The sequence below is a fragment of the Garra rufa genome, chromosome 10 (assembly GCF_049309525.1).
Source record: "Garra rufa chromosome 10, GarRuf1.0, whole genome shotgun sequence".
NCBI lineage: Eukaryota > Metazoa > Chordata > Actinopteri > Cypriniformes > Cyprinidae > Garra > Garra rufa.
Window position 1 is genome coordinate 28,487,947 of NC_133370.1, and position 72,089 is coordinate 28,560,035.

Genomic DNA, 72,089 nt, shown 5'->3' on the forward strand with positions numbered 1-72,089 from the left:
TCTTGAGCAGGGGGACCTTGCGGGCACTGCAGAATTTCAGTCTATGACTATGGTCCCAGCTGCCTTGAGATCACTGACAAGATCTTCCTGTGTAGTTCTGGGCTGATTCCTTCACTGTTCTCATGATCATTCAAACTCCACGAGGTAAGAGCTTGCATGGAGCCCCAGACCGAGGAAGATTGACAGTTATTTTGTGTTTTTTGCATTTGCGAATAATCGCACCAACTGTTGTCACCTTCTCACCAAGCTGCTTGGTGATGTCCTAGCAGCCTGACATCGTTTGGTCTTGGCCATGGCGGAGAGTTTGGAATCTGATTGATTGATAGCTTCTGTGCAAACTGAGATTAGGTGCACTCCCTTTAAGAGAGTGCTCCTAATCTCAGCTCCTTTCCTGTATTAAAGACACCTGGGAGCCAGACATCTTGCTGATTGATAGGGGATTAAATACTTACTTCACTCATTAAAATGCAAAACAATAACTTTTTTTAAATGGATTTTTCTGGATTCTGTTGTTATTCTGTCTCTCACTATTAAAATAAACCTACCATTAAAATGATTAAAAACTAATCATTTCTTTGTCAGTGGGCAAACATACAAAATAAGCAGGGAATCAAATAATTATTTTCCCCACTGTATGCAGCACATTGTATTTTTAATTAATAAATTACTGCAAATATTTTGTGTTTTTGTTTTTAAAGAGATTTTTTGTTCTGGTCGATTTGTTTATAATCTTGATAGTTTGATAAATTCTTGGTATCCAAATTACAGCAAAACCAATTGAGAACCACTAAATAATTCCTACTAAGAAATCTGGATGTCATCACATTTTTTAACAAATGAATCCCACTCAGTACAACAGCAACACGGAGTGTGTCTGTTGCAGTGAACCGCAGAGACCTTGCATTTTTGGCAGCTATACTAAGGATGGCATCCAAAGCACAGGCAGTAACGCAGCTGTGCTTTTGCCGGTTGAATAATGCTATTTTAATGCAAACCCATGGACTCCTGTCTTTCTGTAACTGCTACACGTTCCTTCTCATTTTTCCCGTTGCTATAGAAGAGGATGTTTTCCATCCAAATGAGCAAAACCTGCCAACGCGTTTCAGTTTGTGATGAGGTTCAATAAAAGAAGTAGCCAGACAGTACAGTCTGGCATTCCAGGCTGACTGCAGACTGCAGTCTAGGAGAAGTGCCAGTAGCTTTTCACCGTTTTATTGGAGCTGTTTAGTGCAAGCCTGGCTGTGTGAAATCCTTCACTGTTCTTTCCTCCCATGGCAGAACTCTCTGACACGCAGGGCCCCAATTCCCAGTGACGCTCAGGGCCGTAGTGGAGCTCGTTTCCACACTTCATACAACAAGAGGTACGTCATCAAGATCATCACCAGCGAGGACGTGGCCGAGATGCACAACATTTTGAAAAAGTACCACCAGGTAGAGGGAACATCTGTTTCTTTGTTAAAAAAGGTCCTGCGTTGAATTTTGCAAGCTGTGAAGTAAATCTTTTTTTGTATTTGCCCACTGTAGTATATAGTCGAGTGCCATGGAAACACGCTGCTCCCTCAGTTTCTGGGCATGTATCGCCTCACAGTGGATGGAGATGAGACTTACATGATCGTCACTCGCAATGTCTTCAGTCACCGGCTGCCTGTTTACAAAAAATATGACCTGAAGGTGAGTGATTCTAGTTTGAAGAGCCTATTTTGTCTTTAGTATAATGAAAATTAATGAATTGGGGTATTTGGGAAACTGCTATTTCAAGACTTTTGAGGCATACAATAGCTTTGTTTAAAGGATTAGTTCACTTCCAGAATAAAAGTTTCCTGATAATTTACTCACTCCCATGTCATCCAAGATGTTTATGTCTTTCTTTCTTCAGTCGCAAAGAAATTAAGGTTTTTGAGGAAAACATTCCAGGATTTTTCTCCATATAGTGGACTATGGTGGCCAACGAGTTGATGGTCCAAATTGGAGTTTCAATGTAGCTTCAAAGGGCTCTACACGATCCCAGCTGAGGAATAAGGGTCTTATCTAGAGAAATGATCGATCATTTTAAAAAATATATTATATTTATATACCTTTTAAACACAAATGCTCTTCTTGCACTAGCTCTGTGACACCTTGCATAATCACATTGGAAAAGTCATATGCAGTTAGTTCTATGTCTGTGTAACTCCACCTTCATCTCATTTTCTACTCCAACTTCAAAATCATCCAAAATCTTAGTTTTACCTTTTTTTTGTAAAGGGCGTTTGACTTTCTTTGCGCGTTCACTTTATAAACACTGGGTCGGTACTTATGCCTATGGAATGTAATGTGTGAGGTCAAGCTAGCGCAAGATGAGCATTTGTGGTTAAAAAGTATATAAATTTGTATTTTTCTTAGAAAATGACATTGTTTCATTAGATAAGACCCTTATTCCTCAGCTGGGATCAGCTTTGAAGCTGCATTGAAAATGCAATTTGGACTTTCAACACATTGCCCTCCATTGAAGTCCACTATATGGAGAAAAATCCTGGAATGTTTGGAATGTTCCAGGAAAATTTCCTCGAAAATTTCTTTTAAACTGAAGAAAGAAAGACATGAACATCTTGGATGACATTCTGGAAGTGTACAGTCAAGTCACTATTCACAGAAATCGTGACAGCCACTCTAGTTTCTCTTGCTGCGTTCATTTTAGTTTATGAGGAAAATAGTGATGACTAAATGATTCTTTGGAATAGCAAAATCATATTTTTCATCATGAGAATGACGAAGTGGCACAATTTAATGTTTTATTTTAAATAATGTCTTTCTGTACTTTTTAGGGATCCACAGTGGCAAGAGAGGCTAGCGACAAAGAAAAGGTAAACTCTCCTTCATTTTTTTGTTTACAATTATGTATAGAAGGAATGGAACTTTTGAAAAGGGGGTGCTAAAAATGTTTTAAAAAAACACTTCTGTGCTAAAAATGTTCATTATTTCCAGTGTATAACTACAAAAGTGTTCAGAAAATGAACTCACATTTGCATGTTGAATGTATTGCATGTCTGAGTTCGGAAATCATGTGTATAAAAAAGCATTATAATCACAATTATAACATCATCTTCCTTTCCATGTGTGTTGTGTATTAATAAACTCCCAAAATAAAATTCTCCTGTGTGAAAGATCCCATTTTCTACTCCATTCCTTGGAGAAAATACTCTCTGTGCTCCTTTTCTGCTCAGTGTTTGCTTGATTAAATTCGCTTCAGAGTGTGGGAAACTGCACTTTGTAGTAGTCCAAGGGTCTTATTATTTAATTTATTTAAGTAATAGTCTTAAGAATGAAAGTACTTCTATTATTGGATTAATTTAAACTTAAGAATCATAGTGTCTCTCTGTATATTGTGATACCCTATTGTTTTACACTGTAATTTAAGTGCACTGATCTCTGAAGGTGAAGAGATGGTAACAGAAACCATTGTAAATAATAGATAAGAGACTGAGTACTTGTCTTCAAGAAACATTCAACTGTTGGATTACAGGTTTTACATTGATTTACTGTACTATATAAAACATTCTGTTCATTATTAAAAGGCAAATGAATTGGAGTTTATACTTGTGTATAGTATTCTCTCACATAAGGCAAACCTGATCATGTGTTTTGTTCATATCTGTGTACATATGGAGGGCATGTGAATGATTTGCATGTATATATATATATTTTGTTTTTCTATATGCATGTTAGTCTTTCTGGCATGTATTACTTTCTCCTCCATTGAAATTTTATATCTACATTCTAATGCTGTATATGATACTCTCAAATATGGCAACTATGAACTGATGTATATTTGTAATTATGTGTCATATACAGACTAGATTTGTTGTCATTCACTGTATTTGATGAAATATTTCCTTTGCTTCTCAACTGTGTTTTCCATAAAGAGATAGTTTTCCAAAAAATGAGAAATCTGTCAAGTTCAAGTTGTTCCAAAACTGTATGAATTTCTTTCTTCTGCTGAACACAAAATATTTAAAATAGTGATGTAACAATGCACACGACCTGTTTGAAAATCAATACAAATATGTGACGATTCAAATCGATAAAGGGTTTGCATTTACGTCACGATTTGGTCAGTTGTTCCGCTAGTTTATGCTGTCTAAACCAAGGAAAAAAACGTGTGGATGCTGCTAAATCATATAGAGAAGGACTTCGACAAATGTTGTCAAGATTCTTGCCCTGGAAATCCTGGTTCAGTTTGGCCAACCACAAACGCATTTTTTGCACTCTTCTCTTGATTTGTTATAACTTTTGTCAGTCTATAGTACTCCAAAAGTTTTTCCCAGTCCGACCAATTAGTACAGCCCAAAACATGACAATAACTGACCATTTTCAGCAGTAATAATCAGCAAAATATGCAAGTTTTATTTGGTTCAGTGGCATTATGTTCAGTGCCGCCAATATAGGAAATTAATGACGTCGTGAAAACACTATTGAAATGTTAAACGAATTGCAAAAGAATTAGGGGTAGGAGTTTATATAATTGTATTTCTGATGGGATTTCACTGTCTCCATAAAGTTTAGAAAGTGTTTTCATTTCATCTTACCTTGTATGCACCTTACTCTTCACACAAGCCTATGGGCGAGCCTACTTCCGTTTCATTAGCCGCTATAGGGAATTAACGCGAAGACAATGTGCAGTAAATAGTAAAACTGTTTGCACTACAAATTAGTGTGTTCGTAATTAAGATAATACATTAAAATAACATGGTGAAACACACCAATTTGCAATATCAAGCCGTAAAACAAGCTGTTTGAGTGCAGATTTCGCGCCCAAACTTACCGGTAAAATGCGGTTCTTGAGTTCAGCGCTGCTTTGTTTACAGCGGTAACCAAAGAAACATTATATTGTCCGGTTTTATAAGCGCCACCTGCTGTCAGAAAGTGAATTTAAGTTGCATCGTGAGTTGATTGAATGGTTACTTTCCTAATTTTGAAGATTGTGGGTAACCAAACAGTTTGTGGTCCCCATTGACTTCTATAGTTTTTGTTTGTTTGTTTTTTCCATACCATGGAAGTAAGTGGGGACCAGCAACTGTCTGATTACCAACATACTTTAAAGTTCTTTTGTGTTCAACAGAAGAAAGGAATTTGGAACAACCTGAGTGTGAGTAAATGATGACAGAGTTTTTATTTTTGGTTGAACGCTCTCTTTCAACATTCTTCCATGATTTGTGTCTTCACTTGTTTACTGTACCACAGCCATGTTATCAATCAACTTTATATCGCTCTGTACTTTGGTGTGTTTCATTTGATGCATGTATGTGGGATATCTTTTTAATTCTTCTATTTTTTCCTGAAAGCTTTACACCTTTGCTTTTTGTAATGAAGTTAAATGTGACTAAGAAATCAAGTCCTCAAAGTTATCTAGAAAGCTCTCGTCTCTCACCTCCACACACTGATTTGTGGATACTTGCGTTAGTGAAGCTGCTTGCATCTGACGCTCCTTCTCCCTGCAGCCACGTCCACCTGAGGAGGCTCCGTCCAAATCACGCATGAGCCAAAAGCTACAAACCATCCGGATCGCCACACGCTTTTACTGCGCCATAAGACACGTAAGGACACGACAGCAAAGAACTGTCCTATATTGCTCTGTGTTCTTCTTCAACATGCTTTACCCCCGCATTTTGCCTCAGGAAATCACCGTTCCCTCTGGATCCCACAAGGGACTGTAAACTCATGCCCAGGGCTGGTGCTTTAAGTTGTCTACCTCTTCCAGAAATAAAGCGGTGACTCCTTCTTCGACAATCTGTGCTGGAATTGTGAAAGGAACTGGAATACTAGTGCATCAGCATTTAAATGTTCTGCTGAGCCATAGAGGGGTTTATATCTGTATGTTCTATTAGTTTGGATGGAAGTCTCATTTCGTGGCTCAGAAATCAATTCAAATTTTCATCAAATTGTAAATAAGTCATAAAAGGTCAAGACGTATTACATATATTTTGATGATTCTTGGAGGGAGCAATCTAGACAACAAAGTTACTTAGCTAAGTGATGTGTTTTTTTTTATGTTTGATAAATGTTTCAAACATTTAATGCATTGCAATCTAACACATGCAAATCAGATCAATGAATTAAAGGGATAGTTCAGCCAAAAATTAAGCACTCATAATTTACTCACCCTTTTGTCATACTAAACTTGTATGAACACAAATGAAGATATTTTGAAGAACATTTTTTATTATGATAAAAGTAAATGGGGTCCAAATCTTTCCTCAAAATATCATCTTTTTTGTTCCACAGAAAAAAGAAAGTCAAACAGATTTGAAAAAACTTCAGAGTAAATGTTTTTCATTTTGGGGTGGACTATCCTTTTAATCTTGATACTAGCTGTAGATTTTGGTTTGGAATTGCTAATGTTTGTGGAAGTAGGCATTTAGAAATCAACCCTTGGTTTAATCATTGTAATTATTTGAATGCTGTAATTGTCTGTTGGCTCTAGTGGTGAAGTTTAAATCACACGCTGTTGTTCTGAGTGTCCACAGGAGGCAGTCTGCTTTATATTACACTCCACTGATTCTTAGATGTTAAGTTGTTGTGTGAGCAGATCATAATAGCACCCCATTTTTGTTCACCCCCAAAGACTGTTTTTTTAGATGCTATATTAAATCTGCGTTACATTTTTTTTTTTTGGTTCAAATGATCATAAATCTATTATTGAGCAGGTACATAACCAGTCATTTGCTCATGATGAGTCAAATGGACACCAAAATTAAAAATTTGTAAGGTCAAGGTTTTTTTGCTATTTTTTATATTTTTTAAAAAGACCATGCTGTCAAAAATGTATGGAATTTAAGTTGATTAGTCAAACTGTTCTCGAATAACATGTGAACAAATTTGACGAAGAGCACGCAAAAATGGATGTGAGGCTATATCTCCACAACGGTTTAGCATATTGAGACTAAACTCGGTATGTGTTAGAACAACCTGAGCTGATGCTACCTGCACAGTTTCGACTCAAATGGCTATTTTTGCTTATAACTTCTGAATGGTTTGGCCAAAAATCACAACTGGTCTCTTAACATACGGTGGAGCATGCAGAGTCAAACCATTTCCCATGTCAGCCACTTTGAATTTTGTCGTAAGATGCTATACTTTACACATTAGCGTATCATTATGAAACTCGACGCCATGCTTTGACAGTACTCAAAAAGTTTGGGGGCAGCAAAGAAAGTAAAGAAATACATTTGAATAAATGTTAATTTTGCCATAGTCAACCCAAGTTCCTGTCCGCCATTTCAGTTCATGCTAAAAACTTATTTTGACTCCTCCTAGATCCTTATCTTCAGACCGTGGTGGCAAAAAGTTCTGGCTTTGTGTCAATATATGGAACGGTTATCATTTAATGCCTCAATGTTGTCACCCCACACTGACCACGCCACATCAATTTGGTAACAGCGCCACCTAATGGTCAAAACTGATAAACCGTTCATTAACCATCAATAAAGTTTTTTTTTTTAAATGCTTATAACGTTTCATTACATTAACCTATTGTAATATGGTCTCAAAACATTCCTTGGGTCATGCCAGGAACATAGATACCAATTTTGACATAGTCGGCCAAACATACTGTCCGCCATTTTGATTTATGTTGAAAAACTAATTTTCGTACTCCTCCTAGACGGTCGGTCCGATTTTCACCAAATTTGACTCAGATCATCTAAAGACCATGCTGGAAAAAAAAATTATGGATTTTGTGTTGATAGACAAAACCATCTTTGTATAGTGCCGCTACAAATTTGAGGCTTGATGCCAAAATGGCTGCATTTCTGCAAAGCTTTGACATATTGACACCAAACTTTTTGTGTGCCATTGTCACCTCACAAAGAACACATCCAAATAGATTTGATAACAGCGCCACCTATTGGCCAAAAGTGTTAAGCCAATAAATCATATCATTAGTGGTTGTATTTATTTTTCAGCCATTTTGCTGCTTGCAGATATATTTAACTTGTCATTTTAGAACGAATTCTAAAGAACGTTAAATTGCTTTTTGTGGTTAAAAGAACAATTTTTCAACGACATTTGAATGGTATGACAATTAGAGATTAAATTGAAATCTACAGATAATGCTCATACACAATAAATACATTACAAATTCATTGAAGTTGTTGATATTAACAATTTGAGAACAAAGTATAACAATAATAATAATTGCATAGTTTGATGTAGTCTGAGCTAACTTTGCAATCGTTAGATTTAATCACCATTGTTAGCGCGATTTATTGTAAAACTTTTTTTTTCAGTTGGTCAGAACAAAACTGGCAGACATGCTACTTCCTTATTCAGATGACATTTTCTGGTGAATTGTCTTATTTCTGACATACTTCCAAGACATAGTATCTGTAATTCCGAAGTACAGTGAATATCCACACTGAAAGCCCACATATACACCTCAAAACATGAGGTTCATCCACGCTGAGGAGCCTTACCCACGTGTAAAAAAAAGAAAAGATAATTCCACAAATAACTGCAATTGTTTCAACACAGAGATGGCGACAAAGAGGCAAAACTTGCATAATACAGCTTTAATTAATTAATTATTTTTGTCGAAGTTTAAATTTTTGAGTCTATTAATAAATCTAAAATATACACAAAAACATTAGAATTTATGCTATGTCATTTAAACTTTTTGTTCTGAAAGTACAATTATTGTTGCTCTTGTTGAACTTTAACACTTTCTCCCAATGTGAATAACAGACCAAGGAGCTTCCAACTTACAAAGACAACGACTTCATCAACGATGGCCAGAAGATCTTCATCGATGATGAAAACAAGAAAATGTTCCTGGAGAAACTGAAGAATGACGTAGAGGTCTGTATACTTATCCATCATGTGCTTTACCACATTCATCCTATTCATTTGCTTTGTTTAATGTAATTGGCTCATTAAACTCTTATCTAAACACTCATTCGGCCTAATCACCCCTGTGTGTCGTTAAACAGTGTCTAATTAAAAAGACAATGAATGTTTAATGCTTAATCCTTTGAAAAATGTGTTTCCAGTTCCTGGCCCAGCTAAAGCTGATGGACTACAGTCTGCTGGTAGGGATCCATGATGTGGAGCGAGGAGAGCAGGAACAGCCTGAGGAGGAGAGTGAAGACAATGACGCTGGGGAGGAGGAGGGGGCGGAGAGCGATGGAGGGGCCACCGGATCCCCACCAGACAGTCCCAGTAACACACTAGACAGCAATAGACCTCTGGGCCCGGGAGAGTTTGACCCCGTCATTGACGTATATGCCATCAAGAGCAATGAAAGTAAGTGGTTTTTCAGCTTAGACCTAAATTAACTAGAGTTGCTAGGGTGTTGCTAGATGGTTGTAGGTGTTAGTTGTTTTTTTTTACTGGTCCACTAAATCTCTTTATGATTTTCTTGTCTCTAGATATAGCTTGAGAGACATTTACAATGTATGTTTTGCCTGTTTGATCATCCACCAGATGAAAATTGTTAGTCAGATAACTTAGAAAAATAATAGAGCGATTTGAGGTGTCATTTCCATAGCATAAATAATACTAAAAGAAATGCATTTAATTTTTGTGTTTGGAGTGTTGAAAAACCATCGTACATTGGGGAGGAAAAAATCTGTTACAATGAACGGTAAAGAAGGACATCATTCCTCTGTAAATATTGTACATTTTTATATTTACTAGAAATATTTATTGATTAAATTTATATGTAAATTATATTTATTAAATATATTCATTACATTTTTAAAATTTTTGGAAAAAAAGAAATGTGCAACAAGCTGGAAGTTATACATTTGCAATGAAGCTCCATAAATTCACAAATTATTTATTCATTAAATGTTACATTTTCTTTTTTTTTGTCCTTACCAAAAACAATTATAAAAATCTATAAATGCTTTTTTATATTTGTTGGGAAAAAATATATATATACATATACATATTTTTTTTTCCAACAAATATAAAAAAGCATTTTATTTTTTTGTCCTTACATAAAAGTGAAAAATATAAAACAATCTTATTAAGTTATACAGCTGTAATGCAACTTCAAAACTGAATAAATGCTTTCTTATGTTTACTAAAAAATATTTATTCATTAAATGTTACATTTTCTTTTTTCCTTACAAAAAAATATAAAACATCTGTAAATTTTACAACTGTAATGCAACTCCAAAACTGTATAAATGCTTTTTTTTAGATTTACTAGAAATATTTATTTATTAACTGTTACATTTTATTCGCTTTTTTTGCCTTTACAAAAAGAAATATGCAACAACTGAAAATGATATAGTTGTAATGCAGCTCCATATATTCTGAAATATTGTTTTATATTTACTACAAATATTTTTGCATTAAATGTTACATTTACATTTTTTGTCCTTACAAAAAGCAAAAAAAAAAAAATCCTGAAATTGAACAGCTGTAATGCAACTCCAAAATTTTATAAATGTTTTTTTACTAGAAATATTTATTCATTAAATGTTATATTTTCATCCTTTTTTATTGTCTTTTTTGTCTTTACAAACTGGAAATTATACAGTTGTAATGTAGCTTCAGAAATTCGTAAATGCTTTTTTGATATTTACTATAAATACTAAATCATTAAATGTTAGATTTTATTTTTAGTCCTTAAAAACAAATAAAATAATCTTGAAATTATGCAGCTTTAATGCAACTCCAAATTGCAATAAATGCTTTATTTTTTTCTAGAAACATTTATTCAATAAATGTTACATTTCGATTCATATTTTTCTTTTCTTTTTTTTTCTTTGTCTTTACAAAAAGAAATATGCAACAAGCTGGAAATTATACAGTTGTAATGCAGCTCCATAAATGCATAAGTGCTATTGTATATTTACTATAACTATTTATTTATTAAATGTTACATTTTTGTTTTTAGTCCTTACAAAAAGAAAACAATGTAAGACAGTCTTGAAATTATACGGCTGAATTCCAACTCCAAAATTGTGTAAATGCTTTTTCTATTTACTAAAAATATTTATTGATTAAAAGTTACATTCACATCCTTTTTTTAATCAAAACTACAATATGTAACAAGCTAAAAAATTACACCACTGTAAAGCAACTCATAACTTCATAAACACTTCTGCTGGAATATGACTGATTTATAATGAGTTTTTAACACATTACTAATGCTTTCAAGACTGTCCCAAGTAATTTTTGCACATTTTTAAAACTCTATCCATGTTATCCAGCTAGATTGCTGACAAATTAGCAGCATTTGCAACAACAATGTTGAAAGCATTACAGTAAAACAGTTTGCAGTTTGCAAGGCATATAAATGGATGCACAAGTTTAATAGATTCATTTAAAGGTACATTTTCAGTAACAACACAGCAAGGGGCCGAAAGGCAAGTTACAGTTCTGTCTCACTTTATTCCAGTTGTATCTAGCTTAAAAACACCACATGCTGCCTTTCAGGTGCTCCCAAAAAAGAAATCTACTTCATGGCAGTGATTGACATTCTCACTCCATATGATGCCAAGAAGAAAGCAGCCCACGCAGCTAAGACAGTCAAACATGGGGTAGGAGTTCAATATGTCGTAAACACAGTACTAGTATTAAAATAGTCCTCCATTCACTCACAATCTACACATATTTGCTCTTTCTTTTCTCCAGGCAGGGGCAGAGATCTCAACAGTCAACCCCGAGCAATATTCAAAGCGGTTTTATGATTTCATCACCACTATTCTGTCCTAACTGCTGCCCGAGGCTGGAATGAGGCGGAGTAACAGGTGGTCACATATGGGCTCATATCCTGGGAGAGGTTTTGCTGTGGGTAACGGATCCCACTTGTCACAGGATCCTGTCTGAGATCTGTCAAGATCTTTTTTTTTGTTTACAATTTCTTTCTCCTCCTCCTGTTGGATTCTTCAGTAGGTTTATGGCTCCATGTGGTTGATAAGGCATACATGTGATATAGTCATGCATATATAGCGTTCTGTACTTTTGTGTTAGATATTGTTGATTGAGAAACTGAGTGATGTTGTTTGTGCCCAGCTACGTGGTATGATTATCATACTGGAATTCTCAAAGCTGCTTATATATTTATTGTCTTTATGTTCTTTGCAGAGAAAAATGCGTTGTCCCTGATAGAATAGTTTACTCAAAAAAATTGAATTTGCTGAAAATGTACTCACCCTTAGACCATCCAAGATGTAGATTAGTTTGTTTCCTCATGGGAACAGATTTGGATAAATTTAGCATCACTTCCTTACAAATAAATCCTCTTCAGTGAATGGGTGCCGTCAGAATGAGTCCAAACAACTGGTAAAAACAATAATCCACACTGACTACAGTCCATCAAATAATGTTTTGTGAAGCGAAAAGATGCATCAAGGCATTCTTAACTTTAGGTAACTGGAGTCTTGAGGATTGTAAAGGTTTTATCAGCTGTTTGGAATCGCATTCCGACGGCACCCATTCACTGCCAATCCAAATTACTACCAGTCAAAAGTTTTTGAACTGTAAGATTTTAAAGCTCACCAAGCCTGCATTTATTTGATCCAAAGTACAGTAAAATTTTAAAATATTTTTACTATTTAAAATAACTGTTTTCTATTTGACTATATTTTAACATTTAATTTATTCCTGTGATTTCAAAGCTGAAATTTTAGCATCATTACTCCAGTCTTCAGTGTCACATGATCCTTTAGAAATAATTTGAATACGCTGATTTGCTGTTCAAGAAACATTTTTATTATTGTTATTCTTATTATCAATATTTAAAACAGTTGAGTACATTTTTTTAAGGATTCTTTGATGATTAGAAATATCCAAAGATCAGCATTTATCTGAAATAAAAAGCTTTTTATAGAATCACACACTATACCATTCTAAAGCTTGGAGTTTTGGGGAAAGAAATGATAGAAATGAATACTTTTATTTAGCAAGGATGCTTTAAATTGATCAGAAGTGATTATGAAGACATTTATAACGTTACAAAAGATTTCTGTTTCAGATAAATGCTGTTCTTTCTGAACCTACTATTCATAAAAGAAACCTGAAATAATCTACTCGACTCTTTTGACAGAATAATAATGTTTTTGAGCAGCAAATCAGAATATTAAAATGATTTCTGAAGAATCATGTGACTGAAGTAATAATGCTAAAAATTCAGCTTCAAATAAATTACTTTTCAAAATATATTTATATAGAAATCAGTTATTTAAATAGTAAAAAATATTTTACCTTTAAATCAAACAAATGCAGGCTTGGTGAGCAGAAGAGACTTCTTTAAAAATAAAAATCTTACTGTTCAAAAACTTTTGACTGGTAGTGTACATCTTGGATTGTCTAAGACCAAGTACATTTTAATCAAATTTAACTTTTTAATTTTTGAGTGACCTCTTCTTTTAATAAAAAAAAGTCCCATTTTAAATCATTCAAATATATTTCAATTTATAAAAATGTAGCCCTAAAGAAAAATGCGACCAGAGTCAGAATTAAAAATCAATTTGAATTAGTTTTAAAAAAGTGTTTATTTGCACTATCGCTCTTTAGCTGCAGGCAGTACCTTTAAATCAAATTGTTTCTATTTGTTTACAAAGCGTGGAAAAGAATGCAACTTCAGGATCAATTACTGCATTTCTAGCTCAAATCCAATCAGCAAATTGGATGTAGATGATCTGCCTGTTGTGCACTGTAAAGTCTTGCACAGGAGCTCAATATTTGCAATTGGCTCCGATGAGAAGTTTAGTATAACGCAACTGTTTTTGCACATGTTCTAATGCACCAAAACGTTTATGCAAATGATTCCAGTTTTACCACTGACTCATGCAATAGTAGTGATTCGTAGAACGTGTTAAGCACCTAATGGGTTAGATGTACGTTGCCACTTTTGTACCCCCAGTGAAGGAACAAAACATTGCCTGTTTTATGTTGTTTAGCTCTCGATTCGAGAACATGGTATGAAAACGAAGCATATTTTGTACCTCCCTTTTTTTACAGTAATAATTCGCAAGTTTACAGTGGGCCGTTCTCCTGAGAATGCAGTTGTGCTGGCGCTATATAGATGCTTGAATCTGCGTATAGTGTTTCAGCTGCACTGTAAAGAGCGAGAGAATGCTGCCTCGTAGTTATCTCTCTTTCTCTCATCATTGTCAAACTTTGTGTGATCCCAGAGACCTTTAGTATTATAAAAATATATAGATATTGTGATATGTCTTCTGAAATATCGTTTGCAAAGTAATCCTAAATATTCTACTGTATGTGTTGACATATATACACTGTGCAAGGTGTGCCTTTTTTACTCTGAATTATTTAATTTTGTATTTGAATCATTTTTTAAAAAGAGACGTTTGACAAATGTTATTTTCTAAAAAGGGAAAGGCGAATAGGACGAATCCTGAGGTGGTTTTGCTGTTCCTGTGTAGATGTGTAAATACGCAAGTGTATTCTGACAATGTTGCGGTCCTAACGGTACAGAAACGTACTAATTTGATTCCTACATTGTCGTTATAATTGCAGTTTCTTTTGAGGCTTGTCGTGTTGCTGTATTTTAATTTCTTACCAATTACTAATTAGATAATAAGCCATGTTTTTAGGACAGTTTCCGGTGGACGAAGCAAGAGGCTTTATGAACTTTGAATTTGATGTTTGTACAGCACATGTGAATCTCTTAAGAAGCCTCTTCAAAGACTTCACTTTGTCTCAAATTGTATAGAGTTCTGATCTCATGTGTTGTAAAATGCTTCCATGTTGATGGTTCAGTGTGAGTTTGATACTTTAATGTTTTGGGGATGAGGAAAAAGCGGTGATGGAAATGGGAGCCCTTTTGAAAATGCTGTAAAAATGAAGATATTATCGGTTGTCAGTCTACTTGTCATAACTGTTATCTACGTCATGAACGTGTGCAGCTCTTGTGTGTATGTGCTGTAGGCCTAAACTATTTAAAAGCACTCTGTCCCATAAGCATTGCTCAATAAAATGATGCATTGCTCATGCTCAGCTTGATTCATGTTTGGAATATTCATGTATTATGGTGAAAATCATATGTTCACAAGGCAAACATTTAAAAAAATACAAAGTGTTTCCCCTAAAAGGTTTACATTTGGTTGGGTTCATCATGGATAAACTAAAAAATGGTTATATCAAGTTGCCTTTTGGGTTTTTAATGTATTTTAAAAAAGTCTTTTCTGCTTATAGAGAATGTGTTTATTTGATTAAAAAAACTGTAATATTGTAAAAAATATTTTTGCAAATTAAAATAGTGGTTTTCTATTTTAATATAGTTTAAAAAGACTTTATTCCTGTGATGCAAAGCTGAATTTTCATCAGCTGTTACTCCAGTCTAAAGTGATCCTTCAGAAATCATTCTAATATGCTGATTTATTATTAGAATGATCAATGTCGCTAACAGTTGTGCTGCCAAATATTTTTTTGGAACCTGTGATTCCTTTTTTGGTCCCTTTGATGAATGATGAGTTAAAAAGAACAGCATTTATTTAAAATATAAATCTTTTCTAACAATGTAAATCTATGCTATCACTTTTTATTAATTTAACACATCCTTGGTCAATTATTAAGCATTCATTTCTTTCAAAAAAAGAAAGAATAAAAATGTACTGACCCCAAACTTTTGAACAGTAGGGTATATTGTTAGAAAACCTTTCTGTTTTAAATAAATGCTGCTCTTTTTAACTTTATATTCATCAAAGAATCTTGAAAAAAGTATCACAGATTGCACACAAATATTAAGCAGTACAACTGTTTTCAACATTGATAGTAAATCAGCATATTAGAATGATTTCTGAAGGATCATGTGACACTTTTGAAGGAACCTGTGATGCTTTTTTCAGGATTCAGAAACATTAAAAAGAACAGTGTTTATTTAAAATAGAAATCTTTTAACAATATGCACTTCTGTTCAAAGTTTGGGGTCAGTCTTTTTCTTTCTTTCTTTCTTTCTTTGAAAGAAAATAATACTACTATTCAGTGATAGTAAAGATTTCTAGTTTGAATGAATGCTGCTCTTTTTAACTTTATATTTATCAGAGAATCCTAAAAAAAAGTGTCACAGGTTCCAAAGAAACATTAAGCAGCACAACTGTTTCTAACATTGATAATAAATCAAATCATATTAGAATGATTTCTGAAGCATCATGTGACTCTGAAGACTTGAGTAATGGCTCATGAACATTCAGCTTTGCATCACAGAAATAAATTATATTTATATTAAAATAGAAAACCACAACTTTAAATTGCAATTTACGTTTTTCTGTATTTTTGATCAAACAAAGTTTTGATGAGCATAAGAGACTTATTCATAAACTAAAAATCTTACTGATCCCAAACTTTTGAACAGCAGTGTAATTGATTTTCAAAATATAACCAAGACTCACAAATGCAACGTTTTGTAAATACAAGGGTAATCAGACTATGTTGTATCTCAACTAAGGCCCAATATTACTTTGCATATCTCAAACTGTCCTGTAATTGTAAAGGCGCGTTACAAGCTTACAACCAGAAGAGGGCGCGTCGCGCTGCCGCACAGTAACATGACAATCAACATAGGCCAGAATCCACGAAACGCTTTATGTGAGGCTCATATTTTAGGCGTAGTATTTTTTAATTATCCTTGTTCTATTAATATGAAACATTCTACGCAATTATTTCCTATATCTTGACTTTGTATCCCTTTGTAGGGTCATTTGGAATCAACAGCGTTATTAATCAAGTAGCCTTGAACTATGCTTCGCCTGAAAATTATTCTTCATACGACATTAATGCCTGCGATGCATTTGTTTCCATATGGTACTTCTCTTCGAGGTTAAAACCATTTTTCATTACTTATTTTTTTCAATATCAGTGTTGTTTTAAATTAGCAAGGCAAACCTGATAAGGACTTAAGCTCAACTAACGTTACTCAAGAATAAATCGTTTCAATCATTCCATTTAAACTGAAACGCTTTGCATATCCACAGAAATCTATAACGCGATGAATTAGCAATAAAACATCGCTTCGACGTATCAATTTATATCTATAAGACATTTTAACAACGGTAAATCTATTTTACTAAACTTTTTCTTTATTTATTTTTAATATAAATGTGATTTAATGTAACATTTACCGTTTAATTCATTTCGATAATAGCCCGTTCAACATCGCCAAATAGCCAACTGCAGTTAATTCTGACAGGGCACCTATGCGAGATTATTCGAGCATGCGTTTAGGATAATAGATTATTAATAGGCTAGATAACAGTCTATTAATTCAATTCTAATAAACGTAGTATTTATTAAGAGATCATTAGGTTAGGCTTATTGGTTTTGCTAATTGATATTAACGAGACAATTAGGCCTAAGAAGTTGTTTTAAATCACGACAGCGGATACAGGCTATCATGCACAACTATAGGCTTCCCAATAAGCTATTTATGTACATTTTCAGCGTGGACCTGTTATGTCCTGCGGTTTTTTGACATTCGTGCAAACGAGGTCAGCGAGAGCGATCTGACATGGACAAGAAAGACAAGAGATGGCCGAAACAACTTATTGGTAACTTAATACCTTTACAACTAGAATTCGTGCGGCTGGACATTGAGCTTGACCCTCATCAAATCTTTTAACCGAAGCAAAGCAATCGTATAGCAAAGATAATAGCCGTTGCTAGTCATTCTTAGTCGACTAGGCTAGCTATTTATTCATGTGTTTAGCTTTTAACGGGACAATTAGCCTAGTGTTCTATAAATTGATATTTATATGGTTTGCACCCACACGGTCACTATAGGCTATTTGTTGTTTGAACTAGCATATGGAATCATATTTATTGATCACAGAAAGACAGGGATCATAGCACAGACTTCTTGCTCTGAACTGTGTGAAAATTACGAAAGACCACAGATTTCATGAACTTATAATACGGCTTTGCTAGTCGTAAACTATTCGTCCACAAACAAAATGTCGCAATTTTATCCATTATTTATATTTGTACAGCTAAAATAAAGAAAGGTATCAAAGCATCCTTTGAAAAAGAAGCGAATTTATAAAGGCCAAAGTAGGCTAGGTTTCGCAGAAAAAAGGCCTACGCTGTAAACAAAGTAGCTAATGGTGGTTTTATCGAGGCCACACAAATGTATTCAGTAATAAAAAAGTAAAATGTTTATTTAGACAAATGTTTCATATTGTACAACAGTAAATGATACATTGGCTTTAACAAATAACCGCTCGAACAGAAATGTAAAGCAAGAAAACATCTGAACTTAAGACTACACGTATATGAGTCATCTATCCTTGCGTGATAACAAACCGAGAGAAAAAGGACTACTTTTCAACTTGACGAGCATGTAAGTAGCATTTTTTTTATTACACTTTCTTTCCGTGTTTATCCAAGACAATACTGACGCTGCATTTCTGCCCTTTGCAAATTTCGTTTGATGTTACACAGCATTTCACCCGAATAAAACCAATGCGATCTGGATAATCAAAACATTGTGCGTGCCGCCATGTGTTTTATTGAAGACTTCATGAACAAGGAAATGATTTATATACACTGATGTTCTAATCTAAATGAACAAGACAGAGTTTATAAAAACACCTAGATACATTCTCCTTCTTGTTGAGTTTCCCTCCAGTACTCTTCACAATATTAGTTATGCCATAGTAATAATACAAAATATAACACAAGGCTGTGTTACAAAGTTTTCACACGCGGTGACAAAACAAATATATTTAAAAATGATATAAAAAATTGAAGAGGTGGTTTATAAAGAAAGCATCTACATCACAGCTCTGTTTGCAGGGGGGGTTGATGGCTTTGGCATCCATAAGCAAGTCACCCAAGAGAGTTGGAGCCATTGTGGGAAGTTTTGCAGACTTTGCTGCTGAAAGGAGTTTGGCCATTGTGGCCCACTTTGGCAGAGACTCCGTTAACGCTGGAGATATGGGGGAAGCTGGGATGTGACGACTGGACAGGAGTGCTTGGGCTGGGCAGAGAGGATGTGGATGGGGCGGCAATAGCAGTCGGGCTGTTTGGTTTGTCACTGCTGGAATCGCTTTCTATGTCAGGCCTTCTGCCACCGGCCATATCATCCCTTGGGCTGCTCAACTTCATTTTTTTGCAACCAGGCCGAACTCTGTACTTCAATGGCAAGGGCCCGTTCTGGAAAATATCAACATGTTATTATCTCCGCAGTTGGACTAAAATGTTTAATGTGTTTAAACTATCAGACTAAATACACATACCCTTCTCCATGTGTAGATATAAGCGATATCCATAAGAGTATAATAATCTTTCAAAGGCTCGTCTTCATACATAACTTCAATCTGAAAGAAAAACCACAGCTCACTGACATACAGAAGCTCAAAACGTGTGCTTTTACATCAAAAACATGGCTATTTTTGAGAGGCAATTAAACCTTTTAGGAAGTGAATGTAAACAAGATTACCTGAAAGGTACATGGTATATCCATTTTACTTCTGAGAAATTTTCTGAGATGCATTACTGTCATAGCTGCAGGGCATTGCAAGTACCGCTTCACATTCACCTATAAAAATGAGATCATTACAAAAATCCGGTAAGTGCCCCATAACTCTTTAAAACTGACTCCGTGACATGTTCTAAAATATTTAATTTATTCAGAAATGAATCACCTCTTTTGTGGTTTCTTTTTCTTCTCCCTCTTTACTGTCGAGCCTAATCATTTTAAGAGAAAATAATGAATGCAACGTCTAACAACACAACTGCGAATGTCAAGTCTGGGGTAGCCTACTACATTTACATTTCACAAACAGCATTAAAGTAATCTCTGATGATTGCTTTGACTAAACCTACTTGTTCTGATCAAAAAATTCAATGGACAAGCTTATGATCTCATCATCAGCAATGATTCTCTTGTCTTCGTCTGCGACTTCTCCTCTGTCCTCATTAGAACCATTAGTAGCTGAGGGACAGAGAAATAATTACAACTTCTAGATATGTATTCAAATTATGTTTATGTATTAAAACACCACAATGACCATCTTAACAGTTTACCATCAACTGGATGCTCCGCATAAAAATCTCTCCTTCGTTTCATCTCATCTGAGTAACAAAAGCACAATAAATGCATTACTGTGTTGATTAAAAAATTATTAGTAGTAAAATAAGTTATATTGCAATTTTAACACATAACTAATTAATAAATAAATGTATAATGAACAATTCAACTTATTCAAACTTACTTTTGAACAGACCAGGCACAAGCTTGTAAACAATGTCCTGAAGGGTCTTATCTGACCTGAAATATACAAACATCTTTGAGGGGTGTACAAACTGCTTTTTTTAACTGATGTACAGAAACGTAAAGCTTTAAAGCCTTTTCTGGATGTTAATTAGCCTAAAAGAACTTTTCAAATGGTATATCAGAAAAAAATAATTAAAATACGATAATCCCAAGCCATTAGACCTACCTGATATTGAGGAGAGGTTTTGTTTTATGAACTTGAACATCACAAATAGGACAATATTTGCTGGTTTCCAGATACCTCACAATGCACATTTTGCAGACTGTGAAAACAACAGAAGACACATTAATTAAACGCGACCAATTCAAATACGGTTTGAATCGGGTTTAAAGACCGTTCCGTTTGAATTCCCAAGCAAGAATATACATTATATACATTATGACAGACTTACATGAATGCAAACATTCGACAATGGTGGTCGCGTCAATGAAGTATCCTCCACATAAAACGCACATCAAATGAGGGTTTAGCTCCGTTATCTTGATTCTCGTTGTTCGGTGCATTGTCATGGGAGCTCGCAGACCTGATAACCAACAAGAGACATTTATTAATATTTACAGACACAATTAACAGCCTATAGAAAAAAGAAAGTCGGGTTATTAAGGTTAGATGGTCAACTTACACAAAAAATATCAGACAAAATACACCTAGTTTTAATGTGTAAACCGGCAATACAACTGATAAGGCGAATTAACTAGTGTTATTCTAAATTCATAACGCCTCTCTGGCATTCAAGGAAAGCGTCCACGCACAAGTTTAAACGATTTACTGTTATTTGCGTGGATGCGTACAGGTGAGAGTGAAAGCCAAAATGCCCACACGTATAGTTGCTATGACGACGGGTGTAATTGGCATTGTGCCAGTCTAAACGGAGGCATACCTCAATAGATTCACAGACAGTCCGGATCATTACAAATGACCATAAATGCAACAAATTAACAGTAAAACGCCACCACTTCTTCTCCACAACTGTGTTTTTCGCTAAAAAGCATGCGGCTATTTCAACGTGGCTGCCATTTTGATACAGACAGCCCCGTGTCCAAGCGAGTTCGCTCGCATGAGGCTGCGACCTGAGCACCACGCACTATTGTTTAAGAAGCGGTGAGTAGGTTACTATCACCTGTTAAACACGTCTCACAATCTTAATTTCAGCACGCATCGCTTCCAAATGTGAAAGAAAAAGCAATGTGCTCTTCCCTGCCTTGCCGACGTCTTCAATGAGGAACAGAGTCAACGGAAGCTCTAGAGCTCGCATCTGTGATCCCGCTATCTCTCGACTGCGATGTCGGTATGTGTGGGTTCAACGGAAAATTTTCAAAAACCAATATCCCGTAACGTTAACTGCTAATGTTCACTTATAAACCGTTCCGCTCGGAACTCAACGCATCAAATGCCGTCAAATAAAATTAGACTCTCTACACTTGACACAGAGCAAGCTTTAAATAATTGCCCAGTGACTGAGAAATATGCTTGCTATATAAAAGACAGTGTATTACAATAATATACTAATACAAGAACGTCTAACTTATGCACAAAAAGTGCGAAACAGCGCACTGCATTTCAGTCTGTGATGAAAACAAAATTCAAAACACCTATAAAAAAGTATTTCTATAACGTTACTTTTACTTCTTTATTAGGTGACAATTGTCGTTAAAGATTGAGTTAGATTCAATTATTTTACTTAAGTGAATTTGTTTATTAGTGGTTTACAGAAACAAGCTGGCTACGTTTCCAGCAAAGGCGAAAAAAAACAGGTGTTGGCTGGCCTAAGGAAGCCGTTTCTCAAGCTTGACAAATAATGAAAACTCATAAGACTAATCTATGTGGTTTAGTAATAATATTCAGATTACGCTATGATACGTAGGATATCATATTTAACACTCGGTGTACTGGAAACGTCTTTTCTGTAAATAAAGAAGAGGTCTAGGTCAAGAAAAGACTGCAGTTACAGTAAATCTGTCAGTTTATCATATCTCTGAGACTACTGTGATGTGTCTTGTTTCTATTATTGTCATACAGATGATTGCAAGCAAGTTGCAATTTGAATAGCTAATGAAAAACTGATATTTGCGGTGTGGAAAATATATATAGGCCTGTGTATAAGATTAATAAATAGTCTAAATCAGTAAGGCACGGCATGGTGGAAAGGTCAGATGTAAAAACAAAATTAAATCTGCCCGTACAGCTTAATCATTTAAATATGGATATAGAAGTATGCTTTGCCAATAGAGAACTAGGTTAACAACCTATGTTAAGTCTATATTTACATAATCTAATTTCTTGGACGTAGTTAGGCTATTAACCTTTTTTTATAAACTATGACGGAGCGAGGTGAGCCGCATCAGTTAACAACTGACTGATTAATAAAGACAATCTATATATCAGACTAACGAAAAAAAAAACATTTAAGAATCACATTTTAGAATGAACAAATCTTACTTTGTCCAGAAAAAAAAAGGTTCGCTTGAGTTTGACGTGTCTTGGTCACAAAGGTTGCATAGAACCGAGACAATGTTTAATTATTATTTTTTAAAGCCTAATACCGAACATACAAGCCAAGTTACATTCAGTAACAACTAAACAACTAATGAACAAGCTCGAAAACATATTTAAAATAGGCTATAAGTTAACAGCCTCAAAACAAGGTTCTGTTTTCGTGTTAGGCTACAGCCTACAGGAGGAGGTACCCAGCAAAGACGCACATGAATTTAAGTTAATAAAATTAATCAACGACATTAAAACACGGTAAAGTTATTTTTTCCTGAATATACACTCTCTAGACTACTCGATTCTATAAAATAATAGATCTAATGTTTGATTTTCCGGCGTGAAGAAATGGATGAAAGTGGTCAACCCGTTAACACCTGCCCCAACTCGCCAGTTCTTCAGTGCGCGCCGAGAGTTTACATTAAAAACAACACTTGAAGACACAAATACATTTCAGTTTTACAAAGATGACATACTCGTTAACATGCATATTGTGTTACCGTATGTCACTGGTTGCGTTTCATAAGAAATGTGGCAAAACTGAAATGAAATTCGAACGTATGAGAAACACTCATACATACAAGAGGCAACATTGTTACTCTCTTGTCTCCTAACAGAGAAAAGAAAACAAAAGCAAAAAAGCTCACAGCTCCGCTCTTTTGTACATTAAAGCGTACATACCCAGTGTATTTCCCGATGGTTTCTTTGCTTTGTTGTGGTAGACAATGAAACTTGAGAGACGATCAGCAAAAAATGAATGCTACCGAAGCGGCCATCTTGGAATGAGCTGCAGACGCTGTCAATGGCTCTAACGTTCCACCGCCGTGCTCATTGTGGCCTTCTTGCGCAATTGCACATAGGTTAACGTAGCTCACTCTTCGCCGACACTTTCCGATTTAAATCACATATAAATCCACAGATTCCGGTCATAGGTAGTCAATTCCAGAGGCGTAGTTCTCCGGCACGGCGATCTGAAAAACACACTGCCTGATGGTTCAGTGCAAACTGACACAGTCCCCAAAATGGCTAGTTCGACCGCCCCACTCCATCACGTGATCTCATTCCTTACGGGTAGCCTGGGAATTAGTAGTGGGGTATATCATCAATAGGGTACCCCTCTGACGGATGTCTTTGTCAAACCTCACCACCCACATCACCACTTCTGAAGAGGAAAATCCCTCGCCAAGCCACGCAGTTTGGTCGGAACGATTCTTAGGCTAAGGAATGAAGAACTTTCAGACAAGCTGGATTTCTCTTTAATTTCACGAAAAAATGTCATGTAGGCTATAGTAGCCTATTAAATCCCCAAATGCAGAAAAAGCAGAAGGGTTACTCCGAATGTCCAAATTTAAAAACGGCACGATACAAGTTAAACAAGCGCAAGGGGAATCAATACGCAGTTCAAACAGATTCTTATATTTTCTCCCACGAAAGATTTACGTTTTAATAGCCAACATGTTCTTTGAGCATTATGCAACATCTGCTGAATTTACCCTTATAAAATATCTTTCTTCTCTAACCGTTAAAATGGCTTTTATAAATTTGCACAAACCACTAAAGCAAAAAAATGTAGTCCTACATTTTACATTCCTAACTGTTAGGTCAAAAGTAAAATCATTGGACTTTCAAATATAGCAGAAGACTACTGACTGCACGTCAGGATAAACAGTTGCTTTTATTCACAGTCACTTTCTAAGAGAATACAGTGAAGACAAGTCCAGTGGTGATCAGAAATTTTACTGTGAATGTATGGATATTTCAACCATTTGTTTCTAACTTTGAGGTAAACATGTGTCCGTTACAACAATGTTTTGCTAAACTCTTAAAAATAAAGGTGCTTCACGATGCATTAGAAGAATCATTTTTTTGTGTAAATGGTTCCATAAAGAATCTTTAAAATCTGAAGAACCTTTCTGCGTCACAAACGGTTCTTTGTGGCGAAGGTTCTTCAGGTTATAAAAAGGTACGATAGAGATAGTTCTTTAAGGAACCGATGGTTCTTTGCTAAACCAAAACTGGTTCTTCTATGGCACCGCTGTGAAGAAACTTTTAAACCACATTTAGTGTATCTAATGTGTAAAGAAGTCATATTGAAATTGTCTCAAAAGAAAAGCATAAAGCGTTCTAAGCAAAGCTATGTTTTTGTAAATTACCATTATGGCTTCTTCCATTGCCAGTTGGGTTTAGGCTACTGTTGGGTTCATACAGCTTAATGTTTTACTTCACTGTTGTTCTTACAAATTCCAGAGACCCTTCGTTCACAAACGTTTGCATTTACTTTGATAGCGTTCCATTAGTGTAACAGGTCAAGTTACATAGGCTATAACTTTCCAGTGATTGGATAATCAGTGAAATTGTGAGCGCGCGTTAGTACGTGCACTCGCTTGTATGTGTGTGTGCGTATGGTGGGTTGGTGTTTTTCTGTGTTGCGCTGGACGGACGGTAGTCTCTCCCCCGTTTAGGGCACAGCGTTCAGCTGCAAACCACACGCACAGTCTGCCTGCCATGACGTCAGCTGCTCTAATACTGGCACTTCAGCGAAAACAAAGAAGCTCAGCATGCTGGCGGAAACCCCGAGCACTTTAGCGTTAACCGTACTGTGTTCTGCAAAACGTTAAAGCTTCTTCGGTTTTCACGTACCGTAACAGTTTTACACATAAGTCATCGCTAGAATAAAAACAGCCCATTGACTCGGCGCATCAGTCGAATTGGTCAAGGTACACCAGCTGTAGGCTAATTTCAGTGACTAGTGTCATTTTCTCAGAAATATACCGATTATATCCATACCTATTTCTATATTCCGACTACAGATGTGACTCATCAAAATGGCCGTATCTCGCCTAGCGGGTGTTAATGCAGCACAGAATCTCGAGAGAAATAGCCTAATGACCTCCTCTTGCAAAAACTGTAAAGTTATTAACAACTGCATATCGCCTGTGCATCACGGAAAACTACTCCAATATTAAATACATTTGTGACGAACAGATGCTTTGCACCGTTTCGTATTACCCCATTCCTTGCGTGATTAAACAGGAAATGCTGACCCGAATCTTATTTTAGGCATCAGTACAATTTTAAAGCGCGGGCTCTTTTGTCTGGTAATTTGTTCGATCTTTAATAAAAGATTGTGAAGACGATTAAAAGCGATTTATTATAACACATATAAATGGCGAATAAAACGAGAAGATATCTTAAAAATGACCGTGCTCAGTGACTGCGTTTTCTCTTTTGTCTTACCTATTGGCTTAAACTTTAATGATTCTATTGATTATTGGCTGTTTACAGATCCCACAAAATTGATTTGTGGACTGAATGGGGGCTGGAGGTCAGGATTTACAGATAAAACCGCTTTGAGATTGTATTTTGTTATGCCTTTGATGGTCTAAATCGAATGATGACGATTTCATGAATAAACATGAATATTGTTCCATTATGATATCAAGCGCATGAATGAAAATGTGTGGACAAAAAGGTCAGATATAAGTATATGTTTATATTACTGGTTAAATAATTTAGTAATTTATCTTTAAAATTGCCGGGAATGTCAAAGGCAATGAGCTTTGTTAGCATTTTTTCCTTGTATAGAAACACCTCTTTGCGTATTGCTAGTCAGTTTTTCAATGTTAAGGATTTATTAAATTTTTATTTTATCTGAATGACCTGTGCCTTGTCTTATCACCTAAATATGCAATTAAGTAGCCTACTCTGCTCATAAATAATATTTTCTTTCTTCCTTTTCGATATCGCCATTCGGTTTAGAAAGAAAAAAATCAAATATAACTGATCAGATTTGTTACATGGGACTGACTAAACAGTTGAAAAAATGTTCCAGGGCAACCTTCTAAGTGTAAGTATATTATTAAACAGTTTAAAAGATTTCTTGTTATGACGCATTTAAAATATATTTAGCTCACACAAACGCATGCGTAAAATATATATTTTTTACTTATAAAAATATTTTTGTTTATTAAAAAAATAATAATAAAATAAAATGGAAATCAGACTAATTGCAGGCCTAACTGTTAAGAGATCGCCAAAATTAACTACAGCGGGTTATGGCTAGTAATCTAGTGAAAATATAGGCTATATATATATATTTTTTATTTAGAGCTTTTTTATTTAGGCTTTTGCGCTTTATTGATTTACTTAACATTTTAGAAAGACTGGACGGTGGCAAATGCTGTCATGCTTTTTGTTGTGTTTAAATTCATATAGACTATTTTGTATGTTTGCCTACTCTGCAGCAATATTCCAAGACCTAAATTTGCTGTATCAAGTGGTTAAACCTCAAGATGTCTGTTCTATTCTTTGTTTTAATTGCTCACAAATAACCAAATTAAAGCTCATATTCTTTCACAGCTTGCGTCCCTAAAGTTGGTCTGTGTCGACTCAGAAGTTTAACAAAGAAAATAACTAAAAGAAAGATTTTTCATTAAACTAGAAGACAAAGGGAATGTATATTTTGTTTCTGAATTCCGTTGTTAGTTAAATAAGGCCAACCCGTGGCATGGATTTTACCAAGCCCAACGACGCCCTCATACGTTCTCAACTACAGAAAGATTCTTCTTCTTTTTAAAAGTTTTCTTTTCTAAAGAATGTCACAGAATTGAACGTTTGCATGTTTAACCATGTTTGCATGTGTCCTTAAATCCAGCTTCACTAACGACCAAATCAAATATAGCCAAGAAAACAACGACCCCCCCGTTAATAAAAAAAAGTGATAATAAATTATAAGAACCATACATAAATTGTAGAAAAAGAAAAAAAAAAATCCCCAAGACTTAAGGGCATGTGTGTCTAGTGACCACCGGAAATACTGATACAATTAAATCTGCTTAGATATTAATTAATGATTGTTTTGTAGGCCTGCATTTTAACAGTATGCTATATACAGTTGAGTTCTCCCTACTTTTAAATCCATGAAGTGTAGGCTAACTGTGAGTTTCTCTATCTAGCTATACCTTAACTAACATCTCAGATGTTTTGACTGTCTGGTCTTTTAATATTTTCACTGAAATATTTTCCGTCACAAAAACTAACTTTGTCGAGAATCACCTTATCGCTATTCTGTAATGCGTTATGCTTAATGTTAAGCCTTGCTGCCAGTGAGTTTTAATCAAATGGACTTTTATCTAAACTTCATGTTATGTGACAGGAACAGATTACAAAGACGGCCGATGGAAAATCTTTAGATGGAATGTCACAAAAAGTCACAAAAAGTCACAAAATTGACCAAACGATGAAAAGGAGATTATTAGACTAATAGTAAGAGAACAACAAACATGCGAGGAATCATTTTAAGCTCTCTCCCAATAATAATAATAATAATAATAATAATAATAATAATAAAAACAATTTAGCTCTCTCCAATATATTCTATGAGAATATAATACATGTTTCTACTGGGGACATCACTTATTTTACAATTAGATATTAAACAAAGAAAATGACAATAGATACTGTAATTACATTTGTGGAACAGGCTGTGAGGCCAAATCCTTTTCCCTTTTTTTTTTATTTAAAAAATGCTACGCACGTAGGACAGATAATGATTTCTTGATTTATAGTATTATGAAATATAATCGATACCGTTAAAACCGAGAGGCCAGGAGTCCTGAAAGTCTCCTGGTACATGACGCACCATGTCACTAGTGCAGCTTTCATGCTTATTGGCTCTTGCTGTGGCGGCTGCATGTGAAACGTGTGTACGTAGAGCAAGCTGAGCTCAAGCCATGGGCCCGTTTGAGCTAAAGGACGGGAAGTTATGCTAAACTCGCCTCGAAACCAAGATTGTCCGAATGGGTAGTAGGTAGTAAACCTTCTCAAACATACATATATATAAAAACTTTAAGCAATGGCTTTGCCCGAGATCCTTAAGTTAGTGTTGTTCTCCGGGTTGATCGTTATTCAGCCCTTGCCAACATTAGCATGGGACGCAGACTTGGAGCTTTTCGACCTAGTGGAGGAAATCCCCCAAAACTTCTATGAATTCCTGTCGGTTAATCAGGTAAGACCAATTTGATGTAACTTAATTCGCAAATTTGTCACGAGTGCCTTTAACTGGGGCCATTCAAACGGTGTCGGTAAACGTGATATACATTTAACTTTAACATGTAACGTTAACAGCAGCGCGCCGACGTAGATTTATCGCAGGGTCGCCGCCAGTGCGTTTACAGAGGTTGCATTCTGATCAAAGCGACTCGAGCCGTTAGCTCAATTGCTTTCATAAGCCCCAGTATTATGTCTCCCGACTCAGCGTAGCGGTAAACAGACTCTTCCCCCTACAGAACCTGAACGGCGGTGACCATTGACAAAGAAACCTCCCGGCTGTGGGCCTGTACAACACAACGTGACGTGTCATTACTCAGCTTATACAGCTTATAGTTTTATTGTTTTGCTACAATTTCGCCATTCGGTTGCTAAGTGTTATTTAGTGCATCGAAGAGACCGTGCATTTATAATCATAACCGCTATTCGTAAAAACTGCCATTTCCTAAAGCGTCAACCGTGATTTCGGCATATTGGCATATCTTGCTACCTTGCAGTAGATCCAGGCATATTTCTTGCAGAAAGATTCTGTGCTAGCTTTGTTTTGGAACATGCTAACTATCCAACTGATCCAAGATGGTTGTTAGTTAGCCCAGGCAAGTAAACCAGTTACTGTGCTCCAGAAACTAGTTTAACCACACTGGTATGATCAGCTGGTATCTGGATTTTGGTTAGTGGAAAATGGTCTACCAGTTACATCTGCCAGTATAAGTTCGATATAATTCCAGTTGGCAACATTGACAGTATGTTTATTGAAAGAAACGATGAAAGATGTCAAAAATACCACAGCTTTTATTGCTAAGTGTTATTTTATTTTTGCCTGAAACGCTAAAGGAAGTCCAATCACACAGTCTGTGACTTTAAACAAATGCATACTACTGTAGTCTCAGATTATATGCCTTTCTGACTCTTGGAAATCTTGGCAATTAAGTGTTTATGATCTTAATGTTCTTGATTGTGTTTCTAACAGGATGCATCCTCATCTGAGATCAGGAAGGCGTATAGAAAGCTCTCTCTTACATTACATCCCGATAAAAACAAAGATGAAAATGCAGAAAACCAATTTCGACAGGTAGGTGTTTTCTTAAACTTGAATGAAAGTTCTCTTTGTGTTAGTAGATTGTGTTGATTGTTGCTTCTGTACCTTACCTTTTGATATGCAGTGTATTGTAATTGAAATATCTTCTCTCTCATCTCTTACTAGTTAGTTGCCATCTATGAAGTCCTCAAGGATGAGGAAAGAAGACAAAGGTGAGATGTTTTATTAATCGTAGGTCAATCAAAGGTCTTATTAATCGTAGACTAGTTTTTCTCAACCTTTTGACTCAAGGGTTGTCCAACACAGTATTTACAGATATTTCCTCCAGTATTTCTGCTGTAATTTTGACAGTTTATTAACAGATACAGTTGATATACAATTGAGGTCAAAAGTTTACATACACTTTGCAGAATCTCGAAAATGTTCATTATTTACCAAAATTTTACGAAATTCATGTTATTTTTCATTTAGTGCTGACCTGAATAAGATATGTCACATAAAAGATGTTTACATATAGTCCACAAGTGAAAATAATAGTTGAATTTATATCAAATTTACCCATTCAAAAGTTTACATACACTTGATTATTAGCATTGTGTTGTTACCTGAATGATCCACAGCTTTTAGCATTTTTGTGTATTTAAACCCTTTGCAACAATGACTATGGTTTTAAGATCCATTTTTTACACAACTGAGGGCCTCATATGCAACTGTTAAAGTTCAAACACTCACTGATGCTTCAGAAGGAAACAATGCATTAAGAGACGGGGGATGAAAACTTTTAGAACATATTTACATTTACATATCCGGGTAAATTTAACCTATTTTGTCTTCTGGGAACCATCAGTGAGCGTTGAACCTTTTGTAATAGTTGCATATGAGTCCCTGAGTTGTCCTCAGTGTGGAAAGATGGCTCTCAAAATCACACGGTCATTGTTGGAAAGGGTTCAAATACACACAAATGCTGAAAACCCAAAGAATTTGTGGGACCTGATTTTCTGAAGAACAGTGGGCCGTTTAATTGTTCAGGACGAACAAGGGACTCGTGAACGACGATCACTAAACAAAGCACAGTTGTGGATCATTCAGGTAACAACACAGTGTTAGGAATCAAGTGTATGAAAATATTTGAAAGGGGTCATTTTTTATAAGTTCAAATAATATTTCCTCTTATGGACTATGTAAAATATTATATTCAGGTCAGTACTAAATAGAAAAAATAATGCGCATTTTGTAAGATCCATCTTATTTTGGTAAAATAATTAACATTTTGCAGATTCTGCAAGGTAAAAAATGAAAAGTTGCTGAGGTTTCCTGGCTAAGGATACCACTATTGTCTTTGTTACACATAAGATCTTAAAACATTCTCCCATTTCTTGAATGAAATGGGAACAGCAATAATTTATTGACATTATCCCCTCGAGTAATAAGCCTAACCACTTTTTGTACCAGTGTGACTGACTAAGGATCTGTGAACTGTGTGTTACAATTGCTAAAGTCTTTTAACAATAGTTTTTTATGTTCACAGTTATGATGACATCCTGGTTAATGGGCTGCCGGATTGGAGACAGCCAGTCTTCTACTATCGACGCGTTAGGAAGATGAGTAATGGAGAGTTGGGCTTCCTTCTCTTCCTCATTCTGACTGTGGGTCACTATGCAGTTATATGGTCCATCTACCTTGAGAAACAGTTGGTAAGTAAGTGCTGAATTGTTGTATAGCACAGTTGTTGTCTTGTAATTCTAGTTTGCAACAATGATGCTGTACCCTGGAAATCCAGAGGTCTCACGAGAGCACAATTTGAATTGTCTCTGCAAGACACTCTGGCATCGAGCAATGATGCACGTTACTGCATTACGTAAGCAGTTGTGGGAACCAGTCAAATCGGTGTATCTGATGTAGGCGGGCCAGAGGCGAGCTAAGAATCATTTAGTAAACATTGTAAGATGGCTACAGATGAACACCAGTTGTTTGAAACGGCTTTGGCCGCTACAATGAACGAATTGTTCCTTTGCAAGAAGGACGTTTTTGCTGTTTTGCCAACTGGATACGGCAAAAGTTTAATCTATCAGTTAGCTCCGCTGGTAGCTAAGCGTATGGGGCTTAGTGAAAACCCACTGGTGGTTGTGGTCTCGCCATTGATCGCCCTTATGTAGGACCAGGTGAAAGAGGCGAGGAAATACGGTCTTGCGGCTCTGCAACTTGGCGACCATGAAGAGGAACCATTTCCATAAGGCTACATTTACGTCTCTCGTCAACCTCTCTCGGTTCCGTCGCTCTGGATACGTCACACTGTGTGTTGTGATTGGTCGTGGCGTTATCCAATTGCGTGCAGTGAAAGTTTCAAATGCATGCTTGGTGCCGCCCCTCGAGTTAGGCCCTTTTCATTGCTCGATACCAGACCCTTAATCTTAATAGATTAGGGTCTGGATTTTTTCCAGGTTTATGATGCTGTGAACTTCATACTCTTTCAAATGCAGTGTTTAGTTGATCCTGGTGAGTGTTTATAGTCACAGTAGTAACCGTGACAGCTGTCTTCTTCCATATGAGGATTTGGCATCACAGCAGCTTTGTTTCCAACTGGACCATTAAGGAACATGACATGCACGTCAACTAATCAGATGACAGTTTTCAAAATCCCAAAGTGTTTTCCCATTTTGAGACTAGCTTCTGTAATACTAAATGTACTTTAGCATTCCCATTGACCTCTGCTATGTCTTGATTCTTCTTAGGATGAACTTCTGAGCAGGAAGAAGAAAGAGAAGAAAAAGAAGCAAAGCAGTAAGATAGCAGATGAGATAAAGTCCTTGGCACAGGACAAAAATGAGAGGTAACCTATCACCGGGGGTTTGGTTTGTCTGAAAAAGTCTAATTTCACCCTTTCATAAAGTAACACCTAAAAAGGAGAAAAAAATCAGTTTTTTTTTTTTGTCTTGTTTTCCAGTAGCAATATCTGTGTGTAAGTCAGTATGCATTTACCTGAGATGCAAAACAAATATGTGACCCTGGACCACAAAAGCAGTCTTAAGTCGCTGGGGTATGTTTGTAGCAATAGCCAAAAATACATTGCATGGGTCAAAATTATTGATTTTTCTTTTATGCCAAAAATCATTAGGAAATTAAGTAAAGATCATGTTCCATGAAGATTTTTTGTAAAATTCATACTGTAAATGTATCAATGTAATTTTTGATTAGTAATATGCATTAAGAACCTAATTTGGACAACTTTAAAGGTGATTTTCTCAGGATTTTGATTGTTTTGCACCCTCAGATTTTCAAATAGATGTATCTCAGACAAATATTGTCCTATCCTAACAAACCATACATCATTAGAAAGCTTATTTACTGAGCTTTCATATTATATATACATCTCAGTTTTGTAAAATTTAACCTTATGACTGGTTTTGTGGTCCAGGGTCACATATATGAAAACATGTTTTTTTTTTTTGTGTGAAATTAAGTTGATATTTGTTCTTGTTTTATTGATAAACTCACTTGATTTTAATCAAGTTCTCAGAAAACACAACCTTATTTTACTTGTCAACTAAGCATATCTTGATTAAGAATCTTTTTACTGGGGGAAAAAAACAGACAAACATACTGAGAAATTATTTTCTTCACTTTTTTGAAGGAACAGTAAGAGTTATGGTTATCATCATTCTAGTATTTGGAAACGAGCTGTTTAACGTTATTGATCCCATAATTTTTTTTTCTCAAAATGCATGGAAAAGTAAGAGATTTTGGATGTTTAAGAAGTAATAACCTGTTGAAACCATGAATAATAGATGATTTTTGCAAATAAATAAATAATAATAATAATGTTGACACTGGTACTCAGACTTATACATCTTTGCTTTCATTTTTGTAGATCTGACAGACCACACTGGCATGACATTTTGCCTCTCAAATTAAGCATCTGGTTGTACTATTCAGTGAAGTCTCTCCCTCATATCATACAGGTACTGTTTCACCACGTTTTATGTGTTTAAGAAGCGTTTTCAGAATAGACACTCCAAGGCTATAGCTGTAGCCATGACCATTTGTTGTATTTTTAGGATGTGAAGCAGTATTATAAAGAGTATAAGGAAATGAAAGTAAAAGAGAAGGAGGAGGCAGAGGCTCTGGCAGAACAGGAAATGCAGCAGAGTAAGATCACAATCACACCCAGTTATACATTACACATTTGACCTCTGTACATACAGCCGTAGATACTATTGTGATTGAGTTGTGACTGTGTGACCATTAAAACTACGTGCTGCTGACTGATTTTGCTCTGCAGAAGAAAAGCGGCCCAAGGTGAAGAAACCTAAAGTAGAGTTTCCAGTCTATGAACCGAGTACAAATGCAGCCTTTGTGCCAGTGTATGATCAGGGAACGTCTATTGAAGATATTGAGGATCAAATGGATGACTGGTTAGAAGACAAAAAACAGCAGAAGAAGAAAGTATGTTTTATCTCTTTTGAAAGGACATTGATTTAAAATGGAAGTATTGTATTAACCGATGACTGGTGATCATTGTAGGCTCATGAGTGGACTGAGGAGGATCTCAGCCAGCTCTCTCGCTGTATGGCCAAGTTTCCTGGTGGAACGCCAGGCCGGTGGGAGAAGATTGCTCATGAGTTAGGGAGATCAGTGACTGAGGTAAATCTGTAATTAGTAAAGTTATGACTATTAATTGACCCCCAGGGATAGTTCACCAAAAAATTTAAATTCTGTCATTAATTACTCTCCCTCATGTCGTTTCAAACCCTTAAGACCTTTGTTCATTTTCAGAACAGAAATTAAGATATTTTTGATTCAATTTTTAGAGCTTTCTGAGCCTGTGATATCAGTGGTTCAACCGTAAGGTAAGAACTCTCGTGAGTGCGCATCAAAGTTTGTTTTCTTTTCACACCAAGTATTTTCATAGCTTCATAAAATTTAAGGTTGAACCGCTGATGTCACATCGACTGTTTTAAGCCTAGAATGTGGTGGTTTTGTTCTTGTCAGAAAGTGCTCAGATTTGATCAAAAATATCTTTTAATTTAAGGTTTTTCGGGTTTGGAACAACATGAGGGTGGGTGAGTAATTAATGACAATTTTCATTTTTGGTTGAACTATCCCTTTAACATACGGATAGCAGTGTTTCCTGACTGTTTAGTTTTACTCACAAATGAAGAAAAATACAACCATTTAAAGAAATAAAATAAAGAAAAAAATTATTACTGAAAAAAGAAATTTTAGATTTCAAATACATGCATTTTATGCATGCAACTTTCTATTCATCAAAGTTGCTGAAAAAATATCTTGGTTTTGCACAATTATTTACAATATTAAAAGTAAAAAATGATTGAGTACCAAATTGGCATATAAGAATGATTTCTGAACTGAACTTTTGTGACACTGAGGACTGGAGTAATGATGCTGAAAATCCAGCTTTGCATCACAGCAATAAATTATATTGTTTTCAATTATAATATATTTTACAGTTGTTTTAAATAGTGTCTTTTTTTTGTTTTGTTTTTTACTTTTTTTTTCACAATAATACTGTTTTTAATGTTTTGTCAAATAAAGCCAGCTGGTTTTGAGAATGTTTTTCAAAAACGTTTAAATCTGGTGTGGTGAAGAACCACTGTAACCAAAAAATGGCTTTGGTATACCTTAACAGGTGACTGGAAAGGTGAAACAAGTCAGAGACTGCGTCACAAATACATCAGGTAAGTTGTTTGATTCATTCAAAAAAATTTAATGAAATTCCACTTACAGTGGATGATAGGGATGTAACAATATCAAAATCTCACGATACAATAATAGTGTGATATTTATTTAAAAACAAAGAATTGGGGGGGAAAAACATTTTGTACATTTTAAAGTAAAATTATTATCTAATGCACTTTGAGAGTTTAAGATTCTTAACTAAGAAATCTTAAGTCAGAAGAAAGTCAGAGAATTTACTTGTACCTAAACTTTAAAGGGCACTCAATCTTCTTTTTGTTTGTGATATACACAATATAAGTCTAAACTACATTCACACTTGTGTGGCTTTTAGGAATTATAATGTAACGCTTAAAAGCGATATTTTAAATTTGGACTGCATTTAAACCACTAGCTGCCAGCAATTCATACTACACTTTTATGTTAGACAGCTATTATTTTGGTGGAAATGCCAGTAGAATTTTAATTTTGAAGTAAAACTCCAGCTTCATTGAAAACAGGCTTACAAAAATGCATCTCACTACAAATATATTTGTAGTGAGATGTGCATATAAATGCTGTAAACATCTGCCATGAAAATAAAGCATAACTGGTGGTCGTTGCGTTCCCAAAAGTGCGCTAAACTCACAGCACATACAGTAACGGAGTTCACTACATTCAGTGTGAACTGAGCTGTTCCGAGGTGCATAAAACACTGGATCACGAGCTGATTCACCTGAATGAAGTGCATGCTTTACTTCACTGTTTGCACAGTGCATACAGACTTGATAAAAGGATTAAGCCATATTGTGCTTTTGTTTTTCTAGTTTGTTCGACAGATACCTTGCGAAAGCATAATGGCCCAAAACACAACTTAGAATTAGAAGTTTACATATATTTTAAAAACTGCACTTTTTGCCCAGAAGACCTATCATTTCATATTGTCATGTGACCATGATAATATCAAGACGGCGATATCACGATACCATGATATTGACAATATAGTTTCAACTCTAGTGTATGATTTATCACCAACTGTAATGTATTATCAGGCATATATTTCAGTCTTTTTCTCTCTCTCTCTCCATTTTGTCTGTATTTTTAGGGTTGGTGAAGCTTTCTGAGTTGAAGGGTGGTACAGTGACGGTAAAGAGTTCTAAAGGCGTCACAGTGCCAGACAGTTTGATGACCCAGCGAGAGGATCCTGTAGAGCAGCAGCTTGAGGATTTGGCTGAGCCTGCTGGGGCAGAGGATTCTGAGAGCAAAACGCTCAGAAGACGGACAAAAAAGCCTGCAGCTGGCAGCACTGGAACCGGAGCAGCGGAGGAGAGGGTGAAAGGACGCAGACAAAAAGACTTCGACCCCACAGCTGTAGATGATGACAGTGAAGATGAGAAGAAACCTTCAGCCTCCAAAGAAAAACCCGGTGCTGCTGAAGACGTTTGGACACAGAACCAGCAGAAGCTCTTGGAGCTAGCCTTACAGCAATACCCTCGTGGCACCACTGAACGCTGGGACAAGATTGCTAAGGTGGTGCCTGGAAAAACTAAGGTGAGCAGCAACTTTCTCACCCACAGTCATTGGAAAATGTATTTGAATTGGCATATCAAAGCTGGGTGTTCATATCAGTTAATGAGTTGATTCTCTTTGACCTTTTTAGGAGGAGTGCATGTGCCGTTTTAAACTGCTAGCGGAGCTGATTCAGAAACGGAAACAGGCCAAGAGCTGACTCCGGGTCTTCAGTATTTCACCATACCTCTCACCTGCTTGTTACGTGCCTTAATGCAACCCTTCGTCCTGTTGTCAGACTATGTGCCATGTTCAGCAGAGTCTGAATCGTCAGCATTATTCATCGGAGAGATCCAAACTGCACATTTAAAGGTTTTATTTATTTTAAAATCTGTTTCAGATTGTAGATTTATTTTTTGTTTCTCTATGCAACCAGACAGTTAGAGGAGCAGGAGACACATTTTAATGTTTTTTTTTTTCCCTCCCCAGTTTTGTTATTCAGAAGCACATGTTGTGCTGTAATCTGTTTTGACCATATGTTAGAACATAAAGTATTTGCATATAACATTTGTGTCACAGTCTCTCATGTGGTCATTATAATGCTTCAGAACATACTGGCTCATACATTTAGAAGAGAATGACACAGTTGTCTTCACATGTTGCCATTCTGTAGATTTAGATTAAATCAAAGGTCCTTTAAACAATGTTTCCTGTATGCAGTAAACATATTTTGATCTATTTAGTTCTTGGTATTGATGCAAGAGGAAGGATGTGTTATTAAAAAGTATTCCCTTTATCATCAACATTAACCAAAAGACACTGGACATTTGGAAATTTTTTTTTAATAATCTGGACGATATGAAAAGATGTCTGCCGCCCTCATGTGGCTTTGAGAGGAAACGCAGCTGCTTCCTAGTTAAACGGTTTGTATAATTATATAATAAAAAGCTTATGATGCATGCATGCCAATATAGTAATCTTCAGAAAATTACTTAACAAATAAAATGAACAGGAGAAGGAGGGCGTTACAGTATTATATTTGTTATGTTAATTTCTAGGGCCTCTAAATTATCTTAAAACATTACATAAAACTTTGCTGAAAAAACATTTACAATGCATACAATATTTTGACCCCTGACTGATAGTTCATACTTTTAGCAAGTAAACGGCCTTATAATTCTAAAAATACCTCTTTAGGTTGTGGTACATATCTTTGTTATGAAGTAAATTTAAGAATAACTGTGTTGCTAGTTATAATGAAGATGCCATAATGATTTGCATTACAAGTTATTATAATTTCATATTTTTTTGTCATATAAATAACATCACCTGGGTTTGGGTCATAAGTGTTTTTCCCCCTCGAGCTATATGTGACCCTGGACCACAAAACCAGTCATAAGGTAAAATTTTACAAAACTGAGATATATACACATCATATGCTTTCTATTGATGTATGGTTTGTTAGGATAGGACAATATTTGGCCGAGATACATCTATTGGAAAATCTGGAATCTAAGGGTGCAAAAAAATCAAAATACTGAGAAAATCACCTTTAAAGTTGTCCAAATTAAGTTCTTAACAATGCATATTACTAATCAAATTACATTTTGATAGGTTTACAGTAGGAATTTTACAAAAAATCTTCATGGAACATGATACTTAATATCCTAATGATTTTTGACATAAAAGAAAAATCAGTAATTTTGACCCATACAATGTATTTTTGGCTATTGCTACAAATATACCCCAGTGACTTAAGACTGGTTTTGTGGTCCAGGGTCACATATGGGCCGTAAATATGTTGCATACAGTTGAAGTCAAAAGTTTACATACAGCTTACAAAACGTTATTTTACCAAGATAAGAGGGAACGTTCAAAATGCATTTTATTTAGTACTGACCTGAATAAGATATTTTACATAAAAGATGTTCACATATAGTCTACAAAAGAAAAGAAAAGTTTACATACACTTGATTCTTACAGTTTTTCTCAATTGCTAAGACACATTTCTTGAAAGCTGCTCTCCTTTTCTCTAAACTGTGAACACAAAACCCAATTTTCAAGCTACATTCACAAAATCTCAGACTCTTCTTGCAAAACCAAACTTTCACCTCAAAACAGTTCAATCTGTGCTCAAAACTGAACTATGTTGTCAAATCGTGCCCCGAGTCAATCAAAATTAAAAACACTACTGAACAGTCACTAAACACTACGTAGAAAAATAGAAAACACAATGCTCAGGACATGAAGCTGGAGAAATAAATGTTTATTGTTCACTGTAGGCTAAATGCACGTTGCAGAACAAAGAAAACCTGTGCATTTAGCACTTGTACAAAAAGACAAAACAGGAATCTTGTGCATTTACACGTAGCACTTGTAAAAACAAACAGAAATCCTATGCGTTTGCCACTTGTGAACAGTAAGCCCATGTAAAAATAAAGTACAAAAATATACAAATAAGTGCAATACTCAGCCTCAGCATCATGTCTCCGTACTGGGTCAGGCCACAGGACTTCATCCACATCACAGGCCACATTTTGTCTGGCCAGGCAACAACATAGATGGGAAGAGTTCGTGTGAGAGGAGGTTGAGGTGGTCAGCGAAGACAAAGAACAGTAATATCTGATAAAATCAGAGCCACTGTGATTGACCATGTTCTTGTCCATGGTATGAGCATGAGGGAGGCTGGACAAAGGGTACAACCAAACATCAGTAGATTCACTGTGTCCACCATAATCTGAAGATTTAGAGAAGAGAATAGGTAATTACCATTTTTTGACATTATAGGACAGTATGTAAATGTTGACAGCAATTACTGTATGACATACTATAGAGCTGGTAAGTCCCGCCCATCCGTAAAACCCCACTGGACCTCTAGATTGAAAAATCGTCAATGCAACTGAATGTGAGAAAATAATTATTTGACTATACTGTAATGTCAAAAAAATGGTAATTACCTGTTCTCTTCTCTAAATCTTCGGATTATGGTGGACACAGTGAATCTACTGATGTTTGGATTTAATCAGATATTACTGTTCTTTGTCTTCGTTGACCACCTCTCACACGAACTCTTCTTCTCAGGCCTCACAAACCAGTGCTCTCTGAACTGGCTTACTGTATATGTTCCCTCACATCATTAGCCACAAGTGTGATCAGTTTTGAGTTGTTGTGTTCAAGTGGTGACACCTGTGCTTTAATTGTGTTTGACTTTTGTCACCTGTGCTCACCATTATGCAGCACGGGTGCATCACAATGAAAATGTGTTGGCAAGTTGTGTCTAAACAGGTGAAAAGTGCTTATGGTTTTGCCAAAAGAGCGATTGATTCAATGGGTTCAGGAAACTGAGCATTTGGTTCAGACATTAGGGTTTAGTGTTTTAGCAATTGAGAAATACTGTAATACGGTGTTGTTACCTGAATGATCCACAGCTGTGTTTTTTTTAAAGGTCCACTGAAGCGCCTTGAAACACGCAGCGTTATTCTATGCGTTTACGTGCTTTTAACTGAAACAAAAACATATCGCCCAGCCCCGCCCATTTATTTTGAATAGCCAATAGCGTTCCATTTCTATCTGCTCGGGCCAGAGCCGTTGAGCTCGGTAAAGCCGCATTTGTAAGCTTATGACCGCCACAGACTAATAAATTACCCCACAGATTCAATATGAAACTTGCTAAAACGAAATAGTGATCATTATCATGCTGAGGCTGTAGTTTAATACATGCTGACCGCACATATGAGCGCTTATGATCTGCTCCGCGTCTCTGTGTAGGGGGCGGGACACTACGGACTCTAGAGAGCATTTGATTGGACAGAACGTTTGATGAGAAACTGAAGTGCACGGTGATATCATCCAAATCCTTGATTCATATTGGCGGAAGTGATGAGACTGTAAGTTTTGAATGCCCATATCTTGTAAACGCGAATTTTGTCGTTGTTTTGAAGCACACTAGACTATAGATAATCTTAAGGCTAATATATTCATACTAAAAGCCAAAAAACTTTAATTTTGATTTCAGGGGGACTTTAAGTGATAGTTGTTCATGAGTCCCTTGTTTGTCCTGAACAGTTAAATAGCCCACTGTTGTTCAGAAAAATCCTTCAGGTCCCACAAATTCTTTGGTTTTTCAGACTTTTTGTGTATTTGAACCCTTTCCAACAATGACTGTATGATTTAGAGATGTTTTCACACTGAGGGACTCAGTTCAAACACTCACTGATGCTTCAGAAGGAAAAACAATGCATTAAGAGCCAGAGGTGTAAACTTTTGAACAAAATAAAAATGTGTACATTTTTCTCTTTTTGCCCAAATATTATATATTTTTTCCATGTAGTACTGCCCTTTAGAAGGGAGCACCTTTTGGAGCATCTGTGAGCATTTGAACCTTCTGTAATATTGCAAATGAGTCCCTCAGTTGTCCTCAGTGCGAAAAGATTGATCTCAAATACCAAATAATTTGTTGGACCTGAATGATTTTTCTGAAGAACAGCAGGCAGTATAACAGTCAACTATCACAAAAATAACACTATGGATCATTCAGGTAACCACACAGTATTAAGAATCAAGTGTATGTAAACTTTTGAACGGGTTAATTTTTTATCAATTTAACTGTTATTTTCTCTTGTGGACTATGTAAACGTCTTTCATGAAATATCGTATTCAGGTCAGTACTAACAAAGTACCATGCATTTTGTATGATCCCTCTTATTTTGGTAAAATAATTAACATTTGTGATTCTAAACTTTTGACCTCAACTGTAATCTATTCATAGCCATTTTAACATGGTTAAATGATTATTTATCCTGTTAGACATCCATAAAGTAAAGCTTGGATCAGATCTATTTTATAAAGAGCAATACTTAAAATTGGAAAGAACAAATTTACCATCCAAAAATCCCTTTAGCAATGCACTTTAAAAGTTGTTTTGGAGTAAAGAACTTAACTATTTTTATAGTTGAAATCATTCAAATATTTACACCTTATTTTTCAATTCACATTAATATTTATAGCATTTTTAACATTCAAATCTATATAAACCATTATGTTACTGAAGCACAACAGTGGCGTCAGTTACTGACACAATATTAATGAAAGAACAAATGAAAATGGCATCTTCTCTCTTTTTTATTTTTAACTTAAGACTTAACACTCGTACATTCCTCATATATGACCCTGGACCACAAAACCAGTCATAAAGGTCAATTTTTTAAAAACTGAGAATTATACACCATCTGAAAGATAAATAAATCAGCTTCTTGGCCAATATTTGAATAACAACTACTTGAAAATTTGGAATCTGAGGTTGCAAAAAATCTTAATATTGAGAAAATTGCCTTTAAGGTTGTGCAAATTAAGTTCTTAGCAATGCATATTACTAATCAAAAATTAGCCTAAGTTTAGACATATTTACTGTAGGAAATTTATAAAATATCTTCACGGAACATGATCTTTACTTAATATCCTAATGATTTTTGGCATAAAATAAAAAATTTTAATTTGGACCCACACAATGTCTTTTTGGCTATAATTGCTAGAAATATACCCGTGCTACCTAAGACATATTTTTTGTCAAATTAATTTTAGTCAAGACAAACGCTGGTCGTGTTGTTGTCCAGCAGATGGCTCTCTTACACATCTCTTTCTCTTACACAACAGAGCATCTTTTGAAACATAAACAAGTTAGAGGACCCCACCTCTGTATGGTGACAGAAAACTGAAAAGTTATCAAAAAGTCTTGGATGTAAATCCGACGAAAGGAAGGACGATATTATTCTCTACGCAGAAACATTCCGTTTTTAATTAGCTTCTATTTGCACAGATTGTAACAGCGAACCTAGCTAACTTTGCTAACTTCACAACAAGCGCAATAGCAACAATACAAGAATTGTTATAGCGTACAAAAACGAAATAACATAATAGTTTGACTTAAAATATGTCTCTTTTAAGGGATAACAAAATCGTGCGAATTTCGCTCATTGTTCTCTCTCAAATTGCTTACATTGCAGCTTTGATTATCAACGCGCTCGCAGGACCTGGAAAAGGTATGTAACACGTTTATTTACATACAGATATATGATTAGTCATTTGACTAATTTCACGTTGGCTTTCAAGGTCCATTTCAGCATGGGACTGGAAATATATCAGACAGATATCGGACAGAGATCACTCCAGCTGGATGGACCTTCTCTATATGGGGTGTCATCTATTCCTGGCTCTTCCTGATGAACGCATATATTCTGACCTGGCTCTGTAGAGGGTACTTCAAACCATACACACTCCACTCATATCAACCCTTGGCTTGTTCACACTGTTTAAAAGCTATTTATTACAGTTTGACAGTCTTCGCCTGAATTATTGTCTGTCAGGTTGTACTCAAGTCCAGCAATCCTGCCCTCTGAATTCTTTCTCTCATGGATCATCAACATGATTCTGAACAGTACCTGGCTGGTCTTGTGGGATAGAGAGTAAGTTGTAGACAGCCAGAATGTTTTGTGGCATAATCATAGCTTTGGATGTCTTTCTCAAGAGGTCACAGAGTTTGTTTTTATTGATTCAGATTGATGATACCTGCACTGATTGTTCTTGCCCTGATTGCTTTCACCAACTACCTGATGATCTTCTTCTCCTGTATTGGTCTACGAGCTCATGGGTCTTGGCTTAAACGGCAACATCCAAAAGACCTGTTCTGCATCATAGTGTTGGTATGCATTTAACATAATGTTGGATTTGCTTTGACAAGAGGCAGAGTACTCATATGTGCATTATTTCAAATGTGAGGAATTTAAATGCACAGTATTGAGCCAAAAAAAAAAAGATAGTAATGCATTACAGATTTGAAATGACCATGCTGTATGTGTTCCTTAGGTTCAAAATGGCATTGCCACCTATGCAACATGGACAACCATCGCCACACTGCTCAACTTCATTATTGTGTTGGATCTGGCATCAGTTTCCCCAACAAATGCTGCTACAGCTGCTTTATGCGTACTTCTGTTGGAAGTAATTATATGGTAATCATAGTCATTTATTTTCTGCTACAAATATTGTGATATGGTTGACATGATGTACATTTTTTGAAAAGTAGGATTTTTGATGTTTTTTAAAGAAGCCTCTTCTGCCTACCAAGCATGCATTTATTTGATCCATAATACAGCAAAAGCAGTAATGTTGTGAAATATTTTTACTGTTTAAAAAAAAAAATCTGTGATCAAAGCTACATTTTAATACAAATTAATACTTTTATTTAGCAAGGATGCTTTAAATTTAACAAAAGTGACGATAAAGATGTGTAATGTTACTAAAGGTTTCTATTTCAGATAAATGCTGTTCTTCTGAACTTTCTATTCATCAAAGAAACCTGAAAAAATCCTACTCAGCTGTTTTCAACATAATAATAAGAGCAGCAAATCAAAATATTAGAATGATTTCTAACGGATAAAATTCTGATCAAATTCAGCTTTGAAATCACTGGAATAAATTACATTTTAAAATAAATTCAAATAGAAAACAGTTATTTTAAAATATTCAAAAATTTTACTTTTGGTGTACTTTGAATTAAATGAATGCAGGCTTGGTGAGCAGAAGAGACTTCTTTAAAAAAAAAAAAAAAACTTAAAATTCATACTGTTCAAAAACTTTTGACTGGTAGTGTATGTTTATCCAACAATACAGTTTATACATACAAAGATTTAAATACACACCTACTAATAAGCATGTTTTTAATTTCTACATTAAAATTAAGATTTCTATAATTAAGATTTTTGGGGGCAGATAAACCTGTTATGAAGACAAAAGTCTAATTAAATATTAAATTCTTAATGAAAAGACAAAACTATATTAAGGAGTTTGGACTTTAGTTTTTATTATTATTTCTAAGAAAACAAAACATGCAAAGGTTAAAAACATAAGACAGGAAATTATGTTTGTGATTGTTTCATGGCCAAGAAGCCTCCTAAAATATCAAAAAATTGAAACTTTTTATGACGGCGTAAAGTTAGTTGTCATCTCTCTAGAAAATTGATATTTATGACCTTGGACCACAAAACCAGTCTTAAGCAGCACGAGTATATTTGTAGCAATAGCCAAAAATACATGTCAAAGTTATTAATTTTTTCTTTTATGCCAAAAATCATTAGGATATTAAGTAAAGATCATGTTCCATGAAGATATTTTGTAGATCTCCTACAATAAAAATGTCAAACCCTAATTTTTGATTAGTAATATGCATTGCTAAGAACTTCATTTGGACAACTTTAAAGGCGATTTTCTCACTATTTAGATTTTTTTGCACCCTCAGATTCCAGATTTTTAAATAGTTGTATCTCGGCCAAATATTGTCCTATCCTAACAAACCGTTTGTCAATGGAAAGCTTATTGAGCCTTCAGATGATGTATAAATGGTTTTGTGGTCCAGGGTCACATTTATTAATGAAAAATACATAATATTTGTCTACAAACGTATGGTTAGGTTAATGATAATATATTATTTCTTTTTACATGATAGTTATTCTTGAAAATGGTGTAAAGTTATGAAGAACTTTGCATATGTTGTACTTTTAAATCTTTAGCTTAAAACAACATTTTTGTTTTATTTCTTTAATTTGTGATTGACTCATATTTAAAGGAGACCTTATATGCCTCTTTTTACAATATGTAAAATAAGTCTCCAGACTGTATCTTTGACATTTTAGCTTAAAATACCCCACAGATAATTGATTAAATCATTTTGAAAATGCTTATTTTAAGTAAAAAGCAGAAACATGAGCTGCTGACTTTACATCTTGTACCTCAGCTCGTACCTCTGACAAAAAACATCTGTTTGGGTTTCATTATAATGTCTATCATGCTGAAATCATGCGTTTTAAACCATATTAGTTTAAACTTCTGATATGAGGTTTTTTGAAAACGCGCACACATTTGAAGCATGCGCACAGAAAGCGGCTGTCGCACGACTTGTGAGTACTAAAATAAGTTGTCTTTCATGTCTTATTGCGCCTAAACTGTTAAGTACACACAAGTTTATGTAAAAACACACAAGCTACAAACACAGTCGGTTATGTCTGTGAAGGTAAATCGCATGAGAATCAATGTTTATATTAGATCTGTGTGGCAGCAGCGTAATATACAGTAAATAAATCAATAAATCCACTGTTCTCTTGTCTCCTCTGAGGCTGGGACTCTAAATAATGTTCTGTGCTTTGTTTTCATGCTTTGCTCAAACTTTCACCATGGCGTTAGTACTGGTACACCTTTGTTGCTTTTAATGTTTTCTGGGTTGGTAGATGCACCAGGGAACTGATTATAGCACTTAAACGGTCAGATTTTCATGATATGTGACCTTTAAGATATGACTAAAGATATTAGATCAGCATACAGTATCTAATCAAAACTTTTTATGTTTTTCTACAGGTTTACAGTTGAAAACTTTCTAATAGAGAAGCACGTCCGTTACATCCTCACCGTTTACCCTGTGATTATCTTTGCTCTAATTGGAAGCCTAAGCAAGCATTACGATGCAGCGGCACCTGGCCGGAACGCTATCTTTTCAGGTTAGTCAATGATAAACACATGCATGTCTTTTTGGTTAACCATAAATAAAGCATCCTTAAGTCACAAACTCATAAAACTCAAAGGCCCCACATAAAGATGTTACATATTAAGGCTGATTACAGTGTCATGTTTTTTATTTTCCATAGTGGTGCTGCTCGTGTTGGCCTGTATTGCGTTAGTGGCGCGCGTGGGGCTGGTGGTTTGGAGACACAGGACTCGGCCTCTTTTCCGTGAAGTCAGTCCTGAGGTCCTGATGTCGCCAAACAGCGCCACCGATAAATAACCATACATCATAAACACTCAACACTCATAAAAACTTCAAAGATGACGTGTCCTGAACGGTAACCCTTCCAGGTGTGCTGAACCTGCATGAATGTGTTTCAACTGGAACAGATGCTTTCAAAGTCTTGGAAAATATGGAAAATATGCATGAAACAGCATTCGGTAGCAATACTATATCTGTTCTGAGCTTGAGCCAAGCCATGTGTAAGATATTAATTGTGACTTGCATTATGTGCCATTTTGTTCTGTTTTATACACTGCTATTCTAAAGTTGAAACAAGACTCATGCACAGTCTGCATTTATTTAATCAAAAATACAGTAAAAACACTAATATTGTGAAACACTATTGCACTTTCAAATAACAGCTTTTTATTTGAATATATTTTACACTGTTTTTTAAAGGGTTAGGATCGGTAAGATTTTTAATGTTTTTAAAGAAGCATTTTCTGCTCATCAAGGCTGCATGTATAGGATTTAAAAATACAGGAAAACTGTAATATTGTGAAATAATATTGCAATTTACATTAGTGGTTTTCTATTTTAATATACTTTAAAATAGAATTTATTCCTGTGATGCAAAGCTGAATTTTCAGCATCATTACTCCAGTCTTCAGTGTCACATGATCCTTCAGAAATCCTTCTAATGTGCTGATTTAGTATTTTGGGAACAGTCGTCCTGTTTGATATTTTATTTGGAACCTGTGATACTTTTTTCAGGATGCTTTGATGAATAAAACTTAAAAAAAAACAGCATTTATTTAAAATAGAAATCTTTTGTAACAATATACATTATTGTTCAAATTCTGGGGTCAGTAAATCTTTTCTTTATTTGTTTGTTTGAAAGAAATCAATACTTTTATTCAAGGATGTGTAAAATTGATAAAAAAGTAATAGTAAAGACTTATATTGTTAGAAATGATTTCTATTTTGAATAAATGCTGTTCTTTTTAACTGAAAAAAGGATCACAGGTTCCAAAAAATTCTGTTGTTCCAACAGTGATAATAATTCAGCATATTAGAATGATTCCTGAAGGATTATATGACATTTAAGTAATGGCTGATGAAAATTCAGCTTTACGTCACAGAAATAAATTATATTTAAAAGTATATAAAAATAGAAAACTGTTATTTTAAATTGCAATAATATGTCATCATATTACTGTTTTTTTGTATTTTTGATCAGATATATGTAACTTTGATGAGCATAACAGACTTTAAAAAACATTAAAAATCTTACTGATCACAAATTTTGAACGACATGTATGTATACAGACCAAAAAGTAGTATATCAGTACCTTTTTACACATGTGTATGTATTAACATTAACGTTTAATATTTTAGCAAATGCTTTAATCCAAAACAAAGCACAAATAAGGAAGCAATTTCTTAAAATATCACAAGCAATATATCATACAAAAGACAACAATACTCACAATACCATATTTCAAGTGTAAATACAAAGAAAGTTTGTCATTTAAGCCTTTTTTAAGTTTGATATTTTTTAAATATATTACACTCATGTGAAGCTCATTTATTAATGTTTAATAAAATACTTGAAATGCACAGTGTCATTGTTAATGATCACAAAAAAAATGTAGCGCAGACGTTGCGTTGTTCGTGAGAAACAGCTCTTATGTATGTTTAGTGCAAGTGCTCTGGAAACCACCTTGGTGTTGATTGCAAGCTTCACAAACCATGGGTCTTTCAACAGTGATTACAGAGACATTCAGGGTTGCCACACAACATTTGTATATGGTGAATATACATGCTTTGATCACGGCTTGTCTTGTACATTTACTTTGGTGTGGATGTGAACTGAAGCATCTCGTCATGCATGTTGTTGCCCTTTGGAATGTGTGTGTCTCCTGGCAGCAGCTGCGGCAGGCTTGACCCTGTGTACTTTGGCTTGTTCACTACAGGATGAATTACTTATGAGAAACTAAAAGACAAATAAAGGACATTTTTTCCTCCCAGGAGATTAACATCCCCTCCATTTCAGACGACTCAGCCTGTGCTAGTATTAAAGTAGTATTTTAAGAATCTTTTCTTTGTAATGTTTAAATGATTATTTCATATTTTAGACTAATGAAATTCTGCTTTTGCAAGCGACAATGGTGTACCAGTTCTAACGCCATGGCGAAAGTCAAGCAAAGCATGCTAACTGTTCTGTTGTTGACTGCACAGAGCACTATTTAGAGTCCCAGCATCAGAGGAGACAAGAGAGCAGTGAATTTATTAATTTATTTACTGTATATTATGCCTCTGCCACTCAGATCTAATATAAACATGTGATTTCTTTCCTAGCTGTTTAACTTCACAGACATAACTATTTTTTTTATAACAGGTGTGTTTTTAACATAAACTTGTGTGTATTTGACATTTTAAGCGCAATAAGACATAAAAGAGAACTATTAGTTTGGTACTCACATGCCATGTGGCAGCTGCTTTCTGTGTGCGTGCATCGGATGTGTACGCTCAGAAAACCGTGTATCAAAAGTTTGAATTTGTATGGTTTAAATCACATGATTTCAATGTGATAGACATGATAATCAAAACCAAACAGATGTTTGTTTGTTTTTAGCAGAGAATTGGAGTATATGAAATTACGAGATAAAAAGTTTAAATTATGACTAAGTCATAATGAGATTAAAAAAAATCTAAATTATGACTTCAAAAGTGGTAATTATGAAATAAAAATATATGATGACTTACAAAGTCGAAATTGTGATGGACTTGAGTTATAATTACAAGATAAGTAAAAATGATGACATACTTAAGTCATAATTTTGAGGTGAAAGGTAAATGAGATTAAAAAAATCTAAATTATGACTAAAAGTCAAAATTATGATTTAAAAAGGCTTTATGACTTTAAAAGTAAATAAAAATTCGGAATTCTGACATACTTAAATCATTATTATGAGATAAAAAGTTAAAATTATGACTTTAAAGGTGCCATAGAATGCATTGATACAATATTTTAAATTGTTCTCTGATATCTACATATAAGGTATATGGCATAGGAAAGGGCAAAAATTCTCCAGAAACGGTTTTACAGGTCCATTTACAACCCTAGGATTTGTCCCTAGAATGAAATGGTCTGTTATTACCTTATTTGGAAGGTTCATGAATAATAATGATCAGCTCTGCTCTGATTGGCTGTTTCACAGAGCGGCTCGTTTCAGAAGCTCGCACATGGAGGAAAATATATATGTAATCACGTAGGGCTGGGCAATTTGGCTTAGAATCAAAATCTCGATTAATTGAACATTTTAACCCGATTACGATTAATGAACGATTATTTTATTTATTAATAAAATTATATTTAATTATATTTATATAATAATTATTTTTTTGCCCTCATAGTTCACTGACAAGTTTTGTACAGTAAATATGTTCACATATTACAAGCGAGAGATTTTTGGATGAAGGGTGCATTACTTGATTTTAAAATAATTGAAGGAAACACTATCTACGATCTATGATTATTAATTGAACATCAGTGTTGAACAACTGAAATTAAAGCAAGCATTGCTTAAAACGAAAAGTCACATTTTTCTTAAATTAGTGAAAATAAATAACTTGCACTATTGGAAACAAAATAAATAATTTTCAATGTTTTTCATATTAAAAGTAGAAAATAAGCAGTATCTCCTCTAAATAAAATTACCCTTGTATATCCTGTAAATACTTTTTACTGTATAAATACTGTTTAAGCTCTCCATCGATATGTCGGCGGAATAACGTAACGGAGCGCTTGTGTTTTTTAAAGGGAAAGTAATTGAAATAATCTTCCTGGAAAAATTTTAACGATTATAGGTTCTGAATGTCGATTTCGATTATTTTTCGATTAATCGCCCAGCCCTATAATCACGAAGTTTGAGCCGCTATTAATATGCAGTTCATTGAAACTGCCGTTTTGAATCCACAATCGTTTTACTTTCACTTTTGTGATTGTATGTGCTCTGTGTAACGTTATACTACAGCGGCAGTACTTACCACATAAGTTTAGATACTTGTTAGTATGTAAATCATTCACCATCATCAGCGCAGTCATCTCTCCGTTTATGTGGTAAGTGAAATCTTATGTACTGCAATGTAACAGGCTACCGCTAGCATTAAGCTAACCGTGTCCCTTCAGTGGCTCGCCTTATTCTATTAGAACGCCTTATTTGTTTTCCTTGCCTTTTTGAGTAAGTTACAGACACCAACCATCCCTGCACTTTACATCTCCTGCACAACCTGGAACACAACATTTATTTTCATGATCTGCCATTTTCACTATTGTCCTAGCTTTGTTTTTTTTTTCACAATAGCCTAGCCGCAGAACTACTGATGATTGGGCAATGCAAATGTTGGGGGCGTGACTATTAATAATCGTGACTCTTGCGTAATAGTCGCTGTTATGTTAGGATTAGTCTCAGCCTCAGACGTCACGCCCACAGAACGTTGGCTAAACGTCTGATGCATATGGTACGCTTAACTGGAAACACTTCAGGAATGTTGAAGTCGTCCTTTGATTAGTTGAATTTGACCGGATTTCCGGGAGACGCGAGTGTCGCGTTTATTTTCGGTCCGCCGGGAAACAAAGCGCAGACTGATTTACTCAGCGTTTTGCAAAAAGGTGCTTATGCAGACGCCATTGTTGTTATACACATATGCGACGTTCGCGAACAAATTACTGACTTACTGCTTGTTCTCCCTCTTCTTCGTTATCTTTCAATGCTGGTTATTTCAATGACTGACTTGTTGCATGCCAGTCTGTTGTTGTGGGGGCATTTCCACGCACAGAAACGTGTTGCTGAACGAAACGAACTGTGATTGGTTGTTTGATATGTCGATCAAACGGTCTTATGGGCAGGACTTGGCCAATGAAAGCTGCCATGAGCTGCCGTCAGTCTGAAGGTCTGGCTACGTGAGACTATGTTAGGATTGACCTATTTTTCAGTGGTCTTTTGCAAACAGCAGATTTATGTAAGAAGGAGGAAACAATGGTGTTTGAGACTCACGGTATGTCATGTCCATGTACAGAACTGTTATTATTCAACTATGCCAAGGTAAACACAGTTTTCCATTCTATGGCACCTTTAAAAGTTGAAATTACGAGACAAAAAGTCAAAATTATGACATACTTAAGTCTAAATTATGATATAAATTAGTCTTAATTATGAGATAAAAAGGTGAAATTATGACTTAGATTGAAATTGACTTAATGACTTTATAAACACATTGGTCAAAGGATAGTGGTCTAATGATAAATGGGACATTCTAAAACAAATGAAATTGGCTTAATAAAGCAAATGTGGCCAGAATATGAATGCAACACACAAAGTCTCGTAAATTGTGACTTAAGTATGACATAGTTTCAACTTTTTAAGGCATGAATTTTGATCTGAAAGTTCACAGACACATTCTGGAGGCACCTGAGACTAATATAATATCTTGTAAAAGGGGCATAATAGGTCACCTTTAAGTTAACCTAGGATCGGATGATGTCTCGTCGCTTTTGAACACTATCACTTGGGACTAAGATCTCTAGTGTTCCTGTAACCTGCCGCACAGCGGTAACCAGACAGACTCTAGACGATGCTTTTGAATATGCTTTAATCACAACCAGAAGGACCTCATATTAATCACAAGACAATCTCCACGACAAAAAGATTACAACACTTTATATAGCGCAAGTCCATTCTAAAGATGACATGATTGATTACATTTTTCTCTAAAAAAAACCCTCTGTTACTGGCAAAGCAAATTTAGATTTTGATTACTTCAGCTTGTTGCTCAAGTCGTGGGTTGGTGGTTATTAATATATTCAGACTAATGTATAGCCGCCTTGTCTATAATCATCTGTTCTTGCAACACGCTAACTAACTTTGGCTCAAGTGTTAAAGACATTTACTACTCAAATACAATACAAATGTTAAGACTGCAAAGAAAAAGAAATGTTATGATTAATTAAAAAATTTCTTTCAAAGGTGACAACACAAAAATATAGCATATTGAGTCTTCTCACATATTAAGACAGTTCCTTTAAGGGGTTACTTTCTTTAAGGGGTTACTTAGAGATGACATCTTGACCCACTTGAAACTCCTTGAAACAGATTTTTTTGTGACAGGTAAAAACGGTTATACAAGATCTTTGTATTTAGATATTATACAATGATATTATATTTCAGTATGACTTTAAAACAAAATATTAATTAGAGTGCAAAGTGTTTTAATCATAAATGCTGAGCAACATCAAGCTGTACCTATTCAAATTTACAGCAGATTGCCACACAAAAATATATATTTGAATATGGTGAATATAAAATTCACTCCATTACAAGGCATCAATTCTTTCATTGAACTGTCATTTTTGTAAGACAGCAAGTTTACATTAATAGTCTAATTACTGCTGCTGGCTTGCTCACATGTAAAGCCACGTTCTGTGCAGTTGACATAGTCCTTTTGTTGACACATGTCCCTTTTGAAATTGTCAACCCTTTCTTTCAAACATGCTTCCAAGTGATGAACCAAAAATATCAGTGCGATGTCGAAGACCCAGACACAGAACAAGAAATAGCGAGGCCATTCGCCAAAAGTGTCTTGAAAATCACACAAACACACAAATGAAAATATGTCAAGTATTGATTGATTTTGTACATTATGTACATGATTCAGATAACAACAAACCAAGGCACAAAAAGTATTAAATAAATGCATTTCCTACCACTCTCTTGTGCGGTCATATCTTCTCAAATTAAAAACTGAAATATTAAAATGATTTACATATAAAATTGCATGTGCTTGCAAAGTCACTCAAATTTGTTAAATTAAAAACTTAAAGAAAAATTTTACCTTAGCCTAAGTAGACTCAGTAGTACCAACCAGCATCATTCAGCACCAACACGCTCTTGTTTCATCCTAATTGTGGCTACGCATAGTCTGAAAATAGTGTTGAAAGGCATTTCCTCTTTGGTCAAGCTGAAATGTTGAGTTATAATTTCAAATTAGGAACTGAAAGTAAGATGTACTGCGGTATGGCCTCTGGAGATTCTTAGTTGTCATTGCAATGTGTAGATTTATTGTCAGTTGGATGTGTTGCACTATTACTCATAGTAAACAAAAAAAAAAAGATGTAAAAATACAATTAATACTGCTATTGCAATATTTACAGCATTTAAAAGTAAAAGTAAACCTGTTTGTTTCTAAGAAAATGGTTTCACACTGTAAAAAGTAGCACACAAGGGTGGGGGTGACACCTTCAACACAAGGCCTCATTTTCCTGCAGAAAGCAGTCAACAAATTGTTGCAACAGAGTAACACACTGAGCTGACTACAATATCACTATTGGAGAGTAACCACGTGTAGAAGCTGTAACTCGTGAAGGAGACTTCAGTACTTCAACAGTGCTTTAGGCCTTCTCCGTATACTATACTAATAATTTTTGTTTAAAAACACATCTTTTACTCTCAGCTTTGGCCTTCTGTGCACACTGAGATGGCATTTTGGTCAAGGAAAACTGCTTTTTGAAATAGCTCTCCAAAGAGGATAAATTAAAAAGCGCCATTTTTGTGTTGTAGTGTGGATTGTAAAAATGGAGGCATTTGAAAACTATGACACGTTTACTCATGTGACACATATTATTAGGGCTGCAACAACTAATCGATAAAATCAGTTATTATCGATAATGAAAATCATCGACAACGATTCTCATTATCAGTTAATCAGATCCACCTCCAGTGCACATACAATGAGGTCAATAAGTATTTGATCACCCTGTGATTTTGCAAGTTCAACAATTTTTTGTGAATTACTATGTCAAATAAGTATTTGATCACTTGATTATCAGCCAGATTTCTGACCCTCAAAGACCTGTTATTTTGCTTTTAAATAGTCCAGCTACACTCTGCTCATGATTCTGAATTAGTAGCACCTGTTTGAGGTCGTTAGCTGTCATAAAGACACCTGTGCACCCCACAATCAGCCAAAGTCTAAGTAGCAACATGGGCAAAACCAAAGAGCTGTCAAAAGACACGAGACAAAATTGTAGACCTTCACAAAGCTGGAAAGGGCTACGGGGCAGTTGCCAAGCAGTTGGAGCAATTGTCAGAAAATGGAAGAGGCTAATGATGACTGTGAATGTCCCTCGGACTGGGGCCCTACGGAAGATCTCTCCTCGTGGGGTATCAATGATGCTAAGACTGGTGAAGAATCAGCCCAGAACTACACGGGAGGAGCTGGTCAATGCAGTGAAGAGAGCTGGGACCATTGTTTCCAAGGCTACTATCAGTAATACACTAAGACGTCATGGTTTAAAATCTTGCATCGCACAGAAGGTTCCCCTGCTTAAGTCAGCCCATGTCCAGGCCCGTCTGAAGTTTGCCAGGGACCATCTGGATGATCCAGAGGAGTCATGGAAGAAAGTCCTGTGGTCAGATGAGACCAAAATAGAACTTTTTGGTCTTAACTCCATTCTCGTGTTTGGAGGAAGAAGAATGATGAGTATCATCCCAATAATACCATACCTACAGTGAAGCATGGGGCTGGAAGCATCATGCTCTGGGGGTGTTCTTCTGCACAGGGGACAGGACGACTGCACTGTATTAAGGAGAGGATGAACGGGGCCATGTATTGTGACATATTGGGCAAAAACCTCCTTCCCTCAGTCAGAGCATTAAAGATGGGTCGTGGCTGGGTCTTCCAACATGCTCAGCGACAGCCCCGAAACCTGACAGATCTAGAGAAGATCTGTATGGAGGAGTGGGCCAAAATCCCTCCTGCAGTGTGTGCAAACCTGGTGAAGAACTACAGGAACCGTTTGACCTCTGTAATTGTTAACAAAGGCTTCTGAACCAAATAGTAAATTTTTTTGACTCAAGTGATCAAATACTTATTTGACACAGTAATTCATAAATAAATTGTTAAAAAAAATCATACAATGTGATTCCCGGATTTGTATTTTTAGATTCTGTCTCTTACAGTGGAAATGCGCCTATGCTGAAAATTGTAGACCCCTCCATGATTTCTAAGTAAGAGAACTTGCAAAATCACAGGGTGATCAAATACTTATTGACCTCACTGTACAACTTCAGAGAGTCGTGTCAAATTACAACACTGAATGACGCATTTCTATGGACAAAATGCATCTAAAAATAGTGGAGGAAACAGAATGAGATGCTGTGGGAGAGTTACGTGATCCAAACCGCCCAAAACATGAGAATTCTTTATTTTAAACTTTAAGTTAATAGCGTAATGGCTTGCCCTGTGAGGCGCTTTGACAGATTCGTTTGCATCCTCAGCATGAAAATTTTCAGTTTATGGTCATATCCTTATCTGTAAATGTCACAAATTCACACAAGCATTTCCATTTTAGAAATGGCATAGACGTCCATTCTGACAGTCTGTGTTAAGTTTAAATCTTTACTGAATGAGCGTGTCAGACAGTCGGAACACAGAGAAGGAGACAATTCATGCTCAGCGCAAAAACATTCATTGTGCTGAAATATATGTCGTTGAATGTTAAATTTAGGTTTGAAACAACATGTAGTGCACATATTTATGGCGAGTAGGAACTGTAAAGGGATAACAGCGTGTAATTATCTGATATATAAATATCAGACGCTTCATAGCCGCCTTTTACATAAATATTTGAAAAATATATGAATTTGAGCAAAGTGAACGCTTGTTCCTGCAGAACATTCCTCTCACCTGTTGGTTAACACTGAGTCTTTATTCGTCTTTATTACCTGTATTAGGCTATTCTTTTCATTTTTAATGTAGAGAACTTTGTTCACTTTAAACAGTGCTTAACAAATTTACTAAAACAAATTTATGTAAGGTGTTTAACAAATTATGTAAGGTTTGTGCCACTGCTGCTCAAAACTAACAGTATTGGTGATTACCAAAATCACTTTTTAGCTTTCTGTATTGGTTAGTCCTCCAGTATGCATAAGATCTTTAATAACAGGCTATTTCTAATGCTATAATTATTGCGGTTATCTATTAAAAAAATAGTCAAGCGCTTTATAGTGTTTTTCTTTAGATATTTGTCTTTTCTCTTTATTACGACTGGTGGTCTAATAAATTAAGCACTTTTTTCATAACATTCAGTTGGCACGTTTGTTTGAAGGACATTTTTGTCAAAAATTTTTTTTTGGATTTTTAAAGCCAATTAATCGATTAATTAAAAAAAAAAAAAAAAAAAAAAAAACGACCAACTAATCAATAATCAAAATAATCGTTATTGGCAGCCCTACTATTATACCAATAGATATCTATATTTATATCAGTATTGTGCTTGTTATGTCCTATTTACTTTCACACTATTGCTACAGATGTGTTACTTTGCATACTTTTCATATCACAGACTTGCAAAGATGACTGAAAACGTGATTGGTGTTTGCGGCAAAACATGAGGGCTGTTGCGTTTTAGATCTGACATACAATCGGGAGTGAGTGTGACCTGGATGCGTCAGTAAATGGTGAGATTTTTTTCTAAATAAAATGATCCTGCCAGAAGAATTGCATTAGAAATTTTTGGAAAACACTAGTGTGGAAATGAAAATGATTAATGTAGATGTGGCCTCAGACACACATAATCTCTTCAAAATTTTCTCCTGTGTCCACCACCTCTTTAACAGCTGATGATTTTGCCACATACTTCACAGATAAAAACTAGAACAATCAGTCAGTTCTCACCACACAAAGGAACTCAAACCAACCACATCCACTCCTAAAATTTCCCTCTTCACCTTCTGTTCCTTCACTGAGGCAGAAGTATCGAAATTTCTCTCCAGCCTTCCTACAACATGCCCTCTAGACCCAATTCCCTCACACCTTCTCCAAGCTATTTCTCCTACACTCTCACCAACATTCACACACATCATCAACACATCTGTTCTCACAGGTATTTTCCCCACAACATTCAAGCAGGCGCGGGTAACCCCACTACTCAAAAAACCTACCTTAAGCACTTTACTTAGCAACCTGATCTCATGACAAAAACGTACCTGTGGGAACTTTTTCGCAAGACGTGAAATACGTAGGTTTCATGACATATTCGATGTAAAATATACACTGAGTGGCGCTAAAAGATTGTTTGTTTGTTTTTCCCCTGGAACAGACAAAGTTACATATGGTACGTTTTATGTGACATTGGTTTTGTACGTGTCACTGAAGTTCTGACTTGAAATGTCTGTTGAGTGGCGCTATAACTGTAATTCTCTGTGAGGTTTTAAATGATTCCATCTGCACTAGACCGAAACCTACTTGAGAGTTTGAACAAAAGCGAATATGACGTAAAAAGGCTTGTTTTTCGATCTTCATCATTATTTATGTTTTTCACAGGACTCGTACCCAAGGATTCCGCATTTTAAGTCCAGTTCTGTGCCGGCTAAGCTACCAAGCAAGCTTGTAACATTCAGAAAGGATGTTACTCTCTTAAAGGGAGTGCTCCTATTCTCAGTTTGTTTACTGTATAAAAGACACCTGTCCACAGAAGCAATCAGTCAGATTCCAAACTCTCCACCATGACCAATACCAAAGAGCTGTCCAAATATTTCAGGGACAAGATTGTAGACCTACACAAGGCAAGAATGGGCTACAAGACCATCACCAAGCAGCTTGGTGAGAAGGTGACAACAGTTGGTGCGATCAGTTGGTGAGAACAGTGAGGAATCAACCCAGAACTACACAGGAGGATCTTGTCAATGATCTCAAGGCAGCTGGGACCATAGTCACCAAGAAAACAAGTGGAAACACACTACGCCATGAAGAACTGAAATCCTGCAGCGCCTGCAAGGTCCCTCAAAATCGAGCTCTTTGGCATCAACTTAACTTACCTTGTTTGGAGGAGGAGGAATGCTGTCTATGACCCCAAGAACACCATCCCCATTGTCAAACATGGAGGTGGAAACATTATGCTTTGGGGTGTTTTTCTGCTAAGGAGACAGTACAACTGCACCGCATCAAAGGGACAATGGAGGGGGCCATACTGTCAAATCTTAGGTGAGAACCTCAGCCAGGGCATTGAAAATGGGTCGTAGATGGGTATTTCAGCATGACAATGACCCAAAACACATGGCCAAGGCAACAAAGGAGTGGCACAAGAAGAAGCACATTAAGGTCCTGGAGTGGCCTAGCCAGTCTCCTGACCTTAATCCCATAGAAAATCTATGGAGGGAGCTGAAGGTTTGAGTTGCCAGACGTCAGCCTCAAAACAATAACTTGGAGAAGATCTGCCAAGAAGAGTGGGACAAAATACCTCCTGAGATGTGTGCAAACCTGGTGGCTAACTACAAGACACATCTGACCTCTGACATTTGTGATACACTAAGTCATGTTTTGCGAAGTGGTCAAATAATTATTTCACTCATTTTCAAATGCATTTTTCTGGATTTTTTTTAGTTATTGTTGATATTCTGTCTCTCACTGTTAAAATAAACTGACCATTAAAATTATAGACTGATCATTTCTTTATCCGTGTGCAAACGTACAAAATCAGCAGGGAATCAAATAAGTTTTTCTTCACTGCATAATCAGAACTGTGTACGAAACAATTACAAGTGCTCGCTGTTTTACCGCCTCTAGTGTTCATTTATTTTGGAAACTGCAGTGATGTGTATTTGCTGGTACGTATTTCGCTTCTTGCAAAAAATGAGATCAGGTAGATTATAGATAGCTACAGACCTGTCTTTCTCCTTCCATTCATACCAAAGACACTCAAACGAGTTCAAGTATCATTATTTCTTTCACAGAATAACCAATTGGACTCTAACCTGTCAGATTCAGAAGTAGACATTCAACTGAGACTGCACTAGTCACTGAAGCCTTGCGGACTGCAAATAACCAGTTCTCATTCTGCTGGATCCTCCTGTCCACCCTCTCATCACTGGGCATCACATGAATTCCACTTTGCATGGTTTAAATCTTATCTCACAGGTAGGTCTTTCAGGGTGGCCTGGGAGGGGAGGTATCCAAAGCACATCTACTGGTCACATGTTCCTCAGGGATTAGTTCTTGGACCCTCTCCATATACACTACATCACTGGGGCCCATCATACAAGCACATGGTTTCTCCTACTATTGGCATGGATGAAAGAACATTACCTATGGTTCAACCTGGCAAAGACTTTTTGTCATGGCTGAATATAACACCACAGATGGATAAGAGAATCTAAAGCAAGAGTATTTCAGTTTGGTCTTTTTTTATCATTCACATATTGAGAAAAACTATTAAAAGGGCTCTATTGGACCAGCTGACAGAGCATCACGTCTAAATATAATAATCTGTTTGATGAAAGAACATCAGGACAATCCCCTTATCAGCACGTCAACCATCTGAAAAGCTGTTTTGCAATCCATACAAACAAATGATCTGTTTTCATGTTCACCATGTTGCGTCATTGTATTTCCCATTAACGTAAAAGCCTCCACATGCATAGTATCACGGATGATTCTAGTTTCAATCAATATAATCAATTTGTCCAAGGTTTTTAACATTCAGGCAGTAATACACTTAAATAAGGAACAGCTGCAGATGCAGTGTCTGGCTCAGCGTAGTGAAAATACCAGTATTTTTTCTTATGAATCGTTAAATCATTTTAATCAGTTGGGTGTGCAAAAGTTGGATGTGGTCTGTTTTTTTGAGACAGGTTGTGAATTTTCCCAAAATACACTGGCACATGATTCCTTACGCAGGCTGCAACTTGTGCAGAGTCTTTGGTATTCAAACAGCAGGTTTAACGCTTGGTATTTGTTTGTCTAATCAACCCTCAGCCAAACACACAAATCTCTCCATTACAATAAAAATGCTCAATATGTAATCCATCATAAATCTTCACACGCTGTTTATGTGCAAAAACAGAATCAGATAGAGTATTAAGAATTACCTGTAGCTAATACGACTTTAGCAGCAGTGCTAGTGCAGCACTGTTTGCTCCCTCTCAAGGACAAAAAAGCCATAGACTATTACCATCATCCACCATCGCTTCTGGTTCCTTCCAGGTAAGGGGCTTTAATGTGCAAACTGATCTCTAACCAGATTTCATGCTGACTTGCTAGAGGGTAAATTGAGTCAACAGGTCCACCTTTGTGTCTGTCTGTGACCCTATTACATTTGGAGAATTGATTTGACCAAACGCTTATGAATCACTACCCCCTTTTCTGCCCAAAGCATCAACCCTCTATGATTTAATTAGCTTTTATTCCTGCACCTCTGTGATTTAACCTTGCCTGGTGGGTATTTTTATTGGAGACACAGCTGAATAAAGTATATGCCATATATATGAACTCCAGGTTTATACCTATGAGAGTACACATTTTTTGGTGACTGATTATCCTTTAAAATAATATTATAGACTTAATTTATATGGCATTATATAGCTTTAAATATTTTCCTATGCTAATTTTGAATGAGATATTGTACCTGCAAGAATTTGTAGCACTCAGTCTTAAAAGAAGAAAATAATAATCTCTAGGTTTGCACTTACTTCACAGATGAGTGGCCATATTGGAGATACTTAGATGTAAACAACAGCATTGACTGCATGGTAAATTTACTACTGCATACGTAGTTCTGCTAATTTATGCTGTCTAAACCATGGAAAAAATGTGTGGAAGCTGTTAAATCATATAGAAAAGGACTTAGTAAACAGAAAAGGGCGCAATATTTTAGGTGGTTAAAAAGATACTATCAGTATTAATTAAGATATTAGCCTAATATTTCACCTACCTGACTGGAAATGATCAGAACAAACATTAATGTTGTCAAGATTGTTGCCCTGGAAATCCTGGTTCAGTTTGGCCAACCACAAACGCCTTTTGTTCCTTAGTTTGCACTCTTTTACTTGGTTTGTTATAACTTTTGGCAGTCTATAGTACTCCAAATGTTTTCCCCAACACACCCCAAAACAATAATTGAGAATAACTGACCATTTTCAGCAGGAGTAATCAGCTAAATTTGTGAGTTTGGATCAGTGGCATTGTTTACAGTGTCGCTGTTTGCTGACGTGTCGTGAAAACATTCTATAGTGTTGTCTCAAGCTAATGAAGCAGATATTAGGTCTCTTTAGAATTTTGCACATACCCTGATATAGCTGTAACCAAAAGACTCAGTTAATAATCCACTTAAGTAAGAAAAACATAGTCATTGTTCCCATGTTTATTTTTGGGTGTGACTGAAAAAACTAAGTTATTTCCATTTCAACTTATGACAATGATAAAGTAACTAGTTTATACAACAGTTCAGGACAGCATGAGTGTAAAAGTACATAAGAAACAACAATGGTGTCCATCACGGATTCAAATCGCAGTTTGACAGTTTAACAGCTGAGCCCAAGCTTTCATTGTTAACTAAGGAACGTTGAGTTGCTTCATTAAAAGCTTACTGTATTACTGTAAAAGCTCACTATATTATGTAGAGTATTATTAGAGAGAGATGCAGTGAGCGAGTGTGATTACCTGCATCTGATACAGCATTCATTCTTCAGCTTAATCTCATATTCAAAATAAAACATTAGTTTGAATGTCCGCTGAGGAAAGCGATATCTTTGTTGTTCTATCTTTTCATCTGTCATCTGTATTTGTTGGCTGCATCTTACACGGTGTTGTTTAAAGTAAAAATAAATTCCTTGTTTACCGCATTTCAGTCTCTTTCAATATAAAAGTCTCTTGTCACCATCTAATGGCAGAATAATGGAACTAAAATTACCATCACAAATGTGAAATACTATTATTACAAACAGCAATTATTTATATTAAACAATATTCATTAAATAATAATAATATATAACAAACAACAACAGCCATCTTAAAAGGGTTAATCCACCCCAAAATGAATTTCATGATGAATCACTTACCCCCATGTCGTTTCAAACCCGTAAAAACTATGTTTGTCTTCGAAATACAATTTAAGATATTTTGGTTGAAAACCGAGAGCTTTGTAACTGTCCCATTGACTGCAAGTAAATAACACTGTCCAGGCCCAGAAAAGTTTAAAAGACGTCATCTCTACCCTCGTCAAAATAGTCCATCTGCCATCAGTGGTTCAACCATAATTTTACAAAGCTACGAGAATACTTTTTGTACACAAAGAAAACAAAAATAACGTCTTTATTTAACAATTTGTCACCTCAGCGTCACCATAGCGTCATTTTGGAGAGTATCTACTGGACGCAAAAAGCGTATGTTGTTCTCTGTCAGCCACAACACAAGGATACATTTTCTACATTTATTTATGCTTTGATTCGAACAAAAACACCGTATCCGCGTGACGCAGCTGACAGAGAACAGTGTACGCTGTTTACGTCCAGGGAATACTCTCCAAAATGGCTCTACAGTGGTGCAGAAGAGACAAATTGTTGAATAAAGCTGTTATTTTTGTTTTCTTTGCGTACAAAAAGTATTCTTGTGTATAGCTTTGTAAAATTATGGTTGCGCCACTGATGGCAGATGGACTATTTTGACTATTCTGGAACAAATAATAGATTAGTGAGACCAAAGACTGCCTGTTAGATGTTCCTAAAACAAGTTATATCTCATGTTTAACCACTATCAGAGCCAGTGGCAAATTCCAGAAGATCTGGCCGAAGTAAGGCAGTTCTTGGTGGGTTCATGAGCACTGAGCAGCCGCTGATGCCCTGGAGCTCACATCTCCAAAACCACGGAAGCAAATTTTCAAATAGACGTTTTTTTGTTGTTGTTGTTGTTTTTTGTTAATAAACAAACTGTATATTTGAAGTCTAAACACGTACATTATCAGCTAAAAAACTCTTAAAACTACATTCTGTGACAAAGTTCAAAAACTTTATTATAGTGGATTTGGGCATCCGCCATAAGATTCGCTGTGGAAAATATCGCAAGCGGAGGGATACAAACGGTGAAATTGTTGGAGTTCCTAAATCACCTGAATATGACACACCTCTCAGCCAATCAGATTCGAGGACCAGAAAGAACTGTTGTGTCATTTAGCTATTCCTAAACACCTCTTGAATCACACTGCAGAATTACTCTTTGTTGTTTCAAACAAATGCCACTATTTTTGTTATTAAATATCAACTGTAGAGAAAATTACATTGGGGGACTTGAGTATTAATATTACTGTTATTATTGCAGCGTTTGACATTGTCTAAGTCGATTGTTTTGCACGTTGTTCTGGCCACTACTTTTTCACAGTATGTAAAATCACAGGACATGACAAGTAATTCTCAAAGTTTAAACATTGTCGCCTCTAAGAGGTGTGTGATATATGAGACTGCTTGTTGATAGTAAGAGCTTGTTTTAAAGCAGACCGGCCTTGAGGGGGTGGTGCAGAGTTCCTCCATTTGAACAGGATGTGGGCTGAAGGAGGATAGAGTCCAGAAGATAGTGATAGATGAAGCATGAGATAAGAAGTGTTATATTCATTCTCCACCACAAAGTCACGGCCAAAACCAAAGATGGTTTCAGCTCATTCATTCCACATGTGAAGGCATATTTATTCTTTAGACTGGCAGCACTGAAAGACTCCTGTGAATATATGATAGATACAGTAACTTTTATCTAAAGATTCTAAAGGATTCGTGTTTGTAAAGGTCAGACTTGTAATGCAAAGGGACACAATAAGTTTGTGACACATTGATCAGGGAAGCTGATAACACACAGTAGCTGAGTAATTTAGATAGACTGTAAAATGAAGACTCAGAATTGAGAAAGAGAAACTTTAAGTAGATTGTAAGAACACTTTTAAGGTGACACATGGCGCTATATTACATTTCAGCTGTTTTATTCGACGGTTAGTAGGATTTTATGGCATTCCGCAGGTCAGAGTTCTGTGACTCATCCAAATGAAACACAACAAAACACCAGGATACCATTTCACAAGAGTTAAAAGAACATTCAACAAAAACCAGTATGCTATGACACAAACGTTAAATGAACCAATGATGTTTTTGCTTCTTTCATGTCTATATATATTTGTATTCACAGATCTTTGGCCAGTATAATGCTGGAGTGTAATGCGTGGTAAGTTAATTGTCTGTTTCACACCTTTCATTTAAGCCACTAAATATCAATAGACAAACAACAGAAATGGAGCATAAATTGTTGACTTCTGTCTTTTTCCAGTTTTCCAATTCTTCACTTGCAGTATTATTGTTACAGTAATGATGAAATGTGCAATTTTGTGTGTTGGCACAGCATGTCATAAAGTCAATGCATCTCTGTAGTAAATGGTTTGACCAATACATCTGAAGAAATGTAGTGCATATAGGCCATTCTACAGAACTGGTGCAAACTGCTGTCCCACAACCAAAAAACACATTTAAAAAACATTTAGGTGTTCAAATCTTAGATGTTTACTAAGATCCCTTTATTATCTATTGAAACACACAATAATATGTGAAGTATCAGTAACATTAATATATATAAAATCATTATTTAGTGTACCTGCAATTGGGAGGTGGCTGTCCCAATCCCTAACCCCAACCCCTACAGTCGTGGCCAAAAGTTTTGAGAATTACATAAATATTGGAAATTGGAAAAGTTGCTACTTAAGTTTTTATAATAGCAATTTGCATATACTCCAGAATGTTATGAAGAGTGATCAGATGAATTGCATAGTCCTTCTTTGCCATGAAAATTAACTTAATCCCGAAAAAAAACTTTCCACTGCATTGTTAAGAAGGCTTCAGGGCGTCCAAGAAAGTCCAGCAAGCGCCAGGATCGTCTCCTAAAGAGGATTCATCTGCGGGATCGGAGTGCCACCAGTGCAGAGCTTGCTCAGGAGTGGCAGCAGGCAGGTGTGAGCGCATCTGCACGCACAGTGAGGCCAAGACTTTTGGAAGATGGCCTGGTGTCAAGAAGGGCAGCAAAGAAGCCACTTCTCTCCAAAAAAAACATCAGGGACAGATTGATCTTCTGCAAAAGGTATGGCGAATGGACTGCTGAGGACTGGGGCAAAGTCATATTCTCAGATGAAGCCTCTTTCCGATTGTTTGGGGCATCTGGAAAAAGGCTTGTCCGGAGAAGAAAAGGTGAGCGCTACTATCAGTCCTGTGTCATGCCAACAGTAAAGCATCCTGAGACCATTCATGTGTGGGGTTGCTTCTCATCCAAGGGAGTGGGCTCACTCACAATTTTGCCCAAAAACCCAGCCATGAATAAAGAATGGTACCAAAACACCCTCCAACAGCAACTTCTTCCAACAATCCAACAACAGTTTGGTGAAGAACAATGCATTTTCCAGCACGATGGAGCACCGTGCCATAAGGCAAAAGTGATAACTAAGTGGCTCGGGGACCAAAACGTTGATATTTTGGGTCCATGGCCTGGAAACTCCCCAGATCTTAAAACTTGTGGTCAATCCTCAAGAGGCGGGTGGACAAACAAAAACCCACTAGTTCTGACAAACTCCAAGAAGTGATTATGAAAGAATGGGTTGCTATCAGTCAGGATTTGGCCCAGAAGTTGATTGAGAGCATGCCCAGTCGAATTGCAGAGGTCCTGAAAAAGAAGGGCCAACACTGCAAATACTGACTCTTTGCATAAATGTCATGTAATTGTCCATAAAAGCCTTTGAAACGTATGAAGTGCTTGTAATTATATTTCAGTACATCACAGAAACAACTGAAACAAAGAGCTAAAAGCAGTTGAGCAGCAAACTTTGTGAAAACTAATATTTGTGTCATTCTCAAAACTTTTGGCCACAACTGTACATTTCAACTTATGAAAATGATATTGAAATATTATTCCATTGTTGTTTTTAAAAATATATTTTTGACATTTATGATCAGGAAATATTTATGTGTCACTCTCTCTCATAGCTACAAGGTGTGAATAGATAGGCTCATTTTGAGGTAAATGTGTTCAAAAGTAAAATAAAAAAAAATCTGTGTGTAACTTCAAAGAAGTACTGAACAATTTTTTATAACTAAATGCTTTTTGGGGAATTATTCTACAGCATTTAGTTTTTATATGTGTAGAGCTGTTCAGAACTGTGCTAGCTAACCATATGCTGGTTAGCACCTTTGAGTAAGTGTCATACGTGTCTAAAATTACTAATGTTTCGGTAGTAACAACCTTGTTTTTCCCCCCCATAAAATTGTCACTAACGTATACTGTAATTTATTTTTTTAGTTGTTTCAACTTAAAAAAAGTAAGTGTTCGTGCTGTCTTAAAATGTTATTTTGTGAACTTAAATTGTGAAGTTGTCTTAACTAAGAATAAAGCTGATAGGACTTTATAAAACAAGTGCAATTAACTAAGTTTAGTGAACTCAAATTATGATGTTGTCTTAACTAAGACTAAAGCTGACAGGACTTTATAAAACAAGTGCAATTAACTAAGTTTAGTGAACTTAAATTGTGAAGTTGTCTTAACTAAGAATAAAGTTGAACAGACAAGTGCAATGAACAATATCAGTTTAACATTTAAAATAAGAAGTTGGCTTTACTTATAATTTGAGTCTTAAACCTTTTAAAAACATTTTTTTTAAAATTCCACAAAAAGTTAAATTAATTAACAATGATACTGTATGAAGCATACAGTGATGTACTGCATAAAAATGCATAAAATACAGGGTAATGTACTGCATTAACAACAATGCTGTATAAAATATACAGTAATGTACTGCATGAACAATGAACTGAATGAAGCATACAGTGATGTACTGCAGCCACGACAAAACATGTCATCATTGTTTCGGTGATGACAAAAGGGAACACATAATCCTTTATTTGGGGGAAATAAACAACATTTTAGTACCGTTATAAAAAATGTTTAGTATTTTAGTATGTTAGTAGTGTTTTAGTATGTGGGTTAAAATTCTAAAATGTGATGTGGTTGCTACCAAAACATTACTGTCACTACCGAAAATGTGCTGTCACGACCGAAACATGGATGTTTTGTCAAAAATAAAGTATAGCCTACTGAATTATCAGCTAAGATGTTATGATAGTGTTTGGTTCAATGTGTATTCAAACTAATGAATCCTTAAGTTTGAAATCAGTATGGTCAACATTTTTCCTTTTACAAAGAAAAATTGGATTCAAAATACAAAATACAACAAATCTCATAAATCACACTTAAAATATTTGTAAAATTGTAATTGTTATTGATTTACCTCTGAAAACTTAAAAAAAAATAGAATATATATATATATTTACAAGGAAAATCTTAATAGGTGAATATAAACCTTCTTATTAAATTATGTACACATTTGGGGAGAGCACAAATATTCCAAACCTTTCTGAAAATAAAATATAAGAATTAACTACACAATTACTAGAAATATGTACCTTGGATATTATACAATTGGCATACATACAAAATTTGTGTAACAAAACATTTCCAACTCTGACTTTGAACCAATTCTGTAGAATGGCCCATATATATTTAAAATATGTGAGGGTGTATGAAGATGAACATCAGTTCTTTAGGGGATGTTCACCATTTTACATACATTTACTTGGGAATGTTATTATCTACAGACTGCAGTCAGTGAGTCACTTGTTCTTCTGGCAGGTTCTTTTGAAAATAAATTAATGTGTAAGACCTCCATACTGTGGGTTGGATAATATTAAACTTTCCCCATTATACTTTCAAAATGATTGATTTTATGCTGCAAGCACATATGCATTAACATATCCGCTTCTGATTAACTCCAGTTCAATACAGTTCTCCATAAATGAAAGATATTCCCATGAAAGCATTTACATTTATTAAAAATTCCCGAGGCACTTCCAAAAGTCAGATACAGTTGTGATTATTGGCAACTTGAGAAGGCAAGAACTCAAATATTTTATTGGCGAGTTAGTTTACGTTATTGCCGAACATGACATATGTCAGAATATTAACGTTACATAACACACCGTTTAACTACAGACGATAATTTAAGAGAACATACGCAGTTATGGGACAGCTGTAACAGAAATCAGAAGTTTAACAGTTAATAATTTAACAGACCAAAGAGCAAAACCTTTGCGACGGATGACAGTTCGCAAGATTTGAGAACAATATTTGTGCCCTGAATGAAAAGCGCGCAGAAGCTGTGCTGTGCGGACAGGTTAAGACAGAGAATGAGTCACTAAACGCTGTTATTCAGGGCTGTGCTGCTGCTGGTGCTGCTCACTATTGAATACACACACCTACTTTTGGAAGTGAGGGTTTAGAACGTGGGTCTGCAGCCTTGGAATTACAGTCCACCTCACGCGTGTCACGTGTCTACGTGGTTCATGCAAGCGCCTTCGCATCACTCCAGAGTCGTTTATGAATGAAGCGTTTTTCATATTAGAGATAAACATGGACAGGTTTGGCGGCGAAGTACGGCTGGTGAACCCGTGCGCACCGGAGCGCATACTTGGCTGAAGTTTCGGATTCTTTTGTCAGTTACTTTTCGACCGTCAACTTGTCTCTGTGCATCGGTAAAGCGCTCTCAGGCAGCTGCTGAATCGGCTGAAATGGATATGTCTAAACGAATGCTTATTTTGTACCTAACCTGCTCGTTTGGACCCGTGAGTACCAACACTTTATCATTTTATACAGTTTTCCCGTGTAATTAGTCATCGACGAAAGAAAAGCCTTTTAGTATTTAACACACCTAGTCCTCAAACAAATCGTCAGATCCAAGGATATAAAGGTAGATTGTGTGCTTTTTCATTTTTCTTCTTTTCATTGGAGATTTTTTTGCTTCTCAAATCTGAAGCCACGTTAAACTGTGCTGACAAAATACACTTTGATGAATGAGCCTCAGTAAACTGTTGCTCTTGTGCTCTTCTGTCTCTGAGCAACTGCTGCTGTGTTTCCTCTCACAGAGCAGAATTTGGTAACGGAACCGAATTAAATTGTACATTTCACCGGATAAGAACGCAATCAATTTAAACTTTCCTGCGTTATCCGTAAGAAGTGAATCAAATTTAAGATTGAAAACTAGGCAGGCAGGACATAATTATGTGGTACGAGAGCTTCTCTTATAGCCTACACTGACATTTTGATAAAGCATATTCAGCGATATTAATAAAGCTGATTTATGCATTAAAATAATAACCAGTTGGATTATATGATATAATGCAAATGTGACCCAGGACCACAAAACCAGTCATAGGGGTACATTTTTTGAAATTAAGATTTATACATCATCTGCAAACTGAACAAATTAGCTTTCCATTGATGTATGGTTTCCAAATATTGGCCAAGATACAAATAATCTGATGGTGCAAAAAATCTAAATATTGAGAAAATCGTCTTTAAAGTTGTCCAAATTAAGTTCTTAGCAATGCATATTACTAACTAAAAGGTAAGCTTTGATATATTTACGGAAATTTCGAAAAAATTTTTAATGAAACATGATCTTTACTAAATATTGTACTGTTTTTTTGGCTTAAAAAAAGATAATTTTGACCCATACAATCTATTTTGACTATTGCTACAAATATACCCATGCAACTTAAGACTGGTTTTTAGGTCCATGGTCACAAATATGTTTCAGTGGTCTGTGCATTTTACTTAAAACAGTTTGCATTGCCATTTAAAATCCAGATTTTAAAAGGAAAACAGTTTCTGTAAGCAGTATGCACATTTCTATTGTGTAGATGTAGATTTCCTTCAAAATGAGTATAGAGTTGTTTATTGAATTACTTCAGATTTCCTTAGGTCTAGCCAGATGTGAAGCTTAACATGTCCAAAAATTATGCTTTGCTTTACTACATTTCCATCATTATGTTTATCATTTTTTTGTGCTGCTATTGATAGAAATCTGATCGTTAACCTGGGAAATCAGTCAGTATTTACTTTTACTTGTCCCAAGTGATACTGCTAGTAACAGCATGAATTCACAGTACCAGTGTTCCCATGGAAAGATTCCTCTATACAGCTTGTGTTTACCGTTTAAACTGTCTGTCATAATTGTTAATCGTGCTATTTGAAATAGTGAAAATAATTATTTTCTTCTCTTATTGTGACACCATGGTAACAACCATCATTTTCTTCTCTCTTCATCCTTGTGTCCATGTCAGCACTGTCCTTGATCATACCTCATTCCTCGCTGCAGACAGTAGTGACTCATGTCTCTATGAAGTACAGCTTACCATGCAACTGAATTTATGAATACGTCACCCCACACATAACAGTATATGTTCAAAAGAGTGCAATTGTTTGCTTTGGGCACATACATGAAATATTGAGAAACTGCTTTCAGCTGACTTGACGTACAGCATTCAACTTGAGTTAAAAGATACACTGAACGGCACATATCTCAAGATATATCACATATGCTTAATATGTGTTAGTTTTATACATTTGTGACATGTGTAGCATTTTATCAGTAATAAGATGAGTCTGTTTTTTTCCTACAGTTTTGCTTGTTTAGGAATAGTTTATCAAAAAAATTAAATTTTGTCATTAATTACCCACCCTCGTGTTATTTCAAACAACAGAGAGCTTTTGGATTTCATCAAAAATATCTTAATTTGTGTCCTGAAGTTGGACAAAGGTCTTACGGGTTTGGAACAACATGGGGGTGAGTAATTAATGACAGAATTTTTATTTTTGGGTGAACTATCTCTTCAATCATAATAACGGATGATATTCAGCATAACACAAGTTAAAGAGGACACATTTCAGGTCCAGTGTTGTAGAAAGTGCTACTGAACCTTATTTATGAGGCTATTGTCTTGCAAAACAAGTTGTAAAACTCTGTTGTATATCATACATACTGACCGTTCAGGTACCAGAGTAACTTATGACCCAGATGGTCATACTTTCTGTGAGCATATGGACAGGTTAGGGAGTAACCATAGCTCTGCAGTGAAATTCTGATTGATGCCACCTCTCAATGGCCTCATCTGCCAGAGTACCTGCCATAAATCTGACTGTCCTCTGGTGCTCTATGAAAGAATCCTCGAGAGCATTTTCTTATATAATCCAGCCTACATTTTAAGGAAAATTGGATACAGCTGCAGAGAGACAGCTTTAGGACAAATAATTTATGTTGCAAATTTTTCCAACTTATAGATGTCTGGAGGTTAGTCCTTTAGGGATTGACAGGGGTGAAAGGAGACGTTATTAAGAGCTCTGCGCAGTGTGGGTACTTACGCTACGCTTGTTAAATTGCTATGTAAAAATGAAGGAACAGCTTGAATTGTCCTACCCTTCATCAAATCTCCATGACACTCAGGAAAAGGGAGAGGCAGTGTCACATGTGCAACCAGTTCACTTCATCCTTTTCAAACAGTAATTGTGTTCAGCTTGCAATGTGATCAAAGGTCTGTCGCTATTCCGAAATGTGACGTAATGTTCTCTGAAACTTCAAAAATTTAGA

At 35.7% G+C, this 72,089-nt stretch overlaps 4 protein-coding genes and 1 long non-coding RNA gene across 7 annotated transcripts in view; 4 read left to right on the top strand and 1 right to left on the bottom strand.

Annotated features, from left to right (window-relative positions):
- The window catches only part of pip4k2ab (phosphatidylinositol-5-phosphate 4-kinase, type II, alpha b), a 36,866-nt gene extending 21,908 nt beyond the window's left edge, over window positions 1-14,958 (top strand). Inside the window, exons 4-11 of one of the 2 annotated variants that reach the window (XM_073849212.1) lie at window positions 1,279-1,431; window positions 1,525-1,671; window positions 2,805-2,843; window positions 5,478-5,573; window positions 8,719-8,832; window positions 9,024-9,276; window positions 11,425-11,528; window positions 11,623-14,958. In XM_073849212.1, coding sequence (XP_073705313.1) covers window positions 1,279-1,431; window positions 1,525-1,671; window positions 2,805-2,843; window positions 5,478-5,573; window positions 8,719-8,832; window positions 9,024-9,276; window positions 11,425-11,528; window positions 11,623-11,703 — 987 coding nt within the window. In that variant the 3' untranslated portion in view covers window positions 11,704-14,958. The remainder of the gene's footprint in view (window positions 1-1,278; window positions 1,432-1,524; window positions 1,672-2,804; window positions 2,844-5,477; window positions 5,574-8,718; window positions 8,833-9,023; window positions 9,277-11,424; window positions 11,529-11,622) is intronic. The other variant, XM_073849213.1, reaches the window with a different exon arrangement.
- Window positions 14,959-18,081: 3,123 nt separating this feature from the next.
- On the bottom strand, window positions 18,082-23,747 carry bmi1b (bmi1 polycomb ring finger oncogene 1b). Its single transcript, XM_073849294.1, has 10 exons — window positions 23,397-23,747; window positions 20,620-20,751; window positions 20,394-20,490; window positions 20,166-20,221; window positions 19,978-20,025; window positions 19,777-19,885; window positions 19,596-19,638; window positions 19,391-19,489; window positions 19,188-19,268; window positions 18,082-19,104 (listed from the first exon to the last, which is right to left on the bottom strand). The coding sequence occupies exons 2-10, from the start codon at window positions 20,735-20,737 to the stop codon at window positions 18,778-18,780; spliced, it is 978 nt and encodes a 325-aa protein (XP_073705395.1). The 5' UTR covers window positions 20,738-20,751; window positions 23,397-23,747; the 3' UTR covers window positions 18,082-18,777.
- Window positions 23,748-28,408: 4,661 nt separating this feature from the next.
- Window positions 28,409-37,549, top strand: dnajc1 (DnaJ (Hsp40) homolog, subfamily C, member 1). The gene is made up of 12 exons (XM_073849202.1): window positions 28,409-28,722; window positions 29,734-29,835; window positions 29,968-30,014; window positions 31,331-31,496; window positions 32,535-32,632; window positions 33,671-33,761; window positions 33,858-33,948; window positions 34,082-34,245; window positions 34,324-34,443; window positions 35,450-35,498; window positions 36,581-37,026; window positions 37,136-37,549. Exons 1-12 carry the CDS (start codon window positions 28,570-28,572, stop codon window positions 37,202-37,204), a joined length of 1,596 nt encoding a protein of 531 aa, XP_073705303.1. The 5' UTR covers window positions 28,409-28,569; the 3' UTR covers window positions 37,205-37,549.
- Window positions 37,550-42,665: 5,116 nt separating this feature from the next.
- Window positions 42,666-58,385, top strand: LOC141344727 (uncharacterized). Of its 2 annotated transcripts, none has more exons than XM_073849622.1 (7): window positions 42,666-43,022; window positions 43,093-43,237; window positions 43,347-43,445; window positions 43,538-43,682; window positions 43,846-43,991; window positions 46,390-46,529; window positions 58,145-58,385. In XM_073849622.1, the coding sequence occupies exons 1-7, from the start codon at window positions 42,914-42,916 to the stop codon at window positions 58,171-58,173; spliced, it is 813 nt and encodes a 270-aa protein (XP_073705723.1). In that variant the 5' UTR covers window positions 42,666-42,913; the 3' UTR covers window positions 58,174-58,385. The 2 variants fall into 2 exon arrangements, with proteins under 2 accessions (XP_073705723.1, XP_073705722.1); XM_073849621.1 differs by lacking the exon at window positions 58,145-58,385 and adding an exon at window positions 46,677-48,376.
- Window positions 58,386-69,054: 10,669 nt separating this feature from the next.
- Window positions 69,055-72,089, top strand: part of LOC141344073 (uncharacterized) — an 8,156-nt gene continuing 5,121 nt past the window's right edge. Inside the window, exon 1 of the long non-coding RNA XR_012356806.1 lies at window positions 69,055-69,285. This is a non-coding gene — a long non-coding RNA (uncharacterized lncRNA). The remainder of the gene's footprint in view (window positions 69,286-72,089) is intronic.

Coding starts and splice junctions, on each gene's coding strand:
- bmi1b (XM_073849294.1), bottom strand. CDS start 20,737: ATGACAATGCACCGAACAACGAGAATCAAGATAACGGAGCTAAACCCT. Junction 19,639..19,776: donor GAATTTTTTGATCAGAACAA/GTAGGTTTAGTC, acceptor TAAAATGATTAG/GCTCGACAGTAAAGAGGGAG. Junction 19,105..19,187: donor ATATCTACACATGGAGAAGG/GTATGTGTATTT, acceptor GATATTTTCCAG/AACGGGCCCTTGCCATTGAA.
- LOC141344727 (XM_073849621.1), top strand. CDS start 42,914: ATGTCTCTTTTAAGGGATAACAAAATCGTGCGAATTTCGCTCATTGTT. Junction 43,683..43,845: donor TGTTCTGCATCATAGTGTTG/GTATGCATTTAA, acceptor TGTGTTCCTTAG/GTTCAAAATGGCATTGCCAC. Junction 43,992..46,389: donor CTGTTGGAAGTAATTATATG/GTAATCATAGTC, acceptor GTTTTTCTACAG/GTTTACAGTTGAAAACTTTC.
- dnajc1 (XM_073849202.1), top strand. CDS start 28,570: ATGGCTTTGCCCGAGATCCTTAAGTTAGTGTTGTTCTCCGGGTTGATC. Junction 34,246..34,323: donor AAAAACAGCAGAAGAAGAAA/GTATGTTTTATC, acceptor TGATCATTGTAG/GCTCATGAGTGGACTGAGGA. Junction 35,499..36,580: donor CTGCGTCACAAATACATCAG/GTAAGTTGTTTG, acceptor CTGTATTTTTAG/GGTTGGTGAAGCTTTCTGAG.